At 44.9% G+C, this 56,752-nt stretch overlaps 3 protein-coding genes across 33 annotated transcripts; 2 read left to right on the top strand and 1 right to left on the bottom strand.

Annotated features, from left to right (window-relative positions):
* Positions 1–2,221: 2,221 nt before the first annotated feature.
* On the bottom strand, positions 2,222–14,248 carry BRD2 (bromodomain containing 2). Of its 26 annotated transcripts, none has more exons than XM_070584324.1 (15): positions 13,814–14,128; positions 12,193–12,272; positions 9,911–11,225; positions 7,995–8,298; positions 7,654–7,745; positions 7,247–7,384; positions 6,596–6,734; positions 6,299–6,513; positions 5,831–6,205; positions 5,189–5,317; positions 4,742–4,993; positions 4,352–4,620; positions 3,414–3,718; positions 3,080–3,202; positions 2,222–2,970 (listed from the first exon to the last, which is right to left on the bottom strand). In XM_070584324.1, exons 6-15 carry the CDS (start codon positions 7,355–7,357, stop codon positions 2,834–2,836), a joined length of 2,055 nt encoding a protein of 684 aa, XP_070440425.1. In that variant the 5' UTR covers positions 7,358–7,384; positions 7,654–7,745; positions 7,995–8,298; positions 9,911–11,225; positions 12,193–12,272; positions 13,814–14,128; the 3' UTR covers positions 2,222–2,833. The 26 variants fall into 26 exon arrangements, with proteins under 26 accessions (XP_070440425.1, XP_070440424.1, XP_070440412.1 ...); XM_070584323.1 differs by lacking the exon at positions 13,814–14,128 and adding an exon at positions 12,398–12,587; XM_070584311.1 differs by lacking the exon at positions 7,654–7,745.
* A 97-nt stretch (positions 14,249–14,345) lies between these two features.
* On the top strand, positions 14,346–29,759 carry LOC103540141 (HLA class II histocompatibility antigen, DM alpha chain). Of its 4 annotated transcripts, none has more exons than XM_008506654.2 (6): positions 14,346–14,714; positions 17,245–17,366; positions 27,551–27,835; positions 28,461–28,739; positions 28,987–29,112; positions 29,486–29,759. In XM_008506654.2, exons 1-6 carry the CDS (start codon positions 14,710–14,712, stop codon positions 29,488–29,490), a joined length of 822 nt encoding a protein of 273 aa, XP_008504876.1. In that variant the 5' UTR covers positions 14,346–14,709; the 3' UTR covers positions 29,491–29,759. The 4 variants fall into 4 exon arrangements, with proteins under 4 accessions (XP_008504876.1, XP_008504875.1, XP_070440434.1 ...); XM_008506653.2 differs by having other exon boundaries at positions 28,987–29,115; XM_070584333.1 differs by lacking the exons at positions 14,346–14,714; positions 17,245–17,366 and adding an exon at positions 26,124–26,288.
* Positions 29,760–35,755: 5,996 nt separating this feature from the next.
* On the top strand, positions 35,756–43,267 carry LOC103540140 (HLA class II histocompatibility antigen, DM beta chain). Of its 3 annotated transcripts, XM_008506651.2 has the most exons (6): positions 35,756–38,284; positions 38,946–39,227; positions 40,484–40,768; positions 42,245–42,361; positions 42,523–42,558; positions 42,919–43,267. In XM_008506651.2, the coding sequence occupies exons 1-6, from the start codon at positions 38,230–38,232 to the stop codon at positions 42,933–42,935; spliced, it is 792 nt and encodes a 263-aa protein (XP_008504873.1). In that variant the 5' UTR covers positions 35,756–38,229; the 3' UTR covers positions 42,936–43,267. The 3 variants fall into 3 exon arrangements, with proteins under 3 accessions (XP_008504873.1, XP_008504874.1, XP_070440408.1); XM_008506652.2 differs by lacking the exon at positions 42,523–42,558 and having other exon boundaries at positions 36,978–38,284; XM_070584307.1 differs by lacking the exons at positions 42,245–42,361; positions 42,523–42,558 and having other exon boundaries at positions 37,983–38,284.
* The last annotated feature ends 13,485 nt before the right edge of the window (positions 43,268–56,752 follow it).

The following is a 56,752-nucleotide window of genomic DNA, read 5'->3' as shown; positions in this document are numbered from 1 at the left end:
AACTCCTATAGAAGCACTAAAGAGAAACAAATGGCATGAGAGGAAGAAAAAAAACAGAGGGAGGGGAACCCACGATTCCAAGAGCTGGGAAGACCATGGGAGTAAATCATGTAGGACTCCAGTTTTGTTCTTTCAGTGCTGGAGATCATGCTTGTTTCTTTGGAGGGCAGTAATTCCAACCAAGATGGCTCTCTATCGGACTCCTGAAACTATTACAATGCCTAAAGAGGATGGGATGGGGTAGAGCTGGGGTTTGGACCAGTAAATTCAAGTAAAGAGTAAATCCAAGGACAAACTGAAACCCCAAGGGTCAGGGACCAGGGCAAGGACTCTTTACTGAAAGATTGTCAGGGAAATCCACGAGCCTCTGTAAACTGCCTACTAACTGACATGGCAGGGCGGGAGGCATGACACAGGCCCAGAACCACTCGTTCCCAGTCTCAGCCTGTTCTGCAGAGGGATGAGCCAGGTCTCCTCCTCTTACAGCATTCAGGGTTGTTCTGGGTTCAGTTCATATGTTAATTACACTAAGGTGCCTCCAAAAGTACATCAGAAACTTATCTTTTGATAACTGAAATTTTTATTTTTGTCAACTGTAATGAAAGTCTTAAAAGTACGTCAACAGGGGCCGGCCTGGTGCCTCAGTGGTTAAGTGCGCCTGTTCCCCTTTGGCAGACCAGGGTTCACCGGTTTGGATCCTGGGTGTGGACATGGCACCGCTTGGCAAGCCATGCCGTGGCAGGCATCCCACATAAAGAGTAGAGGAAGATGGGCACGGATGTTAGCTCAGGGCCAGTCTTCCTCAGCAAAAAGAGGAGGATTGGCAGCAGTTGACTTGGGGCTAATCTTCCTCAAAAAAAAAAAAAAAGTACATGAACAGAAAGGAGATGCAGCCAAATTATCTTAAGGTTCTCTAAATAGCCTCCTCCCAAAAGTAATCCCACTCAAACCTTAAAATTCCCTCTGAAATGAGATGTAGTCCCAGACACACAGACATGCATCTAATTGAAATCTCAACTTCAATATTTACCCTTTTAAGACTTAATTAATTTCCATTTTACCCCCACAACTCCCGAGTTTTCAAAATCTTTCCTATCCCTCCTCTCAAGAGGACCCGAGACCAAAGGGGACCGAATTCCCTCACTGAGCTCCACAATTAAGTTGGCCAAAAAGCCCAATTAGGGGTCTCTTTTCCTTTAAACTAAGGGCCTTGCAAAACCATTAATAAGTGGTTCTCAACCTTGCTTGTGCGTTCTCATCTCTTCGAGCTTTTGAAAATTGTTACTCAGGCCCCTTTACAAATAACTCATTAAGGACAGAATCCAGAAATTGCTGTCGTTTTTAAAAGCTCTACTGGAGTAACAAGCATGCAAAGGTTGAGAAATCACTGCTAGAGTCTAATCCACCGCTCTTTCAGAATCTCCATTACCACCTCCACCCGATTCCACCCTACACCTTGTTTCCGGCAACATTTATGGCAGAACAAGCCATTAGCTTTATTTACATCCCCAATTCTCATTTTCTTTCAAAACTCAGGTTTCCACCTATGTTCCATCACATTAAGCTGTTTTACTTTTGTAGTCTCTAACCTCCAAATTCCAGAACCAACACCACCCAGCTCCCTGTACTGCCCCCTCCCCTTAGCAAGACAAGGTGTTGGCCTTCCGGAAAGTCGTTTTTGTGATTTGAATTGGAGAGAATTGCTGTAAATGCTCTGAATTGGCATTCTGATAAAATCAGCAATCTGAGGCCAAAGCAGCAAATTATAAAAGTAGACACAACTGCGTCCTCAGGGCAGATGCCCAATGCAAAACTCACCTGCTGTTGGCTACCTCCCATTCCTTTCACCTTTTTAAGTGTGTTCAGGAAACAATCCACACATCCAGCACCACAGAAAACCTCAGAGCGTACCTCAAATTTTGAGTTCAAAACTCTTGGTCTCTTGGTTAAGGCATGAACAAGCTTTTTCCATCTAAACCAGAGCAGATCTTGAACTGGTTATTCTGGAGGATCCATTTTACATAGGGCACATACATTTACTTTTCTCAGCACAACCACCACCTACTATAGTTTGTTTAAAAAGACACAATCCAACTACAGGATGGCGCTCTTCCTCTCTCTCACCCCAAGAATACTTTGCTCAGAATTCTCACTCAGTTAAATCTTATCATGTTCCTTTTGAAGCACTACAGAAACAAACGTTATTAAGATAACTCAAACCTTGAATAATATTTTCTTTATTTACAAGTTAGAATCAACAGACAAAGAAAAGACAATCCAGGGGACCAAATGGGGAGATGACTGAAACCCCCAGGGGCCCCAAATGGAGCAGAAGGAAAAGGGAAAAACAGAGTAGAAAAAAAAAGTCAACGTAAAAAAAGAGCTCTCCCTTCTTCCCTCCCCATGGAGGCCAAGGGGACCATGGCCCCACCCCCTCAGCCTTATCTAGCTTAAAATAAATTAGAACAAACAATCTCAAAACAGGGCCCTTACAAGTGCACAGGGCAGCTATGGCCTCAGGTAACCCCATTATCAGGGCCTTTGCCCACTCCCACCCTGTAGCCCTGCCCGGCCCCGTCATTCTGAATGGCGGTTCTATGCCCAGGAGGTCACTCTCAATGGGGTTGAGAACTCAATCTTATTATTTTGTCCATTTATATCCCCCCTTCAGTAAATGTCCCTGCACCCCTCCCCCCTGCAGAGCCAGCTCTCCTACAGTGGGGGGAGGGGAGGTGAGATGAGGAAGTGTCACAGCAAGGGAGGGAAAGGGGTGGGGCAGGGTGGTCTAGGGGTCCGGTCCTGCGGAGCCTCCTGCCCCATCTGGCCTGGCCCCTTAGCCTGAGTCTGAGTCACTGGTGTCTGACGAAGAGGAAGATGAAGAGGAGGAGCTGGAATCTGAGCTGGAGCTGGAAGCGCTGAGGCGAGACACTGCTACCTGCTGTGCCGATGATGACTCTGTTTTCTCACTTGCTGCAGAACAAAGTTGGAAGTTAAAAGATAGTCTGATCTCCATTTCTCAACAAAATGCAGCTAAGAGAACAAGATGTAGTGAATTTGCAGTGGCTTATAGATTACTCACCTTTCTTGGGGGGCTTTTTGGTGGAATTGAGCTGCCCACTAACATCTTGTAACCTCTTCTCTAGTTCCCGCTTCTTCTCCAAAGCCAGTTCCTCTTTTGTCTTTCCCACAGGTTTTTTAATGGCTAGAAAAAAAAACAAAGATTGTAGCAAGCACCCTAGTTTTAGTGCCCCCTATAGTTGTCAAGTTCCTTCTTCAACATTTGGAAGCAACTACTGCATTCCACCATCCTGAGAGCTAACATGAGTGCAGTAAGCATCCCCAATGACCCTCTTCTAAATTGTCCTCAGAACTATGAGGATTGCTGCGTGAACAGATAGACCTCATTTACTCACTGTAGGGCTTCCGCGGTTTCTTTCGTAGGCAGGAAAGGACGTAGCGTTCAAGCTCTCTCAGCGTCGATGGCTTGAGCGTTTCAAAATCAATCTCAATCTCTTCTGGGTTTGAGTCACGTAAAGAGGGCTCCCTGGCTTGTATTATGTGCACAACCCGACCCAGCTTCTCTCCAGGCAACTTGTTGATATCCAGGCTCAACTGCCGCTTCTCATCGTAACTCATGGGCCTACTTTCCTCTTCCTCCTCTGAATCATAGCCTGTAGGCAGGGCAGGTGGGGCTGTCTTTGTGGCCTTTTTGGGAAGTCTAAAGGCAAAAGAAAATTGTCAGCTGGGGAAACATCAATGACTTTTCCCAACATGCTTTCACTGTTCAACTCTGTAACTGGATTTCTTGCCTGGAGGAGCTTTTTTTTTCCATTAAGGCAGATGCGTGATCTAGAAGTGGACTACTGTGACACTGTATTATCTAAGTGGAGCTTCTCACATACAAGCATTTTACATTTATCTTGGGGTTCGAGAACTAGATACAGATACACTGACATGGGGCCATCTTTTTGCTCCCTAAAGTGCTAACCCAGCCTTAATTGTGCAAAACACTAAGACAGCATGGACTCATTAGTTTAGAAAAAGGATAGGCAAACTATGGCCAAGGAACAAATCTAGCCTGTCATTTGTTTTTGTAAATAAAGTTTCATTAGAACATAGCCATATTCATGATTCTATATTGCCTGTGGCTGCTTCCACACTACACTGGAAGACCTGAGCAGCTCTGAGACCCTATGGTCTTCAAAGTCTGTATCTGTTGCCTGCCTATTTACAAGTTCACTGATCTCTGCTTTAGAAAGAACTCTGCAAGGGGTGGGAGAAAGCATCCTCTCCCGAAGAAGCTATAGAAACAGCCAAGCTCATCTCTACCTCCTATCCTGTTAGAACTCACTTGGTGCCACTTCCGCCAGAAGAAGGTCCAAAGCCAGCAGGGCCTAGTGCAGCAGCACTGCCACTCCCAGTGCCACTTGCTTTCTTGGACTTCTTGGGCTGAGATGGGCGGGGTGCCCGAGGCCCTTTGTCATCTTCATCCACCCCAGCTCGGCCTCGATGCTTCTCTGCCTTCCGTTTCTTCTTTTTCTCTTTTTTTTCTCTCTTCCGCTTGGGCTTGGATATTGGGCCTTGGGATAGGGCAGCCAGCTGTTCATGTACTGCCCGAAGCTAGAAAAGGAAAAGAATCACACAAAATAGGAAAATAAAGTAGAATAAATAGACCAAAAAAGAAAAAAAAGTTATGGTGTGAATCTCTTACCCAATAAACTGAACAGTGATAAAATAATACCTGTTCTTGTAATTCAGCCAAGCGATGAGCCCTTTCTTCTTCAGAGTCAGAGCTTTCACTCTCCTCCTCTTCCTCTTCCTCCTCCTCATCTTCATCCTCCTCTTCCTCAGAAGAGCTCTCACTGCTGCTTTCCTCACTGGAGGACTCTGAAGACGATTTGGCCAAGCCAGGGGGCAAGGCAGTAGAGACTGGTAAGGGCCCTGGTTCCAGCGGTTCATCTGGCATCTTGGCATAACGGAACTCAAATACATCCTAGAAACAGAGGGGGAGTGAGAACCATGCCGATGGATCGTGCCCTGATCACACTCAGCTGCCTGACGGTACAACTCTAACTTACAACTGTGAGATAGACTAGAGAGCCTCATGTCAAGGCTGTGCAGCACAGATGACAAAATCTCTCTCCCCAAATCCATTTTATTTTTTTCAAACTCCAACCCTGACACTCACCTGTAATTTTCGTGCCATGGCTACAACATCGTGGTCTGGGGGGTTGTACTTATAGCAGTTGGAGAACATAAGCCGCACATCAGCAGCAAACTCCTGTGCATCCCGGTAATCACGATTCTCCATCTTCCGCTGCAGAAGGAGGCAGCATCAGAAGCTGCACAGGTAGGGAGACTCACCTTTCCCTGCCAACCCCAGACACTGCAAAAGTAGCCCTCTTGAGAGCACAGTGGGGATGACCTTAAGGATCTATGCCCTGGGGTTCAGGTCTGAAGACAAAGGAATTTGGGTGGGTTGAAGAAGTATCTATGTCTAGAAAGACAAACCATTTCTTCAGTGAAAAAGGAGAGTGGATAGCCACTGACTATCCTTCTACCCCCTAACTTCCTTAACATTCTCAATAAGCAGAAGTTAACTGTACATTAATAGTGCTGTCCCAAAGACAAAACCCACAATACTGTTTCAAACTCCAGGAAATGGGGACTTTTATCAAGTACTTGACTTTTAGCCTAATAGGCTAAAACACTGTCGTGAAACTAAAATACCAATAACCAAAGATTGCTGTGTACCCTTAAGTGATTATTTTATTGATCCCTAGGCTCCAACCACTGCCTGAGCATCCCATCTGCCCCATGCAGTGGGTACCTTGACAGTGCTGAGGTCCATGGGGTGCTTAATGATGTCATGGTAGTCATGCAGGCCAAGAGCAGAAGCATCCACTGGTTTATAGAAAGGCCAGGCATAGGCAGCATGCTTCTTAGAGAGTAACTCCTTCAAAATGCCATTGCAATGTTTTAACTGTTCTGACAGCTTTCCTTTCTTGGAGCTCTGGTGTTGCTGCTGAGAGTCAGGCAAGTCTTTGCGTGGGGGCTTGATGGGGCGGCCACTCTCTCTACGCGTAGGGGGAAGCCGTGCCGCCTTAGGTTCAAGACCCCCAGGAGGGCTAGCGGGGGAACCAGGAGCCAGGATGGCTGTTGGTGTAGGGGTGGTAGTATCTGCTTTCCGCTTTACCCCTTTTTTCTGCAGAGAAAAACAAGATGGATCCCTTTTACCCTGAGTCCACCTCAAGACCATTCCCTCCCCATTAACCAAAAGAAATCCATAAACCTCTACCTTGGCAAGGGGCTGTGCCGGGGGAGCTGCAGAGACAGCAAGTAGTGGGGGTCCAGCGGAGTGCAAGGACTTAAGAAGGGGAGAAGAGATGACCGACGGATGGGGAATGTTGAGGACAGTGGTAGGTATCTCAGGTGGTGGAGTATACAGGGCTGTATGAGACACAGAAGAGACAGCAGGCACCTGATGGGCACTGGTGATACTGCCCTGGAGCGCTAGGGGAAAAGAAAAAAAAGTTTAGCTGAATCATCTCTCCTGTCTTTCGGTCCCCATGAGCAAAACTCCCACTCTTCCTACCTGCCAATTTGGCCCCCTTCTTGTGGCTGTTCTTAGGGATGGTCACCACAAGCTCTTGTTCCTCTTGTGGCATCGATGCCACTTTCTGTAGAAAGATCTTTTCCAATGTTTGTGCCATCAGGACAATATCATCAGTGGGCTATAGGAAACACAAACAGGTTGAAACATGAGCAAAAAATAGACAAACCATTTTTCTCAGAGGAATTACTAACCCCAAGCATCACACCACCATCCCTTGTAGACAAATCTGTCATCAGGTATTGAATAATTACCTACACTGGGCCGCTAACTTCCCTTTTTTCTCCCAACTCTATCCCTCAAAATACAACAAAGGAAAAAAGTTCAGAAGAAAGAGCATGAGAACTGACAAGAAAAAATAGATCTTGTTCTACTCAGGTCTCTGGAGAGTTCTCTGAGAAACAGGGCCACTATACCCAAGTATGAAAACTGTTCTACTTAAATAACCTTTAATTCTGCATCTCTGAAACCACCTTGCTGTGTTCAGTGGTACCCTTTGGAGCTCAGATTTTCCAGATCCTGACTGTTGTGAGAACACTTTCCACAGAAAAAGACAAACTTTACGTGGACAAAACATCTAGTAATAATAGAAGCACTATCTCTCCTCATCTACTAATGAACAGAGAAACTCACCTTGTTGTAGATGTAACAGTTGGTGAACATGGTATTAAAATCCTGCATACACTCTGAGGCAGCCCAGTAATAGTTATTTTCAAGTCTCCTCTTAATAGTACCCATGTCCATAGGCTGCTTTATAATTTTGTGATAATCCTAAAGAAAGAACAACTAGATCAGAGCTGCTTCAAGATAAATGCCTGTTCTCCTAGGCAAACTACTGACCCCCAACACACACACGCACACACACACACCCCCTATGCCTTCAAGGAGTATATAGTCCCCTTAACTGCGGCCCCAATTAAACTACAGGACAGATAAAAACGGAGCAGGATTCTTAACACCCATAGGGAAGCACCTACTACCTTTCTCTAACCGCCCACCCCACCACCCACTCTGCAAGGTTTCCCATCCTGTGACATTACCTCTGGGGCTGGCTATCCATGGGCTGCATGAGGGAGAGGAAGAAGCTAAGAATTTTGGCCACCGTGGTCCTCTCCCAACCTGGGGTGGGAATCTGTAAAATGGAGCCAGGGCACAAAAGTTAAGGAAGGACACATGGAGGGCACAATGAGAGATGTCAAGATAGCGAAAGATTGGATCAATCACAAGGGACCAAGAATCCAGAAAAATAGTAGCTATCTGCCCTACAGGGGAGAGACGGGAACTCCCTAGGGGCCGCAGCACCTATACCAGACAGCCCACCTCCACTCACACTCATTCTTCTTCATTTCGGTACCTGCCCCACTCCAATCTCTCTACTCACCGGCAGACCCAGTTTGACAGCATCCACAGGCTGCCGGAAAGGCCATGCAAACTGATGTTTCCACAGAGCCTTCATCACCACCTTGTGCAGGTACTGCAGCTGATTGGTAACTCGTCCTGGCTTTTTGGGATTGGACACCTCTGGGGGTGGTGGGTTGGCAGGGGTCAGTTGCAAAGCTGGCACTGAAGCCATTGTGGGGCTCTCGAATCCCTCATACAACAGGGAGGGCTTCCGAATCCTTTTCCCTGGAGCTGCTGCCTCCGGGCCCAGCCCCAGTAACCCTGCATTCCCCTCCCCAGGGAGCCTGTGAAAACGGGAAACAAAATTAGATGTGGCAATCTCACGAAAATCGAGAGGCACTGCAGTTTACACTAAGTATTCAATAAATCCACGCTTGGGACCTGGTGAAAGGTGCTCAAGCTATGAAAGTGCATCTTAGACAAAACCAGTATGCAAACAATCTGTGGAGCTTTTGTTCTTGTCTCCCTTCTCCGACTTTTTTTTTGTTTCCATATTTTTAGTATACCTATCTGACCCCACCTTCTGGAATCTGATGCACTCTAACATTCTTTCATTCAGAATGGAGAAGCAGAAAAACCCCAAGATGGTTTCTGATAGAGCGCAGCATCTGAGAACCATAGCCTTATGGGGATGGAACTTCAGCAAAATGGGTGGAGCTAAGAAACTCAAGGCCCAAGCTTCCTCCCCACTAGGGGCTTGGTGGTTGCCATGGTGGTTGAGCCTGAGGAAAGCGAATAAAAGAGGAAGGGAACAAAACAGGAGAAAAATTCCATACAATGCTAAAGAGACAGACACCTAAGAATCCATCTGGGCAGAAGATCAGCATCCTCCAAAGCTGTGGATACTTAAATCCAAGACAGAAAACGGACCAAAAATCTAACGGGAAACCACATCAATTCTCAAAAAAAATTCACACTAGCGAGTATTTGTCAGACTTCACAGCCTAGAATGACCCCACCTGCCAGCCCGCAGAATTTATTCGCAAATTCAGTCTCCTCCCTCCAAAGGACTCAAAAAAATAGAAGCATCCAAACAGTCAAGGTCAGCAAGTTTCCTCCCAAGAATGATAGACGCCTCTCAACCTCCGCCAAAAAATACGATTCCAGTAACAGTTCCCATTGTAGCATCAACTCTGCACATCAAAGGCCAACAGGGGTTCAAGTTTACACTCTCTCTGATGCTCCTCAGAACCAGGCGATTCCCAGGGCCCAAGACTAAAGACCCAAATCTCATTGTTTACATCCGCAAAACCAGACTAGAGAATCCTTAACTCCACCCTCCTCCCTGAGCGAAACTCTCAATGCCACCCAAAACACATCCCCCCGACCAAACACACACGCCCCAACACAAAACCGAACCAGTCACCGAAACACGAGCTGTTCACTGACCCACCCTAAAAGGGCCCACAGACTCAGAAAGGGATCCCTCTACCCCACTCTGGGAATCCCGGTTGCCAGTCCCTGAAGCTCCATCACCATGGCAACCTTATAAGGCACTAGACATGGTCACGGACCCCCCTCTCAAAGCCTGTAACAAACTGTCGCTAGACACCAGACCTACTACTACCTGCAGGACCCACTGCTCAATCAATGTCGACCTTCCCCATTACTTCCTGCCGCCACCCGTCTGCCCAACTCGGTTACGGCTGGACCACGGCGGGAAAAAGGACGTCTGAACTGACAACCTGCAGGCCCTCCATACGCAGCATCTGCGCCGCTACCACCGTTCCCAAACCGTCGCTCAGCCCGCCCCGCGAGCCCCGAGAGCCAACAGTCGCGCCACCCAATAGGGACGCGCCCGAATCGGTTTCGCACTCTCTCCGAACCTAACGTCCCACACCCGCGCGCCGCAGCCTCCCAACGTCCCCTTCCCACACGCGCCTCGCGGGGACGTACTTGTTGTGGGGTGTCACGTTTTGCAGCATCTTGACCGCGGGGACCCGGCGCTGCCCTCAGCCGCGGAAAGTCCGGGTGGCCTCGGTTCCCCTTACCGCCCGGGCCAGCATAACCCGGGAAGTGAGGGGGCCGTTGCCCTTGGTCCTCCAGGCGACAACCCCCCACGCCGGGCCGGCACGGAAGCGGTCTCCTCCGCTACCTCTCGGAGAACTCCCGGCAGCTTGGCGCGCTCCGCGGGAGACGAACTGCGAGAAAATGGCGGCGGCCTCAGCTGAGGCGGGCGAGCGAAGGGGGACGGACTCTTCAAACCCTAGGACGGCCCCCGATCCCAGACACCGTCGTCAATATTGCCCGCTGTTGGTCTGCAAGGATCCCCTCTTCCTGCCAGGACCGTCCGGGGCGGACGAGGTCCCGTTTCGATCTTGGATGGAGGCGGATGAACACGAAAAGTGGTTTATGGAGCCGCCGCCTCCATCTTTGAAATCCTCTTGAGGGCGGAGTAGAGGGGGTGGATAGACTCCGAGGATTGGGCGGGGCCCGAAAAAGGGGAGCTTCGGGGGCTTCTATGGGGTCTGTACTGTCCGCCGGGACCGGTCATAGGCCGAGACGAAGGCCATTTCCAAGCGGATGGACGTGGATTGTAATGGCGGCCCCCGACGACTCGAAGGCTCTGTATCGGTAGGCAGAATCCTCCAGCTCGTTCCAGAGGCTGCTCCACTCCAGCGCGAAATGGCGCCGCCGAGCCCCGCGCCAGCCCTTTATATATAGGCAGGAGGGCGGAGCCTCGCCGCTCATGCGCGCCACCGTGCTCGAGATTTCCTCCACCCCCTTCGCGCGCGCACGCTCGCTCACGCGCGTGAAGAAGCAGAGTCGAAGGGGGAGGAACACCTCTCCGCGGGAGCGTTTCCTATTGGCCGGCTGAAGCGATGACGTCATAGGCTTCATTTCCAAGGTGTCAGTCACTAGGCAGAAGAGTGCCGCATAGACCCATAGGGAAGCGGCAACCCGCCACATCTCTGAGCCAATTGGCTGCGCTGTGGTTCGGCGACTCCAGGGAAACAGGGAGGTTGGCATGGATGCAGCACCCTCTCCCCGCCTCCCCTTCCAACAAAATCTTCCCAGGCGTCCAAACCCGGTGCGACTGGCGACTGCCAAGCTCGGGCAGGTCGTGCCATTCGTAGCTCCTCCATTGGGCAGAACGGCAGGAAGACTGGAGCGGCCGCGTGGGCGTAGCCAGCCTCGGCCCGCCAGGGTGTGGCTGCAGGATGCCCGGCGAGTTGGTGTTCTCGGCAGTGAGGCCGCTGCAGCCGAGAATCTGAAATGAGGAAGAAGACGCCATCTTAGAAGCCGCGGCCTGCTACTCTGGCAAACAGCTAAAGGCTCCCGAACGTAGCAAAGAAGGAACCTAACGTTCCTATGCTCCACAATATAAAAATACAGGCTTCCCAGAGTCTTAAAATCCTCCCCGTCCTTCCCCAGGTCAAACAATCGAAAGACAAAGGCAAAACACTTCTCAGAATCTATTATCTGTTAACTCCCAAAGGCTTCCTATCAACAAGATAACCAAACTAAAACACATTCCAAACACCTGCACCCCAAGCACCTCTCCAATCCCTCCCACTCATACGTCCAGTTAGCAATATAAACATCTGCCTGCTTGACAAAAGCTCCGCAGCTCAAAATTTCCAAACGCACCCACGTACCCTATACGATGAAACCCACCTCCTCCCCAAACTTCATTCCGGTGTCTGGCTCGGAGCGGAAAAAACAAGTCGCGCCAGGGGCGAAGCAGGGTGAACACCCTCCCCGCTCCTGGCGAGCTCAGACCTATCCCCACCGCCCTCCCCCACCCCGAGGGCAGGCCCGCACCCCGCCTTAGGGTCCCTCCGCCGCGGGGGCGGAAGGCTGCCCCCATCCCCCCACCAGGGTCCGGAGTCCTCCCCACGGAGCGGCTGGTCCATCGGTCAGCGCCAGGGAGGAGGGCGAGCGGAGGAGGCGGCGGCTGCGGCTCAGACTAGCCCTCCCCCTCCTACTCTCCCCTCCTCCCCTCCCCCCGGGCCGTCCGCCTCCGAGGAGGGGCAGGAGCCATTTTGGGAGCTCAGTTTTGCCCCCTCCCCCAACCTAGTCAACTAAGTCTTCCCCACAATCTAGTTATCTGGACTAGAGAAACAAACTACGTATGAAGAAAGAGCCAGAGCACAACAAGATCAGGATCTCTAAAGCCATCTCTGGGGCTCCCCCGCCCCCGTCCCCTTCTGGGAGAGTGAAAGAATTTCCCCTACCTGGGCTTTAGGCGGGGGGGGGGTCTCCCCCCCTCCATCTCCCCTTTTCTGGCTACCAAGGAAGAAGTAGTTATGCGTATCTGAAAAAGGAAATTAATGTAACTCAACGAATATGAGGCCCCCTGCCAGGGGCTCGTGAGGGCCTAGATCCTTGAGCTCCAACCATGTCACCCTCCCTCCCTCGCGGTAGCCTTTGAGCCCTAACCTCGGTTACTGCGTCTAAAATGGCCGTCAATCTCCCGTCTTCTCAATCACCCGAGTCGGGCAAACCCTGCGGGGGAAACTGCGCACCGGGAAAGCAGAGTCTCTCCCCCACCAAGCCCCCACTAGGGATCAGGCCTCGGCCCCAAAAGTACATGCGGGCCCGCCCGAGTGGCTGCTGCAGGGAGCGCAATGACACAGCAACTTTGCCTTCTCCCCTCCCCCCCATCGCCCTCCCCCCTAGCGGCCCAGCCTCCCCAATCTGCTTTTCTCCACCCCAGGCCTTGCAAGTTTGTACATAAGCCCATCGCGGGGGGAGGTCGGCCAGGGAAGAAACATCAGGCCGCCGAGAGAATACTGGGCCTTAGAAAGCGAAAGGGCAGCCAAACATTATTCTGGCTTATTTCCCTGCGTTCCGGAAAATCACTGCTCCCCGCTCTCTCCCAATCTTCCCTTCCCCCACATGAGTCACCGGGGAGGCCACTGCTACTCAGGAATTTGGAAAAGTAACTCTTCCCCCCTTTCCGTTGCCTCCCCCGCAGTACACAAGGAGACGACTGTTCAGGAATGGGGGAGGGGATGAAAGAGGCGAAAAACGCCACCCTGGAGAAACCCGAAACCTTGGGAGCTGTGAAATCACTCCAGGTCCGAAGCCTCACTCCCTCCTGTCTCAGACCACGATTTCTACTCCCTCCCAAAACCCTCCTCGGGCCTGGTTTCTGCTCCCAAGCGTTCAGCCTGTGAGCCCTCCCTAGCCTGGGGTGGACACACGCTCAGCTAAGACCCCACCGGGGCAAAGAAGGTTTGTGCAGAAGGCTCCATAGGCCGTGTCCACGTGAATGCACAGAAATTCAATAAGCGACTCGAAGCGTAACCTCCACCACGCCATGTGATGACTGCCAGCTTCCTACCGCGGACACAAAGGAAGTACAGCAATGCTCCGTCCAATCTCTGGAGAGAAAGGGAGTGGGCGCCGGGAACAACCTCTGTTCATAGCCCAGGTTGCCAACTCTAAGCATTTACAGCCATGAGTAGAAACTCCAGTCCCCACTCTCACTCCTCGGCCCACTAGGTCACCCCTCCCTCCAGCCGCCAGAAGGATCCCTTCTCACCTGGCTCCGGGCTCCTGTACCCCCAGGGAACGAATGGAACGAGGTGGGGGAACACACCGCCCCCACGCCCCTTTGCCCTCCAATTGGTACGGAGGCATGAGGTTGGCCATTCCCCTCCCCCATCACAGGGGCCCTCTCCCGCTCGCCCCCTCCCAAGCTCCCATTGGCTGTAAACTATTTGAAGGACAAATCCTCCCACCCTCAGGATTCTTCTATGAACCCCAAGAATCTCCTTCACGGACTCCCCACCATTGGTTAAGCACTTAAATGGATGACAACACCCCCGGCCCCCAAGGGCCCCTTCTCACCTGGATCCTGGAATCTTCCAGGGGGGCTCCAATCTTCCCCTCGGCTTGGTGCGGGGGGAGGATGTAATCCGGGGTGTCACCCCCCCGGAAGCCGAAGCTGTGTTGGGGGAGGGGGCGTAGCCCCCAGCCCCTCCCTTCCTGACCGATCGGGGGGTGGGGAGAACATCGGGGCCGCGCGGCCACGTCAGCAACACTCAGATTGGCTGACCCAGGTCACGTGCCAGCCGCTCCCCTTTACCCTCCCCCCCCCGCCACGGGGGCCCTTTTTCCAAAGGTTTCCGGGGGTCGCTCATGGGCCAAGGGGGCCGCGTGGCCGAGGCCTATCTCCAGAGACCCAGCGCGCTCTAATGCCGCTGCTTCTTCACATGCCCGGCTTCCTATCCCGTTGTCGTCGACCCTGTCCCCCCCACTCGCCTCTCCGTACGGGTTCAGCATGGCTGCCGCAGCCCGGGAACGTGCACAGCGCAGGCGCAAGGGTGCGACCGGATTGGGGGAGGGGGAAGGAGCGCCGGAGGCCGCGAGCACAGCAGCAGTGCGCAGGCGTCTGGGCCTGTCCCGTGGCTCCGGTGGCGAGCCTGGGAGCGCGCGCTGTGGGTGGGGCGGAAGCGGGCGCGGCGCGCTGACCTCCCGCCTCAGCGGCCCTTCCTCCGCTGCCCAGGGCCTGGCGGGGCGGCGGGGGAGGCCTGCCTCGGGTCGTTGTCCGCAGGTATAAGATGCAGCTTGGGACGTCCTGGCGGGAGTCCAGCGGAAACGCGCGCCACCGAGCTGTTGTCAGCTAAGGAGAATGGGGCCTGGACCTGGAGATGTGAGGGTTTGCGGGGGGGCCCTCCCCCGGTGTAGTGTGGTTCGACGACGGAGAGGGAGTTTATCACCCTCGCGGTGCCTGCCTCCGGGAGATGAGGTGCGGACGGTAGATGTGGGCGTTAGATGTGGGCGTTTTGTTCGTCTTCTTTGTCTTAGGCGGCTTTTCAACCTGTCATTTTCCGTGACCCTACCAAGACTTCATTGAGACCTGGCAGTCCTTGGACTCCTCTGCCTTCTACAAAACTTACCAGCCTTCTGATCACTTTTATTTCTTTACCGATCTCGTGCTCGACCATTTAAGTTAAAACTCTTCTGCTTTTCTCTAAGGGTTTGCCCTCTACTCTCAGTCTTGAATCAGTCCCATAAAAGTCTAATCTAGGGATGTGTATGGTGATTCAGTTGCCACCTAAAGCAGATCTTTTACTTGTTCATAGCCCGTAATCTCTCCCCTGACCCTCAGAGTGTGGTTCAAATTTTCACCCCAGTCGATAAACCGCACTTCCCACCAACAGAACAGAAAGGCCAACTTGCGGGAGAACTCTTGGCTTTCCATCTCCCTCCTGTAAACTGGGCTATGTGTGTATCCTTTATCATTGTACGAGAAGTCCTCCCTTCACTTTAAGGAAATTTCCTTTTCTGTTGACCTGGTCAACCTTATCTATTACTCTGAAGCTATCCTCCATTTTCTATCAATTGACATTTTAAAATTCTCTCTCCTATGCGTTTCCCAGCCCTCAAAAAAAAGGAAAGACAGAAAATAACCTTGTCGGTATTGTATCCCCTTGTAGACTCTCCTCTACCTCTCAGCTCCCTTGCGTAGTCAAGACCTGAAATTGTCATCTAAATTTTCCTCTCTCTGCCCCATCCCACTTTTCAGCCCATTTCTTCCACTACTGAAACTGTTTGGCAAATGTCACCAAGAACCTCCTAATTGGCAAAGTCAGGAAGCACTTTTCAGTTCTCACCTTATTTGACCTCTGGAGCATTTGACATTTGATCATGCTTCCTTCTTGAAATTCCCTACACCCTTGGTTTCTGTGACCAGCTCACTTGTTTCTTTTCCTACTTGTCCAACTGTTCCTCTCCAGTCTCCTTTGTTGGCTCTTCTTCAACCCCTTCTTACATGTTGATGTTTACCAGGATTTTGCTTCTAGTTCTGTTCATCGTCTCTAGGCAATCTCACTCCATGGCTCAAAGCCTCTCAAATCTGTATCTTTAGTTCAGACAACTCTCCTGAGCTAAACTTGCTACTAAATATTACCACTTGGGTAGTCCTCAGACACTTCAACATGTTCAAAATTGATGCAGTTTGTATGCACGCTAGACCTTTCTCTATATTATCCTGGCTAATGGCAACTATTAAATCACGAAGTCTGCAATTTGGGAGCCCATTCTTGATTTCTTTTTCTCACGACTTTATATCCACTAGACTTATTATTTTGGCCCTAAAATGGCCATGAAGTCACACTCGGTTCTAGTCCTATCACCTGAGCTATAGCAACAGCCTCCTAACTGATTTCCCTCTCTCTAAAGCTGTGCTGTCCCGTACAGTAGCCACTAGCCATATGTGGCTATTTCAATTCATATTAAATACAGTTTTAAATTTAGTTTCTCAGATGCACAAGCCACATTTCAAGTTCTCATTATGCACGTGTGGCTAGTGGCTGTGATATTAGACATCACAAACTCATTTCAGAAAATTCTGTTGAAAAGTGCTGCTCCACTTGCCCTCTCTGCCTCTGCCACAGTACTCCCAGGAGTGAGCATCCTAAAATACAACTCTGGGCGTATGCTGCTGTTTAAACCCCTTTATAAATTCCTCATTGCCTGTGTGATAAAGTCCAAATTCCTGTGCTTGACAGAAAGGTTGGCTTACCTTTCCAGCCTCATGTCTAGCCACTTCTTGGGAGCTATACTCCAGCCATATTGAACTGTTCCCCAGGCACACCATTTTGTTTTGTGCCCCTGTATTTCACGTATACAGTCATGTGTCACTTAATGACAGCGATACATTCTACGAAATGTGGTGTTAGGTAATTTCTTCCTTGTGTGAACGTCATGAAGTGTACTTACACAAACCAAGGTGGTGTAGCCTACTACACATCTAGGCTTTATGGTACTGATCTTATGGGACCACTATTATATATGTAGTTCATCCTTGACTGTAGTGTTGTTAATATGGCACATGACTCTACGACTTTCTCTACACAGAATAGGTTTTCCTGCAATCCATCTAAGCCCAAATACCGCCATCTGAAAAGCCTTCTCTTGCCTCCCAAATTGAGCTAACTGCTCATTCCTTGATGTCCCTTCCTCTTACGATTGCACCTTTCACAGTGAATAGCATTTATGTGATTACGTGTTTGTCTCCTTTACTGGACTTCGATCTTGGGAACAGAACCGTGTTGTATTCTTTTTATTTTTTAAAAAAATATCCCCAGCTCCTGGCACAGTACCTGGCCACTATGGGGTGCCCACAAAGTGAACAAGTGTTGAAGGAAATTGATGCTTAAGTAAATATGTGACTAGGTAAGATTGTAATGTATATGTATTATGGGTCGTCATGCATAGTATTGGGGAAATAATCATAGTAAGACAAAATTATTGCCATCAATTATATATTTCAGATATTGGAATGGTGTGAGGAAAGACAGAAGCAGAAGAGCACAGGTCATTTTCACAGGGAGCGGTGCAGTCCAGTCTGCCCAGAATAGACTACAAGTAGAGCAGGAGGAGAAAAGGCTGGAAGGTAAATTTATTTGAGGCAATATTATGGGGAATTTTCAATGCTGTTAAGTTTGGACCCAGTGGGGAGCCACTGAAAGTTTTTGAGCAATGACTTGATTGGAATTATGTCATTAGATAGGAACTCGATCTTCATACTCCCAGTGGCTAGCACTATACCTGTTAATAAGTGCCAGATACAAACGTTGGGCTGGAAGGAGATGAGACTGGTGATAGCTAACATTTATTGAGTTCTTGAAATGTGTCAGGCCCTGTTATAAGTGTTTAACATGTATTAACTTTTCTAGTCCTTATAACCCTGAGAAGTAGATACTATTGTTATCACCCCCATTTTTCAAATGAAGCAGCTGAAACAAGAGATGTTAAATAATTTACCCATGTCATACTTTTCGCAAGTGATCAGAGCTGGGATTTGAACCCAGGCAGTCGGCCTCTGGATGGTATGTTATTCTGGTTGGTTTGCAACCACAATAAAAGATTGGAGAGGTAAATTTGGGAGTCATCTTTGAGGTGATGTTTGAATCAGTCATGTAGGGAGGTGAGATTTATAAAGGAGGAAGTATAAAACAGTTTACTCGTGGGTTAGGGATTGAGCTTGGGTTAGATGCTCACGCAGGGAGTAGTAACAGGAAGCAGAACCAATGGAAGAGCATCAAACAAGAAGGAAAAGCAGAACAACATAATATGAGGAAGCCAGAACAAGAGAAGGCTCCGGTGAGGACTTCATGTTTGTTGAATAAATGACTAATCAAGAGTTTTTAAGCTTTTTTGTGCCGTGGACTTCTTTGGCAGTTTACTGGAGCCTTTGGACCTTGACTGACAATAATATTTGTAAATGCGTAAATAAAATATATAATTATCGAAATATTTAAAGAAATGTGTGATGATCTAGTAATCTGTGTTCCCTTATTAATACAATATGTGTTTCTTAACTAATACATTAAATAAAGTAATTTATTGGCAGGTCTAACAACTCTTATAATTGTAAAGGAGAGATATTTTGAGATGTCTCTGTACGTGATATGAAAATATTAATTGATGATGCTTTCTATTGATGACATTACAGGTACTGCTAGTACTACAAAGACTTATTTTCTACATTTATAAAATTAAATTTCAGATAGTTAGATGTTATTGAAAATAAAAGTGACTCTTTTTTGTTCCATCCAAGTTCATGGACCCCTGAATTGTATGGCTTGTGGACTGCAGTTTAAAAATCCTTGTTCTGACTGAATGAGGAATTGAGATCCTACAGATAGGTGTGAGAGAGTGAAGAAGGGGGAAAAACTCATTGGGTTGGTAATTGGGGTCATTACTGATATTGGAGAGCAGTTTCTGTAGTCTGGGAATAGAATTCAGAGTAGGAGGGACCTGAAAATTTGCTTTTGCAGGTTTGTATGTTTACTTGTTTAATGTCTCCCTATTTTCATTAGATTATGTGTTTGATGATGGTAGGTGTCTGGTGCCCAGCATGTGGCCAGGCACATAGAGGGTGGTCAATAAATATTTGCTAAATAAATAGTGAATGAACCTCTTTGAACCACAGTTTTCTTGTTACCTAATGGGAATAATAAATTCTGAGCTTGTAGAGTAGTTGAGAGGATTGCTATATCCTGATAACATAGCTAAAAGGGCCGATGAATATGGATATGAAGGGATATACTGAGCTGGGAATGAGGGTAAATGTGGGAGCTGGATGGCTAGGTTTGCTCACTGAAGTAGGATGTGGCAGAGAGTAGGAAGAAAGTGACAGGTGGGATCTTGAGTAGGGCCCAGAATGGAATGTGAAGAGTGGTGGGGTGCACAGGGGAGGCAGTAGGGGTGAAGGTGTTTGTAGGGTAGACCATAGCCATGCCTGGTAAGATTTACTGTTGAAATATCTGTTAGAAAGGACAGTCGATCATTCATCAAATGCTTGGAGGCTCTTCCAGGCTCAGCTTCAACATCCTTAGTAACTAACAGCCCATTTATGCATCCCATGAGCAGTCATTTGGTAGGCCTTCTTGGTAGATGCTGAGAATGTAAAAGAATGGGACATGATCCCCTAAGGACCTTGCAGTGGGGTGAGGTGACTGTGAAGCAGATATATAAATCACAGAATAATACAGTAAAAATGATGGTAGTGGCAGGCACAGGGTGCTGTGGAACATACCGAAGAGGCTGTTAACCTCCACTCTGGGTTCCAAGGCTTCCTGAAGGAGGTGAGATTTCATCTCAAAAGACACATGGTGGTAGGGTAAGTGATTCCAGATCATTAAGGATCATGCCAAGGAGAGCAGATTACAGATAACTGTTTGAAGCTTTTCATATAAAAGTATGATGTGGGGCTGGCCTCGTGGCATAGTGGTTAAGTTTGGGCGCTCCACTTGAGCAGCCCAGGGTTTGCAGGTTCAGTTCCTGAGCACGGACCTACACACTGCTCATCAAGCCATGCTGTGGTGGCATCCCACATGCAAAATAGAGGAAGATTGGCACAGATGTTAGCTCAGCGACAATCTTCCTCAAGCAAAAAGAGGAAGACCGGCAACAGGTGTTAGCTCAGGGCTGATCTTCCTCACCAAAAGAAAAATTATGATGTGATCAAATATTTGTTATAAAAAGATCCTTTGGCAGCACTGGAAAATAAGATTGGAGACAGACTAATGATAAGAAAATTGCTGTAATCCAGGAAAAAACAAGCAAACCAGTGAAAGCCTGGACCAGTGGGAATGGGAAGAAAAGTGAGGACAGATCCGGGAGATATTAAAGAGGTAGAATTGATAGGACTTGGTCAACATGAGATGAGAAGATTTGAGGACCATCAAGTTGTGAAGATTGACTCCCACATTTGTTGCTCAGGGAATGGGGTGGGCAGTCAGGTTATTTATTGAGGTCTTGAATGCAGGAGTTGGAAGATGTTGGGACGGGAAGGTGATGAGTTTAGTTTTGTAAATCTTGAGATGGAGGAGCGTTCAGGGTAGTAATTCCTAAACTTCATCTGCCTGTTAGAATTCCTTATTGAACCGTCAATGGGTTTATGGGATATAATGCAAAATAGAAAACTCACCATTTGTTAAAAAATGGAAGTACAGTTTGAAAACTGTAAGACACTGCTTTTCATTTAAATCTTCTTTTCTCTTAGACATTTTTGAGATAATTGAGGGGAAATGAACACAGATTGGGCTAAATGAAGTTGAGCAATTGTTTACATTTTTGTGGTTGTGGTGATAATGTTGTACTTATGTTAAAAGTTATCTATTATAGATACCCTTAGATTTCCTGATGAAATACTGTGACAGAATTTGTTTAAAACACTCCAGCAAAAAAAAAAAAAAATAAATAAGTTTGGAACAGGAGAATAGATGAAACAAGAACGGGAGACCTTTAGAATGTTGAAAATTGTTGAAACTCATGAGACTACATGGGGATTTATTACATTCTTTTGTGTATGTTTGAAAATTTACATAGTAAAATGTTTTGGTTTTTAAAAAACTTTTTAAGTCACAGGTCCAAAGGAAATCAGTTAGTGGAATATAAGTATTTTTATTAATAAATCAACATTAAATCGTATCATGAAGTATATTTTGAATTTATAGCAAGACTTGTGGCAGACCAGAGATCTTCAGGTGGATGACATACATCACCATGGCAGATAGTTGGGTGATGCTTCTGAGCATTAATGCACAGATTTAACCTCATGCTTATGCTTCGCATGCTCTCATGCACTTGTCTGGGATGCCGTATGTTGAAGATAACTGTATTGAAGTGATTGTTAGGGTCATGATGATTGTCCCTTCTCTGGGAATAGAGGTGACATTGTGCTTGGTCTCAGCTAATTGATCCAGAGGTACACACCTAGTACAAGCTGAGCCAGTCAGATGGTCTCTCCCAGCAATGTGAAACTTGAAAGATAGAGGCTGGAGGGCTTTGAAGGTGAAGCATATTAATGACAACTCAACCCCTGCTGCCAAAGGCCGTGTGGCTCCCCTTCCGGAATCTGGCTTAGTCCACTCTTCTTTTGATTTCATGCACTAGCTCAGTATCTTTCCAATAAATCACCATTTTAAAAGTTAAGTCAGCCAAAATTGGTTTCTATTGCTTACACACAAAATAGCCTTATTAAATATAATAAATTGTTGCATAATAAAAATTATTATGTAAATGCATTTGGTGTTTTATTATATCTGTGTTGAAAATAAATTAAAAAATTAAAAATTGCTGCTATCAAGTTTGCATTTTTAAAAATTTCTTGAGGGATGCTTTTGTGTAGAATACAGTTTGAGAAATGCTGTTGCACGACATCCAAGTGGAGATGCCTAAAGGCATTTGGGTATATGGATGGTGTGAACTCAGAGCAAGATCTGAGCTGAAGGGGCAAATTTGGAAGATGTCAGCAAATAGGTGGTAACTGAAGGCATGTGGGAGTAAATGCCATCCACGGCAAGTGTATAGTGTAAGAAGAGACAAGGTTAAGGGTAAAACTCCAGGGAACACCGACACTTAAAGGGTAGCTGAAAGAAAGGAGACCACAAAGGAAACAGGATGCCAGAAAAGTGGGAGGGAAAACTAGGAGAGAGTGCCATCAAGGATGCCAAAAAGAATAGATGGTTTCAGGAAGGAGGGCATGGCCAACAGTGTCAAATGTTGCAGAGACTGCGAAGAGTCCATTTGAGTTAGCAACACAAAAGTGTGGGTGAACACTTTAAGGATTAAATGATAAGTATGAAAATGTAGAGATGGTTGCCACAATTTTTTCAGGAAATTTGATTCTTCCAGGAAAAACAATGGGGCAGTATTTAGAAAGGGGCTGGAGAGCTGAGTGTTAGAAAGCCCTGGCTTACTGTATTTACAGGTGTTATGCCATTGTTTTCATAGACATTCATATCTAATGACCAAAATAGACAGTGAGTTACTGGGATGCAGAACAGGCTGCATTGCTCCTCTCTTGCCCACGTTTATCACTTCCCCAAGCTGATTAGAGACTATTATTGAGAAATCTATTATGGAGGTTGTTAGAGGGTCCTGACAGGAAGGAATACATAGAGGGAAGGGTAGTTACAAGTGTTTGAACTTGTTACCATTTATACCCAGAGAGGAGTTAACCACACCTGCCCTGGCCTTGATGATGAGTGGCTACATTTCTCCTCTTGCGGGTCTTGTCCACACCCTACTCTCTATGGAGAACTTGGGCCCCTTTGCCTTGTTCCTCCCACCCAGAGTAGTTGCAGCGTCTGCTACACCTGTGCCCAGCCCTCCCACCCAGTCCTCTTCCTCCTGTTCCCCTCACCCCAAAGCTCCTTACAAACGATCTCTTGTATCTGGGGCACAATGTATTCACTAGCCAGTTGCCACCCCCAAGGGGGAATGAGGCCTCGCTTTGGAGGGCGGGTTTATTTTGGGTCCCCCATCCCAATTCTGACCACACGCGTAGGACAGTGTTCAGCAAACTATGGCCTGTGAGCAAAATCCAGTCCATTGTCTTTTCATATGGCCTGAGAAATAAGAGTGGTTTTTACATTTTTGAATGGTTGGAAAAAAGCGAAAGGAGAATTATATTTTGTGACTCATGAAATTTAGATTTCAGTGTCCATAAGTAAAAAAGGTTAAGAACCAAATTCCAGGGAACGCCAAATTTAAAGACTTGCTGAAAGAAAGTAGTCCACGAAGGAAACTGAGAAGGAGATGTCTGAGAAGTGGGAGGGAAAGCCAGGAGGAAACTAGGAGCACAGCCATGCGCTTTCATTTACATGTTTCCTGTGGTTGTTTGCATGCTGCAGCTGAGTACTCATGACAGAGACTGAGTGACCCACAAAGCGTACAACATTTACTATCTGATGCTTCATGGAAAAAGTTTACCGACACCCTAGGTGGCTGTGTGTCATGTATCTCCCCCTACAGTCCTGGTGATGTCACAAACTTGCCTTCTATTTTCCTAACAGCCCAAATCTTTCCACCGCAGGAACTACTGATGAGTTAGTCCATAAAGAGTGGGACACTGGGAAAATGTTCTGTTTTTTGAAGTGTAACACAGTGATTTCCAAAACCTACACCGACCCTGGCACTCCTCCTGCCCTCACCACACACACACACACACACACACACACACACACATACTAGGGTTTCAGAATATCCAGGAGGTTGTGGGTGTTTTTTTTGTTTGGGGTTGTTATTGCTGCTGTTACTGGATTTTGAGAAGGGAGTGTGGATTTTGAAACTCAGAAACACTGTTGGACCATATTCACATAGATTAATTTCTAAGATTACTTAATTGCCACATTAGATGTTTCTCACTGCCTCTTCCCCCACCCCTTCTGTCTTTCTTTCTTCTTCTCTATCAAACTTGCAGCATATACACTGACAGTTTCTTCCTCACCTCCCACTTACTCCTCAGCCCACCACAATCTGGAGTTGACTCCCACTGCAACACTGAAACTGCTCTCAATAAATTTGTCAACCATCTTATAATTACCAAATATAAGGACACTTCCAGTTCTTCCTTGACTTCTGAGTAGCATTTGATAGTGTTGATCTTGCCCTTGTCCGTGGAACACCTTTATTTCTCTGATTCTACTTCTTCCTTGTTCTTCTCCTAGCCGAATGTTCCTGGTGGCACCCGCTTCTTACAAATTAGTGCATTTCAGTGTACTGGTTATTATCTAGTGCCAGTGCCAGGTCCACCCTCCTATACTGTGTTCTGGACTGCTCAGCCTAGGAGTCTGCAAGGTGTGTACTTCCCAGCCTTCCTGACTAGTTGGCTTCCTGTTAGATTCTCTCAATAGGAGGCTCTGGCAGGAGATCAGAAAGCAGGAGAAACCGAGAAGCTTCCAGCTTTAGTTTCTAGGAGAGTGGCAGTTGCTGGTAGATGTAGCAGCAGTAAGAATGGGTGATTCTGGACTCCTGCCTCCTGGGCAGAGGAAGTACCTTCTCAGTGATCCAGCCTTGATGGAGATGACACCTTTTCAGTAGATCCAGAACCAGCGATGACAGTGTCTCCCCCATGGCAACAGCAGCTGTAGACCTGGATTCCAGTTCAGGTGCAATAGCAGCTTCTGATTTCCAGATATTCCTCTTTCCTATTTGCTCCTTCAGCCACTCTTTTTCCCTTTTGCACTTATTGCCCTTTGAACCTCTTTGTAACTGATTCTTTGTAGTAAATTCTCTCAGTCTGAAATATCTAGAGTGGCTATATGTTCCTGGCTGGATCCTGGATGATAACTGATATGAGGTTTGGGGTTTGAATCCATGTAGACTTATCTCCTTGTGTTTCTTCCTGCTCTCTCTGCACAGTCTGCTTTGGTGATCTTAGCCACTGCCTCTGCTTCAACATTTGGGCTGATGAGTCCATTAAGGTTTTCGGCCCATACCTGAGACCCATACCCATGCACTTCACACCTCCCTGCATGGTTGTTCCACTGGCATCTCAAATTCAACACGCACAAAACTGAACTCGCTCTCTTCTTCATCAAACTGGCTTCTATGGCATTCTTATCTATTTCATTTCAGTCCATCACTCACCACCCACCCAACTACCCAATATAGAGGCCTTGATGTTATCCTCGATCCCTCTATCTCGCCTTCCCGCATCTGATCAGTAGCCAAGCCCTTTAGATTCTGCTTCCTAATGATCTCAGTATTTGATTTCCTCCATATCTTCCGTTGAAGACTTAATTCAGGCTCTTATTTCTCACCCAAATTATTGCTATATTGCTGTAAGAGGGTGGTGTGAGGTGTGTGGGTGCAATTTTTTATTTTGATGTAATATACTATAGACTCTTGACCAGCAGTTTTGCCTGAATTATTTCCAAGCTCCCATTGTTTGAAATATCAAAACAGTTTTTCTAAAATGTTAAAATGATTGTGTCACTCCTCAGTTTTAATATCTCTGTCATCTGCTAAGTAAAAGCCAGATCCTCCTTGGGGCATAACAGGACCTACGTGATTTGGCTCTTGCCTAAATTTCCAGCTCATCTTGACCCTCCCTCACTCCTCCCCATTACCAAACAGGGACACACTAGCAGCCTGTGTAACATACACATCCAGCTACCCAGAGGTCTCCTAAGGAAGGAGCTCTGAGTGCCTCTGACCTTGCGCTGGAATGCTTTTCTCTTCCCTCACGTTCTGCTGGTCAAAATGGTTTTCCTTCAAGACTGTTAGAAACCTTATGTCCCACTTATTCCTCCATCCTCATAAAATTACTATTTCCGAAACATTCTTATTTGAATATATTACATTGTCATGTAATTATTTATTCATTGACTCCCCTCCTGCTGGACTTTAAGCTCTTTGAAGGCAGGAATATGCCTTATTCACCTTTGTATTTCTAGCTGTGGGCCCAATACCTAGTACTTTCTAAAATTTCAGTATATTTCTGCAAAACGCATTGAAGCTAATGCCTGAAGGAGAATACCTCTCTGAGAAGAGGAGGGGAGTCGGGAGGGAGGAGGAGGTGTGGTCTGAAGAGCCCAGGGGGTTTGCTGTGGGAAGATGAGCTTCCCCACTGCAGCATTCTGCCACGGGGCGGTGCTGCGCCGAAGAGCCCGCTGGTCCGGTTACAGGCTGAGGCTGACAGCCTGATACTAAAGAGGGATCCCCAGCAGGAGGCAGACTCCTCCCTTGCCTACCAAGCCACTTACACAACCTACTCTGGCCTGGTAAAAGAGCAAGGTCTTCAGGAGGTTGCTGGCCCCAGGTGTCTTCCCAGCGACTGATGACGTTAAACCCTACACTTCTGTGATTGGTTTAGCCAAAATGACAAGGGCGACTATTGGAAGTGAGCTGACACAACACCGTCTGGGGAGGGAGTTTGGGGACCTAGGTCAGCTGGTGGGTAGCTCCTAGCCCACTGTGTGGCGTGAAGCTATGGATCATGATCAGAGCCAGGGAGCTGCGCTGCTAAGACTGTTACCCTTTCTGTGGCTGCTGCCCCAGTCCTGGACGGCCCCTAGAGGTATGACAATACCTCCTCCCCTTTACTTCAATCCTGATGGATTAGAGCCTAGGGAGCCAACCCAGGACACTGAAGAAGAGCCCTGTGCTTTGTAAGTGGTGGGAAGTATTATGGGATAGTGGAAACAATAGCAGGATTGGGAAAGAGATGAACTATGGATGGTTGGCAAACAATGTCAGAGTGCTTTATATATTCCATTTAAGACCATCTCTTGAAGCAGAGATTATTATATCCATTTTACAGAGGAAGAAAATGAGACAGGGGGCTTAAGTAACTTGTGCAAGTTCATGTGGTTGGAAAGTGGTAGAGCTGGGATTTGAACAAAGCAAATGTTATTTCCACTCTTTTACCTAGGAGACTACTCTGCACTCTGTCATCGACTCAGCTTGTGATTCTTGAAAAGTCTCTTAGCTTTATTGGTCTTTAGTTTCCTTCTCTGTAAAGGGCCAGGCAGAATGGAAGAATAATCTGGAAGATCCCTCTTACTCTAAAGGTCTATTGTTCTGGGTATTGGGTGTTGGGTAGAAGGTTCCAGCTGGCCGGGGGGATTCCTCCAGGAGTTTCAAAGAATAGGGATTATTTCCTGCAGCTATGAGGTCACCTCCCCCAATCCTGTCATTGCAAGGCCAGAGGGTTGAGGGAGGGGAAGACAATTTCAGAGAGGCCTGGTGCTGATGAAGTGGCTGAAGAGAAGCCTGGAGACTGTTTTTTCAGTTTACCAGGTTGTCTGGGGATAGGAGGGGGCAGTGTCATCTATGGCTTGGGGAGACCATGACCATTCCTTCACCCTCCTGTCTGAGACTGGGGAACCCATCCAGGCCGTTCACAAGTCAGTCTGGTGGCCTTCTGTGAATTGGACTAAACTATACCCTCCGGGAGAATGCAGCCTTGTGCCAGGATGCATGGCTTGGTGAGCAGGGTGCAGGCTAGATTTCAGCCTCCAGTTACCTCCACGGCTGAGTGCCTTTGTGCAGTGCACAAGCACACAACCAAGATTGTGACTCTGAATCTGTCACTTTAGACAGTAGACTATTTTTACTTTTTACCACTTTGGACAGTTGGCCTTTTCTGGGCAGGGGAAGTTTGGAGAGATCCTGTAATTTCTTCTTCACCCACATTGGGAGGGAGAGCCTAAATAACAGACACAAGAGGGGTTATGCCCCGCCCCTAACCCTTCTCCCAGAAGCAGGTCTCACTGTTTTCTAAGCTAAGAGAGAGGAGGAGGCATGCACCTCCCTGAACCCGCCCTGTCTCCTTTGCAGCTCCTACTCCAGTGTGGCGGGATGATCTGGAAAACCACACATTCCTACACACAATATACTGCCAGGACTGGAGTCCCAGCGTGGGACTCTCTGAGACCTACGACGAGGACCAGCTTTTCTCCTTCAACTTTTCCCAAAACGTTCGCGTGCCTCGCCTGCCGGAATTCACTGACTGGGCTCAGAAGGCTGGAGATAGTTCCAACATTTTCTTTGACAAAACCTTCTGCCAGGAGATGATCCAGGAAATAGGCCCAAATCTTGAAGGACAAATCCCAGTGTCTAGAGGTCAGGAGTTTTTTGGGGAATGGGGAGAGAGGGCTGCATTCTTAACCTCATTAATCTATACACTAAATTATTCCCCCTCACACTAGTGCCCCATCTCTAACGCCTTCTAATTCTCCCCTACGACCTTTATTTTTCTGCCACCCCTCATCTGCGCTCTGTTCTTGTTGTGGGGCAGAAGACAAGTGCCTAGGACGTAGCAGGCATTCAAAACTATTTATTGAACTTGATGAATTCAACAGGGACCCAGTGATGCCTGCTGAATATTACAGCTTGTGTCACTATGCTCAGTAAGATGGAAGGGGAGAATGGGAGTATCTGATGATAAGCCTGTGTTTTAATGAGGAGACAGCGTGCCCATGTGAGGTCTAGATAGGAAGTGCTTCAAGAAGTCAGGGTGGAGGGGTCTACAGTGGCCTGGATCTGGCTCTGCCTGTAGGTCCGGTCTGGTTCTCGCCTGGAAGAAGACCGTCCTCAGAGGCCCAGCTCCTCCCTCATCTCTCCTCCCAAAGCCCACCCTCCTTGACTCTCTCTCTGCCCTCCCTTCTGTATGCCATGTTCCCTCCAAACACAGGGATACCATCTAAACTAGTCACTTCTTTCCCTCACACCTCAATCCCCCCACCAGGGATCCCTATCACTGAGGTGTACACGCTGAAGCCCCTGGAGTTTGGCAAGCCCAACACGCTGGTCTGTTCTGTCAGTAATCTCTTCCCACCCACGTTGACGGTGAACTGGCAGCATCAGTTCTCCCCTGTGGAAGGAGCAGGGCCCACGTTTGTCTCAGCCGTTGATGGACTCAGCTTCCAGGCCTTTTCTTACTTAAACTTCACACCGGCACCCAATGACGTTTACTCCTGCATCGTGACTCATGAAATTGATGGCTACACGGCAATTGCCTATTGGGGTGAGAACCCTCTTCCTGGAAGCCTGGTTCCTTTTCAGAGCAAAGAGGGGTGGACCCATGGGAGGGGCTTCTTTCTCTACTTGATCTTGTGTATTCCATTCTCACTCTGAGCCAACCTCAATCTTCAATGCCTCAGTTTCTCCCTTGTCATCCCAGACACTCATGTCATTCCCCTGAGTCGGCGGGGGTGGGGTGGGGGGGCTTCCCAACTGGGTCTACAGTCTGACCTGCTCCCCTTTTTCTCCAGTGCCCCAGAATGCCCTGCCCTCAGATCTTCTGGAGAATGTGCTGTGTGGCGTGGCCTTTGGCCTGGGTGTGCTGGGCATCATTGTTGGCTTAGTCCTCATCATCTACTTCCGAAGGCCTTGCTCAGGTGGTACGTCAGGGCATCTGGAAGGGGTGGGCAAGCCATGGGAGCCAGATACAGTGGTGCCTGTGTGGATGTGCCAGGATTATCCTGTGGCATGGGGAGCACATATAGTGATCCTCAGGCCCGTGAGTGGGGAGGGTTGTATTGGGCTCCATGGGACATCCTCCTAGTTGGGGTCCTGATGACACACACATAGTTATAGGTCACAAGAATGGTTTGAGTGGGAGAGGAGTGCTATGCAGAGCTGTAGGAAGGGTGCTTGGAGATGATTTATTTGGGGACAAGGAGAGATCAGCTTCTGTAGGGTGTGCTGGAGGCAGGTAGGGGCATTTGGGGATCCCTCTGATGGCCTTCCTCCATCCTTCTCTCTCCTCAGGCTGATTCTTCCTGACCGGAGTCTGATGCCAACAGCTTCAACCATCCAAGCAGAGGGTGCTCAGGTTTCCCGCATCCAGCCCAGGATCTCTCAGAGCAGAAGTCCCTGGGACTCCCCCAGTGTGTGTGTGTGTGTGTGTGTGTGTGTGTGTGTCTATAGGTTTCTTGGCTGGGGGCTCTGCTGTCCCTGGGCTTACATTCGGGAGAACCCAGAGTGGCCTTTCTATCATGACCACATCCCTTTCTACTTCAAGGCAATAAATCTCATTTGTTAATATTGGTGTGGCTTCTTTTTTTAACTCATATTTTGTTTCTGGATATTGCAACTTGAGTGGGTTTTCATTTCAAATTCAACATGCCTTAACCTGAACAAGGCTTGCCCTCAGTTGGGAGGGAAATGGGAAAACCCCTAACTCCTCAGCCAACTCCTGTTCCCTGGTCTCAGCACAATGGCTTTTACTCCTCCCAGTTTGTGCAAAATATGTGACAAATGAAGGCAGAGCTACTTTCTGATAATCTGCTCACAAAATGGTGGAGGAACCTGCTTGTGATTTTTTTGCACTTTACTGTGTGTGAAAATGTTTATGCCTAGTATAGGCTGTCTTGAGAAATATGTAACTTTCTTTAGGCTGCACCACAGCTGGGAAATCAGGAGCTCAGGAGTGGGAAAAATCAGCGTTCAGATGCTATTCTAACTCCGTCATATCGGTTCTGTGAGAACAGCATCAAGCTCCTGAAGTGAAGTATGAGCAGCGTGGAAGGACTCAGAATTCATGGGCCCTTCCTAACAACCTGTTCTTTGGCCTGACTGGATCATCCAAGGAGAACTGTGACAGTGCTGTCCTGGGCCGACAGTGGGGGCAGGGAGCACATGACCGCTGGTGATAAATTACTTTGCATGTTTTATTTCTTGCTTTCCTTAGGGTCTGGGAGTTGCTTTGGAGGAGGGAGTGGCATTAAGGTTAAGAGTGAAATTATGTTGCTATTGTTGAGGGAGTCTCTGTTCTTTGAACTGTACCAGAATCTAATCTAAGGGAAAATATCCAGTTCTTCCCAGGAGTTGGTACTTCCTCTAAACCATCTCATTTCTAAGCGCAGCACGTGCACTGATTAAGAGAATGGGCTCTGGAACCAGACTGCTGGGAATTCAATCGTCACTATCAAATTTTAGCTGTGTGCCCTTGGGCAAGTCACTTACCCTTTCTGTGCCTTGGTATCATTTTCTGTAAAAGGATGATGATAACAATGGTGCCCACCTTAACAGGGTTGTTGTGAAGTTTATTTAATAAGCTTATTTAATAAGTTAATATCTATAGAATGCTTAGAACAGTATTTAGCACATAGGAAAGGTGCTCAATAACTTAGCAAGGATTTTCACAGGGGAACTGAGCAGCATCATTAACCTCTTTCTGTTTTCTGGAACTTACTTTGAATTTCCCTTCAAGTATTCTATTTTCTCTCCTCGAGATACTTTTCTTTTTCTTTTCATTTTACTATTCGACACCCGTCTCTTATTGCTTTCTAGTTCTTTCTGATTTCTATCTCTCTATTTTCCAACGTATCCAGAATTTCCTGCCAGTCAAGCCTTAAAACTACCTTTATTATGCTGTGTGACCTTAACCAAGTCACTCTCTGGGCCTCAAATTCCTCATCTGTAATATGATGGGCTTAGGTTAGATGCTCTCTGGTCAAGAATCCTACGGGGGCCAGTCAGCCCAGTGGCGCAGTGGTTAAGTGCACACATTCTGCTTTGGCGGCCTGGGGTTCACCCGTTTGGATCCCGGTTGTGGACACGGCGCCGCTTGTCAAGCCATGCTGTGGTAGGCGTCCCACATAGAAAGTAGAGGAAGATGGGCACGGATGTTAGCTCAGGGCCAGCCTTCCTCAGCAAAAAGAGGAAGATTGGCAACCGCTGTTAGCTCAGGGCTAATCTTCCTCAAAAAAAAAAAAAAAAAAAAAAAGAATCCTATGGTACTATTACTTATAATACTTGAGAAGCATTCAAGATCCTCTCTGGTCTGGTGTCTGCCTTCTAATAAAAAATATTACCCAGTCTTCCTAGCAGGAATCCTGTTCTTCAGTGAATTGGTTTTTACCACTCTTCCTTGACAGTGTCGTGTCTGTCCTCACTTTAAGGCATTTGTGCAGGGATTTTTTTCTCACTGGAATGCCTTCACTTTCTGCTCAGTGTGTTTCTCATCTTAAACAACACCACAGATCCAACCCAAGTTCGTCTTCTTCCATGAACCCATCCCTAATCCTCCAGCTGTAATCGACCTTTATTAAACTCTTCCTGGGCTGGCCGGGTGGCCGAGTGGTTAAGTTTGCACACCCCGCTGCGGTGGTCCAGGGCTTCGCCAGTTTGGATCCTGGGCGTGGACATGGCACCCGCATCGGGCCGTGCTGGGGCAGCGTCCCACATGCCACAGCTAGAGGGACCCACAACTAAGAGTATACAACTATGTACTGGGTGTCTTTGGGAAGGAAAAAAAATAAAAACGTCTTAAAAAAAAAAAAAAAACTCTCCCAAGACACAGTGCATTTCACCAGACTTTGCTCTCAAGGATATGCTGCCTTGTTTCATATGTCAATTTTTTTCACTCAACCAGTTTGTAATTTCTTTAATTCGGGGATCATAAACTGTTTACACTCCCACCAACAGAGTAAGGTCATTCTCATTTTCTTTTTTCATCATTAGCACTTGAAGTTATTTGACTTTCAAATGTTGGCGATATGGTGGGTGTAAAGTGGTTATCTCATTTCAATTTGCCTTTCTCTCATTACTAATGAGGCTGGGCATCTTTTTGTAGGTTTCTCTCTCTGTGAATTGCTGATTCGTATCTTGCGCATATTTTAAAAATTGCATTTTCTTGTCTTTTTCTTGTGAATTTGTGGGGATTTCTAATATATTCTCTGTAGTAATCCTATGTCAGTATGAATACTGCAAATGCCTTCTTCCAGTTCGCTGCTCATCAGTTAAATTTGTATTCAGTTCCTTCCCTCAATAGAATTATTTAATTTTATCAAAATCCTTATGGTTTGTGCTTTTACGATCTCAAGAAATCCTTTCTAACTCCAAGACACAATTTTTGCTGGAATATAAAGTGATAAGGTGATACTCCATTTTCTCAACGAGACTATTTTAAAAGGGTTTTGACCAATTTCATTATATAAAGTTTTAGGGCTATAGAAGTTATAGGGAAATAGTCAAATGTCTGCTAACTACTTTTATTTAGTTACAAACTCACATATTTAAAATCACATATTTTATAACATAATACATTAACATAAGCATATTATTTCCACTGTCACATTTCATAAAACAATTTTATTCTAATTCTTCTCATGTACTTATTTTTTTGATTATGCTATTAACTTTTAAAAGAATTAATCGATTTATTTAAACTAAAAAAATCCCTCAAACAGTTCACCCATTTCTCCCATCCCCCATGCCCTACCTCTGGCACCCATCAATCTGTTCTCTGCATCTATGAGCTTAGTTTTTTTTTTAGATTCCACATATAAGAGAGATCATACAGTATTTGTCTTTCTCTGTCTGACTTATTTCACTGCATATAATGCCTTCGAGGTCCATCCATGTTGTCACAAATGGCAAGATTTCCTTCTTTTTTATGGCTGAATAATATTCCATTAAGTATATGTATGTGTATATGTATATATATATATATATATGTACACCACAATTTCTTTATCCATTCATCCACCGATGGATACTTAGATTATTTCAATATCTTGGCTATTGTAAATAATGCTCCAGTGAACATGGGGGTGCATATATCTTTTTGAGTTAGTGTTTTTGTTTTCTTTGGATAAATACCCAGAAGTGGAATTGCTGGATCATATGGTAGTTCTACTTTTATTTTTTTGAGGAACTTCCATACTGTTGGTGAGCCTTTGTGCACTGTTGGTGGAAATGTAAATTGGTGCAGCCACTATGGAAGACATCATGGAGGTTCCTCATATGTTTATTAATTGAGATCATTTCAGGATAATGCATCTTCCCCAAACAGCTTTGAGAGAGTGGCCATAATTTGGAAAGAAAAAACCTGAGGACTTATATATAAGGTAATGCCCTCTTTTGCTGATGAATAATTTTGGGTAAAAAAACCTTTGTTTTATATTTGTCTGGCCATTTATGATATTCCACTATGCTTTCTTCTATTAGTGTTATTGTTTTCCTTTCACATTTAGATCTTTATTGATCTGGAATTTTTCTAAATAATGTGAATAGAGATACAACTTTCTTTTCCTCCAAATGGTAAATTGATCTTCTTAATATCGTTTACCAAATATTCCATTTATTCCTAGGGATTTTATACCAAGTTCCTCTCTATGCATGAATTTGTCTCTGGATCATTCAGTTCCATTAGTTTATCAGCTCCTGTGTCAGTATCATGTTGTTTTAATTATTATGGCTTTTTCATATGTTTTAATATTTGGTAGGACTAGTTTCCATTCCTTTACTACCTCACCTCCCCCAAAACCTCATTTTGCTCGTGTTTATCAAAATTATCTAAGATACTCATGGACTTTATTTCCACGTACATTTTAGAATCAGCTTGTCAAATTCTCCCCAAATCCTGCTATGATTTTGCTTGGGACAGCATGTGGGTTAGAGATATAGAGGGAAATTGACTTCTTTGTTCTGTTTGGATGCCCATCCATGAATATAGTATGTCTCTTCACTTCTTGAGGTCTTCGTTTATGTACTTTAATGAAGTTTTCTTTTTTCCCATAAAGTTCTTAGACTTTTGTATGTTAATTTCTAAATATATTATGGTTTTTATTACTATTAGAAGTGGTTGGCAATTTTCAATTATTTTCTAATCAATTTTTAGGGGTATAGGATTTAGAATCATAAATCCTGAGTTCAAGTCATGGTTCTATTACTTAGTATATGGGTAAATCTGGGTAATCACTAACCTCCCTCTGCCTCTATTTTCTCATAGTTAAGATGGAGATAGTAACACCCTTCAAGAGTTGTGGTGGCAGATCAGGCAGAATCCTTCCTAGTAGTTTAAGTAATTTGGCTGCAGGATGGAATGATGACGAACTTGTTACAGCACCTGGAATGCAAAGGTCAGGCATAGAGCAGTGAATCCTCACAGATAAGAGGGAGTGAGAGGAGAGAGGTGAAGTGGAAGGTGGGTGGGGCTGAGGTTGAACAGACCGGGAAGTAATGTAGTCCTGGAAAAGTGCAGGTATGTGAAGCTTTGAAAAGACATTGAAGGAAGTCACCACTGTGGTTTCGTGCTATTGGTTTTAGATTACAAATGATTCACAAGTTGAGCAATTTTTGAGTTTATAAAATGGAGGCTTGAGTTAAAACCATCTGTCCAGAAGAGGAACCTGACAACTTACAGGGAGCGACTTTGGGAAATATCTATGGTCAGACTCTCAGGAAAAGCATGAGACCACACTTGTGACTTCCTTTAATGTGCCATGCCAGTGACTTTATTGTAGTTCTTTTTTGTTTTTGCCAGCCCAGGTTCCTGATAGACCTCCGACAGCACCTTATAATATTGCTAGGCTTATGGAGTTAAATGCCAGGACTGTGATGCCATCTTCCTTTCTCTTCTCCGACATGAATCCAGCTCGATATTCAAGGCTCACTCCAGGCCCCTCCTCAATAGGGAGAACTCCCTGCCTACCACAGCCACAATGATTTCTCTTTTCTCTTCTAAGTCCGCTGGCCTTTTTGCTTACTTGCTTTAACGTAAACTCTTATCTTTATAGATGTTTATTCTCATTCCCCAGTGACCTATGAGCAAATGATGTGGGGGCAAAGTCCACACCTCCTAGCTGGGTGTTCCCTGTAATGCTTTGCACATCAATGCCGTAGTTGGTCCCCTTCTGGCATGAGATGGCCAGCCTATGGGAAGAGGCAGGCAAAGAGAGAGGGCTCACTCTTTGGGCCCTGGCACAGCGGCAGTGAAAGAGGGACAGCATGTGGGAAGCTGGCTGAGGTTCCCTAACTTCTCCAGTCCTGGCGCTACATAAATAGTTATCAAATTACCAACAAGGGAGAGGGCAGTTGAAATATTCTTTTGGGTTGGCTGGAGATGGGGGACAGAGCCATGTCTGTAGAAAAAGTAGGATAGGAGGAAGCTGGGAAGGAAGAAACCGCTTTGCTGAGCACAGGTCTCACGGGTTTTCTGTCCTGTTTTATTCTAAAAAACACCCTCAGTCTTCTCATGAATAGGGAAGTGAAGTCTTCTGCATTTCCTGCTGCTGCCTCACAGAAAGTTTCACATCTCCCTTTGCTGCCAGAGAAGACAGACACAAGAGGGAACTCTGCTCAGCTTCAGCGTGCTGGTGGCTGGCCACACCCGCACCAGCACAAGACCACACGGCGAGCATTCTCGTGCCAGGGGAGGCTTTGGAGACATTGAAAAGGATCCCAAGACCTGGCTCCTAGCAAGGTTACCTCACCTCCCACGTAGAGGGAGGAGGAGGAAATGTAAAGAGGAAGTGTATGTGTGTAGAAGAGAATTCATGCAGCTTAGAAACTGTTGAAAGAGAAAGTGGAAGAGACACTGGCTCTAAGAGCAGAAGGAATTCTGAGAACAGGAAAGATAAGACTTGGATGGATCGGTGGCTCTTCCCTTTCTTCTTTTCACAGTGGAGGATGCCACTAGCTACCTTTATGTGGGTCGTCTCAGTCCCTGGATGCAGGGGGTGTGTGGGCACACTCAAGTGTATGTGTCTGCGTGTGTACCTCTAGACCTTGGGTGTGAACATTTGGATCTTTTTCAAAACTGTAAAATGAGGACAATTAGCAGGTCATTTAAGATTAAATGAGACAGCATATAAAGGGCCTGCCTAGCATAGTATCTGCCACAAAGTAGAAGCTCAACAAATTTTGGATACCCCACTCCTTTTTTTGTTAGCTCCAACACCCTCAATGGTTCATTAGAGGACGTAGAGTGTAGAACAATCTTATAACCAAGGTGGGGCTGAGAGTGGGAGTGGCTGGGATACATGAGCAAAACTTCAGTTAATCTCAATTAATTACACAAAACAAGCCTTTTTTTTTTTTTAAGAATGACACCTGAGCTAACAACTGTTGCCAATCTTCTTTTTCTTTTTCTGCTTTTTCTCCCCAAATCCCCCCAGTACATAGTTGTATATTTTAGTGGTGGGTCCTTCTAGTTGTGGCATGTGGGATGCTGCCCCAGCATGGTCTGATGAGTGTTGGCATGTCCGCACCCAGGATCAAAATCAGAGAAACCCTGGGCCACCCAAGCGGAGCACGCGAACTTAACCACTTGGCCATGGGGCCGGCCCCAAAAATAAGTCTTATGTGTTTCTGATATTCATGTCTGCATTCACTTTGGCTACATGCTTTTTCCCTCCCCCCTTCCTTTTTTCTTCATAAATATCAGATTCTCTTGGGGTCAGGGACTTTAGGGGCCATCAGTTAAGTGTGGCGTCAAGGCACTCCCTCCTAATCCTCTTTCATTTAGCTCATTATTAAATCAAATCCTGAGGCTCTCAGAAACTACGGTGAGGAGAGGCAGCCCTGAAGCCTGCTGAGGAGTAGAGAGAAGCCAATTTAGAGTTTTAAATTTATGATGGAAAAATCTACTGATTGTATAATTCACAATGGAATTGAAGAATGAGTTGTCACTTAAAATCTGTCTTTTCAGGGGAAGAAAAATAGGGAAGCTTTATTTCATTTGTCTGGTGGCTTCATAATGCAGGGGCCTGCCCTGGGACAGACGGGACCCCTTGGGGAAATGCACAGCACACACGGGAGTTCAGAGTTTGTGGGAGACGGGTGAGCTTTGGGCACTGGCCCATCACCAGCTATTTATCAAGGGGCTTAAGAGGAGTTGCCCTGTGGTCTCCCCTGAGATGGCTCAGCGTGGAGGAGAATAGGGTTTCCTGACTCCAGAAAGCAGAAAGGAGGAAATGAAGCTCCACTGGCTAGAACAGAAGCACTGGAGGCCCAGGGGGCTCCCCTCCTCCCCCATTTCCCCATCCCTGACCTCTCAGGTGCAACTGCTTCCTTTAACCTTCAGTTTTGCTCTGAGGCCTTTAACTCTGGACTCTCCCTGTGCCTTGTTCCTTGTCAGCAGCTCTGCCTCTGCCGCCTGCCCCAGAAGGGCCCCATGTCCTCCCATCTCCTGGGTGACAGGACAGACCAAGGGTTATGCACTATCTTCCCAAGTAATGTCCCTTTAAGGAACAAACAAGAGATGTTATCTATCTCAGACTTTGAGGAGGACACTAGGAGGGAAACAGTTAAGCTGGTGGGCAGTCCAGGCTACCCACATCCTGGGAATATGGGGATTATTCTCTCTGCTGATCTAGGGAAATTCACCTACAGACTGGCTGTTCCACAGGAAAAGAGTTAAGAAAGAGACCAGGAGTTGTTTAAAGCCTCGGGCAGGATGAGATTTACCTAGTAACTGATGATGCTAGGCTGAGGCATTCAGCGATTTGTCTCCATGTTAGTCCCCGCCTAGCTAGCCAGTCTGGCAACTCTCAGCTTGGGACGCCTGACCTATGATCTGGTAGGAACAAGTTTAGTATCTAGGGGCCGCGCAGCTTCAAATCACTGGTTTAGCGGGGATCAAGGAGCTTGGGCCATACCATATTCCACTCAGAGTCTAGAGGTCAGCTACCCAGGCTGGGGCTTCTGGGGCAGGCGAGGTCCCAAGGCCCCTGGAAGAGCTGGTCCAGGGGACCGAATTGCCGGTGTCCCCTCCAGAGCAGAGCATGACCACACTCCTGCTGCTGCTGCTGGGCCTCAGCCTGGGCTGCACCGTAGAAGGTAAGGACGTTCCTTCCTGGGACCCTCCCTTCCTCTGCTCCTGTTTTGGGATAAGGGGGTTCGGTTTTATTATTGGATTTGAACACCCCAGACTAGTTTGTCTCCTTATTATATACCCCTATAGCTCTTTGCACTGTACCTTTGTAGCAATTTTAATGACAAGTAAGCTGTATAATTATTTGTGTAATATATATCTCTTGCCGGAATGTAGGTGAGGACAACAGCTGTCCTATTCACTGCTGCATGCCCAGCTCCTAGCACAGTGCCTGGTACATAGTGAGGGTTTCATTAATATGTGTGGAGTGAATATTTAATAATATATCCAGCACAGGAGGCTGACTTTTTCCCTTGGCCCTTTTTCTCACTCAATAATTTGCCTTCCTGAGGGTCTTGTCCTGGCTAAATCGTTGCGTTGAAACATGCAAATAATTTTGGGCGACACCTGTCCCCATACTTAGTCTCACATAAAGAGGAAATGGGATCTAAAAACTCTGTTACTATCATCTATTCCCTTGACTGGGGCTCTCAGAGACTCCAGCACGTGAGCTTGGTCAGTAGATGCTGCCTGAGGGGGGAAACCCGTGCCCTACTCACTGAGGGTAACCGAGGCTTGGGCTCCCTGCAGAGGACTCTGACCTGCCTCCTTCTCTGGCTCCTCTAGGTGGCTTTGTGGCCCATGTGGAAAGCACCTGTCTGTTGGATGATGATGGCACTCCAAAAGATTTCACGTATTGTGTCTCCTTCAACAAGGATTTGCTGACCTGCTGGGATCCAGAACAGGCCTTAATGGTTCCTCGTGAATTTGGGGTGCTGTATCCCTTGGCCAAATCTCTCTCAGCTTACCTCAACCAATATGAAAACCTACTCCAGCGCTTGTCCACTGGGCTCCAGGACTGTGCCAATCACACCCAGCCCTTCTGGGGATCACTGACAAATAGGACATGTAAGGAGAGAGGGGTACAGAGGGGCTATTAGGAGGCACAGTTAGGAGAGGGGAGGCCAAGGAGGATCTCTTAGCAGGCGAGGGGTTTGAGATTTGGGCAGGAAAGTAGCAGAAAATGTGTGGACCTGGAATGTAGAAAGAAAGAGGGTTGACCCTCAAGGAGAAACAAGGTGGTTGACAGGGGGGAGCAGGAATAAAGAAGAGAGCTGATGTTTGAGCTGGTGAGGAGCTGTTGAGGGGAGAGTAAGCTTGTTTTCCTCCTGTGCAGCACATTTCAGAATGCAGATCCAACTTCAACCAAGGGTGTGTCAGAATACCCAGAATGGCTTTTCTCCAAAGGTTCATGCCTCTTTATCCCAGGTTCTACTGTTCTAGGTATGGGATGTGCCCAGGCTTGGGAATATTTGGAAAACTTTCCAGGGGGTTCTGACACATGTTCACTCACTCTTAATCCCTTGCATTGAGAATGACTTGAGAGTGGAGATCTCCATAGGACAGAGTAGTGTGTCTTAAGATGTGATTTCTGAACCACCTTTCTCAGAATTGCTTGGGGAAAGTTCTTGTTAAAAATGCAAGCCCTTGAGTACCACTACAGATCCACTGAATGAAATCATCTGGGGATGCAGGCTAGGGAATCTGCATTTTAATACAATTTCTTGGATTTTTATTTAAGATTTTGTTTGAAAAGCACCAAGGTAGTGGCAAGCAAGAGGGTCACTGAGGAGAATAAACTAGTAAAAGATGGCAATATTAACAATCTCATTAATTTGGACTATACTAATCCAAATTTAAGAGAGTTAGTCCTGAGTTAGGCTTGTTTCCTTAAACTGAGGGAAAAAAAGCTTTATTTAGCAAATTAATTTGCTAAATGAGATTTGAGGACAGCAGTCTTTTTCTACCTTTCCAAACCCCAACTTACAACTCCATACAACTGTTAGCTTTTGTGCTTGAAATAAATACAATGACTTCTGAAACAGCTTGCAGTTCAGATCTGGCTTCTATTTATTGTGTTCAAACATAATTTTGGAGAAAATTTGGGAGAAAAGGAAGGAAGGGGCAGCAAAGGAATGGGAGAAAAGAAAATGTGAACAGGAGTAAATTCTAACTCCTCATTTTCAAAAGGATGTGTAGTGGAATGGGATGGGGTAGGGGGTATATTGGGAAAATCTATGAAGAATTGAAGCAGGAAAGAAACCAGGTAGGATAAAAAGTCAAAATATTGCCCTCCTTCATGACCATGTTTTCATCCTATGCAGGGGCACCATCTGTGCAAGTAGCCAAAACTACTCCTTTTAACACAAAGGAGTCTGTGATGCTGGCTTGCTACGTGTGGGGCTTCTATCCAGCTGATGTGACCATCACATGGAGGAAGAATGGGCAGCCTGTCCCCCCTCACAGCAGTGCCCATAAGACTGTCCAGCCCAATGGAGACTGGACATACCAGACTATCTCCCATTTAGCCACAACCCCCTCTTTTGGGGACACCTACACCTGTGTGGTGGAGCACATTGGGGCTCCTGAGCCCATCCTTCAAGACTGGAGTAAGTGTTTGGCACGTGGGAGTAATTAGGGTTAAAGCAGAGAGATTTTGGAAGTGGGTGGTTGAAAAAGGAACACCAATATTTTGTCAGAGGAAGTGAGACATGGATACATCTATGGTGTATGGTAGAGAGGGGGATGCTGAGAATGAGAAGTGAGTCTGGAGGATCTTATGAGGGTATATGACCAGAGATGGGGCAATAGGATACAGGAATGGGAAGAGTTAGTTATTGTTGTTGCTGTAATGGTGTGCTTGATGTCATTGTGTGCTTGTCTGAGGGTGGGAGGAGAGCACGAGTGTTCTGAAAAGAGGATGTAGATTTGGTAACCACATTTTCAGAACCAAAAATTGTGATGCTATATTCTGGGACCCTCAGATTTCAACTATTTTGTTGTCAGATCAGGAATGGGAATTGGAGAAATAAAGAAGGTTGCAGAAGAAAGGGGACTTTCTCTTGTTATGTGGGCAGTACTGAATTTGGGCTGCTCTATCAGGGAGGAAAGAGCCTCGGCTGGTAGACACTTTGGTGTGCATGCTTGGGGGATAATGAACAAAGAACCAATCACCATTGTTTGAACCTCAGAATTGAAAGTAGTGAGAGGAAATAAGAAAAGTTGCACACAGATGTGGAGATTCTTGGGAAAGAGAAGAGGAAGAAATGAGGAAGAGGAAGGACGTCTGCAAAGAGCCAGGGAACAGGATCCCGGACTGGCTGCTGGGACCAGGCCTCCCCCTGTGGGGAGTGTTGTGTCTTGCTGGGCAGCTGAGAAGGGCATGAGGAGCATAGTGTGGAAGCCACCTGCTCACCTGAGCTCACGCGGGGAAAATCTTCACAGCATGCACAAGGAGTCTCCCTTGGTGGAGCGTTCATTTTAGCATGGGAAAGGAATCCAGGCGGGACAGGATTCAGAGTGTGAACAGCTCCAGGAAGCTGGGTGGCTGTGGAATGGAATGGAGACAGGTTCTGGAAGAACGCATGGGAGATCTGGAGATCTGGATGTGGACAGAAAGGAGACACATAAGTATTTGGAATGTAATGGAATAGAACTACTGGAAGTTAGGAAAGGTGGAAAGACATTTTAAAAGGAAAACTCTCAGATAGAGCAAGTAAGGGAGAAAACATTGGCATCATGGGGTAAATGGAGAGGGGAATGAGGAACCCTTTATTCTTTGGTGAGGATGCTGTTGGGTTAAGGAAGACAATAGAATGCCTTGAAAGGCTCCACCACATTAGGGAGGAACTGGAAGCTGGGGAGCTAACCCTGAGGAGATGGATCCTCCAGGGTTACTCTGGGAGCACAGATTCACAGCATGGGGTTTTGAGGAAAGACCATTTCCTTGGAGTGGGTTGGTATGAGCTAGACCCTTGGGGTTGGGATAAAGCACCTTTTGAACCTGCTAGGTGCAAGTTGCAATAAATTAGGTTGCTCTGGGATGAACAACAGAGAGTGATTCTAATAAGTTTCTACTTTTGCAGCACCTGGGCTCTCCCCAACACAAACAGTGAAGGTTTCTGTGTCTGTGGTGACTCTGGGGCTGGGCCTCATCCTCTTCTTTCTTGGTTTGCTCAGCTGGCGGAGAGCTAGGTTCTCTGGTGAGTGACCCTCCTGAACTCCTTTTGCCATTCTTACTCCCAATCTCTGCTGATTTTCTGTTTGGGGCTGGTTCTTTGATTGCTGCTCGATTTGCTGTAAATAATGCCAGATACTCTTATCCACAAAGATTGTCTTCTAATCAAATATTTTCCTCTCCTAGGCTACACTATCCTCCCTGGGTCCAATTATCCAGAAGGTAGCATGTCTGTTGATTTGATTGCCTACTTGTCTTTTGGGGTGAAAGATAGAGGGGGTCAGTATTGGGTCTAGCTAAGAGTGCTTATAGTAGGGGTGCTTCCTTCAGGATCTAGCCAAGAGCATGATTTAAGCCGCATTATTGGGATTAGGAACAGGGAAGAGGAGAGCCTACCCTCCTCTTCTACCACTAGAGTGTCTATGGGGAGGAGGCGGAAGGTGGCTCCTTAGTATTAGTCCTCGGTGATCTAGGATTTTCAATATCACTGTATTAAGGGCTCTGGCATGGATAGTCATAGAGATAAATGATGGGGTCAAGTTGATTTGGAGCCTTATTATCTCCTTTTTATTTCTTCTGCAGGTCAGAACATTTCCTAGAGGCAGAATCCTACAACTTCCACTCCAAATGAGAAGGAGGCGCAAACTCTCAGTGATGCTGCTGAGCCCCTCCCACATCCTCAAACCCTCCACATTTTCTTGGATCCTATGGTTTTTTCATCCAATTCTTTGAATTTCCCAGTCCCCATATGTAAACCTTAGCAACTTGGGGGAGCTCATTCCTGGGAACATTCTGTAACAAAGTTATTGTCCAAGCCTGTTTGTAGGGTGAATGTAATCTGGGGAGGGGGGATAAAGGCCCTCCTGGGGGCCCAACAGAGGGCAAGCAGTGGCTGGGGTCATTTCCAAGGAATAAAATCTGGTGGAACTATTGTTTTCCATGCTTTTTCCTGAGGCCCTGGGGAGGGACAGTGAGTGAACAGAGTTAGGGGCTGGGGTTAATTCTCTCCAACTTGAGTGGAGGAGTCAGCGCCTCCTCCTATTTTCCCATGTAGACATGACAGAATTGGGGGCAGTTTTCTGCTTCATAAAAAGACATTAAACTGAGGTGGGATGGAGTCACAGAGTAAGGGAGAGGAAGGAGAGGAACACTGGACGTACCTCATAGGGGCTCTTAGGAGTGTCAAATGAGTCAATACTTATAAATGGCTGACGACATCGTCTGGCACATAGTGAGCCCACAATAGTGACATCAGCTATTCTCAGGTACTCAACTTCCCAGGCCGTACATTGTGCCAGGTGCTTTACATGCATTATTTCGTTTGATCCTCGTCACAGCCCTAATGTAGACCTTCAGATAGCCAGCATTCAGGGTGCAAAGCTCAACTTTAGATCCAAGTTCTGGGCAGTTATTTCTTCCATACCTTAAGTGGGGGAAGGAACCATAGCTGAAGTGCTTATCGTGACCTAGGTACTGGGCTAGGTGCCTTATGTTTGTATCTCATTCACTTCTCACTATAACCCCATAAGGAAGAGATTGTCTCCCTCCATGTCATAGACAAAGAAAGTGAGGTTCAGAGAGGTTAGATAACTTGTCCAAGGTCAAAGAACACATTCTCTATAGGATGTTTATCTACTTGAGCTGGAAGTAAGGACTTTGCTTTATTCTAAGGACCCTCATGCTGGAGAGCTCAACAGTCTTCAGAGCCACCCTTCCATTCCCTTTACCCCAAACCCAAGGGGCAGCCTCTGTTGGGGAACAGATTGTACATGTAGAAGAGAGGTGCTATTGTTTCCGGCGAAGGGCGACATCTGCTGGACACAGAAAGCTGGGCAGTGGAATTGTTTTTGGAATTAGAGTTGGATACTGGACTTTGAGAAGGAAAAGAAACCAAAAATGAAGATAAACGCGCTGGAGAGGCTTAGCCTAACAGAGGATTGTGGAGGGAGAACAAGTGGTTATGGATGCTTGTTTATGTGTGCGTATCTATGTAGGAACATTAAGATCAGAATCTGATGAGCAGGGGGAAGGGCTCAGAAGACAGACTGTGTGTGGGATCTTCCTCTGAGCTGCTCTGCATGGCTGTGTGTGGGGTGGATGGGAGAAATGGTCACGGGCTAGAACCCTTTGTGCTTAGACCGTGTCTCTACTGATGGGACCCCGGAGAAGAGTGGGCGTAGTGCTGTTCAAACAGCCCTGATGTCCAAAGTAGGCGCTCAGTGTTTGTCCAATCAATGAATCGATCTCCTCTACGTCCATGGTTTCCCCAGAAGGATCCTTGTGATCAGAGCATCTCTCCTGGAAGGAGTTTACTGAAGAAGTCAATGGGAGGGGAAGATGCTCCTGAATTCAGAATGCTTATTCTCTGAGCAGGGCCACGTAAAATAGGAGGAGAAAAAGTGCTGTGCGCTGTGCTAATCGGTAAATGTAGGCTCAGAAATTAATCTCTATACATTTTATCAGTTTTATGTTTCCTTTTCTTTACATTTCCATATAGCATTTAATTAATTAGCTTATGCATCATGTAAATAATCTTCCACCTCTATTTGACTATGTATTTTAATAACTTGCTCTTTGAAGTCTTGTCATATTATTTCATTTTCTTTTTCCAGTCACTGTTCTTGTTTTTGTTTTTGCTCGTTTGACAAGGAAAATTCCTTTTGAGACTCTAGTCTAGTCTAGGGGGAGCGCGTGGCTTTGGGTCTTGTCTCTGCCTGGTTGGTTTTGAAGGAGAAGCTGCACATTCTAAGGGCTGGTTCTGCTCACAGCAGTGGGAATCAAAGCGAAAGGACTCCCAGGGGAAGGAGGGAGTCAGCTAATTGGGTAGCTTCCAGTCCCTATCTGGAGATTCCTGGCAGGTTTTTCTCTGCCCTAACCTCGTAGGTTTTTGTTTTATAGGGAAGGCTGTCCCTTTCACGATGGAGAGTAGGAAAAAGTGCAGCGTAGGTCCCTTGGGATCAAGGAAACTGGATTACATCAGGGAGGAAAGGAGGACGTACATGTCCTTACACAGGAGAACGAGTGGTGCCTGGAAGGAAGGTGGAAGAGGGGTAATCGTGGACCAGCTCTAGGAATGTGTGAGGAGGCAGAAAGTTAAACATGATGAAATACCACAGAGCAATGTGTGTGTGCGTGTGTGTGTGTGTGAGAGAGAGAGAGAGTAGGAGAGAGGGAGGAAGGTGGGGGGAAAAGGAGAGACAGGTAAAGAGAGAGGCAGAGAGTGTGAGGTGGACTTTGGGGTTATATGCAATCCAAATGCACAAGGAATGGTTCTCTCCCTTCAATGTCTTGTTAGTCTTAAAGGCGGACCTTGGGGATGGAATTGACTTTAAGGTCGTCTAGTCCAACGCTACACCCATGAAAGAACTGGGTCTGTGTCCATGAGGGCCTGCACAATGCAGCATCCCTTCAACCCTTGGGGCAGATACCAATACTTTAGAGAAATGCTTTGACCTTACGTTCTAGGTTCTTCTTTTGACTGTTAGACAATGAGAATAAAACCCCAATACACAATGGGAGGATGTATCCTCAGTGTTTTCCCGAAGGAGAGCGTGGACCTGTGTTCCAGGTTCTCCTTGTTTCCTTACTCCTGCACACATTCATGTGAAAGGAACAAAGATTGGTATTTCATCTCAGTGTTTATTTAGGAAAATTATTTTTAGAACATCTTCTCAAGTAATTCCGTTTCCAAAGTAAGATTGGGCAAATCCGATGACAATGAGGGTGGCGTCTAACCCCATCCCCACTCTGGCTTTGGTTGGAGAGCCTGCCATTCCCAGGAGCCCTCAAACTGCGTTGAAGCAGGGCAGGGGGGATTTCTCCTTGGTGCTTTCTGCCACCCCTTGCCTAGAGCAGTCCCCAGAGGTTGCAGAGAGTGGAGAGGCCCCAAGCCCAAAGAGATTGCTCCCAGCATGGGCTCACTGGCTTTCCCGGCCCTTCCTCTACCACTTTCTATTGCATATGAGGCTTCCAAGAGCCCCTGGCCAGACTGGTCTGAGGCAGGGAATGAAGAAAAATATGGCCTTCATTGCAACAGGGCCTCAACATAAAGCAGAAGGCATGCTCAAAACAGGATAGTTCAAGGAGAGTCTATTGCAAGGAAGTATTTCCAAAGATGTGGGTGGAGGCTAGTACAGTAACCTGGAGCGACAGCAGCTGAGCTACCTCAAGGCCTGGAGAGGCAAGAGACTGGAGGGGTTATCAGAACTCAGAGGACAAGCCCTGTAGAGCCGCAGCAGTCCTTTCAGTCAAAGGACACGGCTAGCCCAAGGTGACCTTGCAGGGAGGGAGCCAAGGGAATAAAAATCCTGACCTCACTCTCCTCTTTCCACTGCTCGCAGGGCAAGGCTGAAAGCAAGAGGAAGCCAGGGAGCTTGGGAGCCTGTGATATCATACAGGTCAGCACCTGGGGCAGACACCGGGGTGGAGAAGTGTGGAGAGTGGGTCCACAAGGCAGATGGAGGGCAGTCCACACATTCACAATATGAAGGAAAGAAGCCAAGATTGGAGGGGGGAGAAAGATGCAAAACTTGGGCTTCCTTCGGCCTTGGACAGGGGCAAGCCCTCAGCAGCAAGAGAGGTCTGAGTTTGTAGTTTTCTGCTAGGAGACCTGGGAGAACACTCATTTCTAGTGCTCCCTTTCCACATGCCCCTTAAGGTGTATGGAACTCTCTGTGGATCTTTTTTTTATTTTATACATATTTTACAGTAAGTTTACTGAGTTCCTCAAAATTAAACTTGAATTTTGATTGAGGTTGTATCGAATTTATAGACCAATTTGGGGATAATTGATTTCTTTCTAGTATCAGGTCATCTCATGCAAAAGCAGAAGGTATTTCCCCATTTATTCAAATGTCTTGTTTGCTCTTTATTATGCTTTTTAAAATTTACATTTTCATTGTGATCTATGTATGCTGAGTTATTCTCAGACACTTTATAGCTTTTGCTCTGATTGTGATTGCTATATTACTGCAATTTTATTTTCAAATTAATTAATGCCAGTGTAGAAGAATGGAACAAATTTTTTAAAAATTGTGGTAAAATACATATAACATAAAATTTCCCATTTTAACCATTTTTAAGTATACCTTTCAGTAATGCTAAGTATATTCACATTGTTGTGCAACCATCTCTAAAACTTTTTCATCCTGAAAAACCAAACCTCTGTACCCGTTAAACAACAACTTCCCACTTCCCTGTCTCCCCAGCCCTTGGTAACTACCATGCTGCTTTCTGTTTCTATGAGTTTGACTACTTTAGATATCTTATCTAAGAGTAATCATACAGGATTTGTCTTTTTGTGACTGAAATTTCACTTAGCATAATATCTTTAAAGTTGGTCCATGTTGTAGCATGTGACAGGATTTCCTTCCTTTTTCAAGGTTGAATAATATTCCCTTGTATGAATATATCACATTTTGTTTATCCATTCATCCATCAATGGACATTTGTGTTGCTTCTACCTCTTGGCTCTTGTGAATAGTGCCTCTAAGAACATGAGTATGCAAATATCTGTTTAAGTCCCTGGTTTGTTTTTCATAGTAGCCATCCTAATGGTGATATTTCATTGTGGCTTTGATTTGCATTCCTCTAATGATTAGTGATATTGAGCATCTTTTCATATGCTTGTTGGCCATCTGTGTATCATCTTTAGAGAAATGCCAATTCGAGTCCTTTGCCCTTTTAAAAATTGTTTTTCTGTGTGGTTTTATTTATTGCTATTGTTGAGTGGTAGGAGTTCTTTATATATATTTTGAATATTAAGTCCTTATCAGATATATGATTTGCAAATATTAGAAATTAACCAATTTTTATAGGTTGATCATATATGGGACAACCCTGCTGGATTCTCTTTCTGGTTTTACTGTTTGCTTGTTATTGACATGCTCTCTCTCTCTCTCTCCCTCCTTTATCAGGTAGATAATAATATCATCAGCAAACACTAAGAGTTTTCTTTTTTCCCTTCTAATCTTTAAAACTCTTAATTACTTTTCTTTTCCATAGCATTGACCAGGACCACCCGTGCTGTGTTAAACAGTAGCAGGGCCAACGAGCATCACTGTTAAAGGAAATACACCTAAATGTTCTTCATTAAGTACAACGTTTGCTGTAGTTTTTTTAAAATTAAACTTTTTATTTGAGATAATTATAGATTCACATGCAGTTGTAAGAAATAATAGAAACAGATCTCTTGTACCCGTTACCCAGTCTCCCTGATATGGAACAATAACGTAATCAGGATACACTGATAGAGTCAAATACAGAACATTTCTCTCATCAAGGGATCTCTCACATTGCCCCTTTATAGCCACACCCACCTCCCTATTGCCCCACACCCTCCTTAACCTCTGGCAATTGCTAATCTGTTCTCCGTTTGTATAATTTTGTCATTTCAAGAATGTTTTATAAACAGAAACATACAGAATAGGACCTTTTGGGACTGGCTTTTTTCTCTCAGCATATTTCCCTGGAGATTAAACAAAGTTGTTGCATATATCCATAGTTTCTTATTGCTGAGTTGTATTCCATGATATGGATATAGCATGGTTGGTTGAAGGACATCTGAGTTGTTTCCAGTTTTTAGCTAATATGAATAAAGCTGCTATAAACATTTATGTACAGGTTTTTGTGTGGACATAAGCCTTCATTTCTCTGGGATAAATGCCCAGTAGATGTAATTGCTGAATTGTATGGTAGTTACATGCTTAGCTTTTTGAAGAAACTACCAAACTGTTTTCCAGAGTAGTTGTACCAGCAATGTATGAGTGATCTAGTTTTTCAGCATCTTCGTGAGAATTTGGTATTGTCACTATTTTTTACTTTAGCCATTCTAATAGGTTTGTGGTGATATTCACTGTTGCTATAATTTGCATTTCCTTAATGGCTATTGTTGATCATCTTTTCATGTGCTTATTTACCATCTGTATATCCTACTCTGTGAAATGTCTCTTCATTTCTTTTTCCCATTTTCTAATAAGTGTTTTTTACTGTTGAGTTTTCTGTTCTGTAGCTTGTCTTTTCATCTTCTCCACAGGTCTCTCATGGAGCAAAAGTTTTAATTTTGAAGAGGTCCAATTTATCAATTTTTCGTTTTATGGATCATGCTTTTGGTGTCAACTCTAAGAATTTTTCGCCTAGCTCTAGATCCTGAAGATTTTCTCCTATTTTTTAAAAAAAGTTTTTACATTTAAGTCCATAATCCGTCTTAGTCTAAGCTTCTTCTTCCTGCTCCTCCTCTCCTCCTCCTTCTCTTTTTTTTTTAAAGATTTTATTTTTTCCTTTTTCTCCCCAAAGCGCCCAGTACATAGTTGTATATTCTTCGTTGTGGATTCTTCTAGTTGTGATACGTGGGACGCTGCCTCAGCGTGGCTTGATGAGCAGTGCCATGTCCGCGCCCAGGATTCGAACCAACGAAACACTGGGCCGCCTGCAGTGGAGCGCGCGAAATTAACCACTCGGCCACGGGGCCAGCCCCTCCTCCTCCTTCTCTTTCCCTACTCTCTCCTCCTCCCCCTTCCTCCTCCTCCCCTTCTTCCTTCTCCTCCTACTCCTTCTTTTTCTTTTCTCTTCTTCTTTTTCTTATTCACCTATGGATGTTCAATTGTTCTAGCACAATTTGTTGAAAAGGCTGGGGCTGGCCCCATGGCTGAGTGGTTAAGTTCGCACGCTCTGCTTCGGTGGCCAGGGAGGTTCGGATGCCTGGCGCGGACGTGGCACTGCTTGTCAGGCCATGTTGAGACCGCGTCCCACATAGCACAACCAGCGGCACTCACAACCAGAATATACAACTACGTACTGGGGGGCTTTGGTGAGAAGAAGAACAAAAAGAAAAGAAGATTGGCAACAGATGTTAGCTCAGGTGACAATCTTTGGGGGGAAAAAAAGACAAGACAATCTTTCCTCCCTTGAATTGTTTTTTTTTACCTTTGACTAAAATCACTTGGCCATATTTGTGTGGGTCTATTTTTGGGGTTCTGTATTCTGTTCCATTGATCTATGTACCTTTCCCTCCACCAAAACCACACGGAATTGATTACTGTAGCTGTATAATGTCTTGAAATCAGATTGACTGAATCTTCCCACTTTATTCTTTCTCATGATTATTTTAGCTATTCTAGTTCTCTTGCTTTTTCACATAAATTTTTGAATAGTATTTTCAATATCTATAAAAAATCTTCCTGGGATTTTGATAGGAGTTGGATTAAACCCGTATATCACTTTGGGGAGAGTCAGCATCTTTACTATGCCGAGTCTTCCAATCCATGAACATGGTATATCTCTGCATTTATTTAGATGTTCTTAGGTTTCCTTTGTCAGTGTTGTGTAATTTTCAGCATACAAGTTTGGCTTGTGTTTTGTTAGCTTTATACATAAATATTTTATTTTTGAGAAATCGTAAATGGTATTGATTTTTAATTTTGGTGTTTGTGTGCTTATCATTCATATATATAAATACAATTGATTTTTGTGTGTTTATCTTGTATCTTGTAACCTTGTTGAACTCACTTATTAGTTTTGTAGGTTCCTTGGGATTTTTTACTTATAAAATCATGCTATCTGAAAATAGAGGTATTTTTTATTCTTCCTATCCAATCTATTTGCCTTTTATTTTATTTTCTTGCATTATTGTACTGGCTAGAAATTCTAAGTATGTTGCATAAGAAGCATGAGAGTGGATATCTTGCTTTGTACCTGGTCTTAGGGGAAAAGCATTCAGTCTTTCACCTCTAAGTGTAATGCTAGCTCTAGGACATTTTTAGATGCTCTTTATCAAGTTGAGGAAGTTCCTTTAATTCCTACTTCTTCTGAGTTTTTATCATAAGTGGGTATTAAATTTAATAAATACTTTTCTTGCATTGATTGATATGATCATGTGATTTTTCTTCTTTCACCTGGTAGTATGGTAGGTTTCAATGATTGATTTTTGAGTATTCAACTAGCTTTGCATTCCTGGAAAAGCCCCAATGGTCATAGTGTATACTGGTTTTTATATATTGCTGAATTGTATTTGCTAACAATTTGTTAAGAATTTTTGTGATTATATTAATGAAGAATATAGGTACATAGTTTTCTTTTTCATTTGGCTTTGATATCAGAGTAATACAAGTTTCATAAAATGAATTGGGCAGTTTTTCCTCCTCTTCTATTTTCTGGAAGAGATTGTGTAGAATTGGTGTTAATTCTTCAAGTGTTTGGTGGAATTCTCCAGTGAAACCATCTAAGCCTGGAGATTTCCTTTTTGGGAATTTAAATTTCAAATTCAATCTCTTAGTAGTCATAGGACTATTCAAATTATCTGTTTCATATTGGGTGAGTTGTAGTAGTTTGTCTTTTTGAGGAAGTGGTCCATTTTATCTAAATTGTCAAATTTATGTTTGTACAGTTGTTTGTAGCATTTCCTTATTATCCTTCTGATGTCTACAGGGTCTACAGTGATATTCCCTCTTTCATTACTGATATTGGTAATTTCTACTCTTTTTTTCTGTGTTTAACTTGCTAGAGGTTCATCAATTTCTTGATCTTTTCAAAGAATCAGCTCTTTGTTTCATTGGTTTTCTTTATTGTTTTTCTATTTTCAATTTAATTGATTTCTGCTCTTTCTTCTGTTTGGTTTGGGTTTATTTTGATCTTTTTCTAGGTTCTTGAGGTAGGAGCTTAGATAATTGATTTGAGACTTTTTTAATGTATGCATTTAATGCTATAAATTTCCCTCTCAGCACTGCTTTAGCTATGTCCCATAAATTTTAATATAGTATATTTTCATTTTCACTCAATTCAATGTGTTTTTAAAATTTCCCTTGAGACTTTACTCTTTGACTCATGAATTATTTAAAAATGATTCCTGGGGGCTGGCCCCATGGCTGAGTGGTTAAGTTCACGTACTCCGCTTCGGAGGCCCAGGGTTTCAAGTTCAAATCCTGGGCGCGGACATGGCATTGCTTGTCAGGCCATGCTGGGGTGGCATCCCACATGCCACAGCTAGAGGGACCCACAACTAAAAAAATACAATTATGTACCAGGGGACTTTGGGGAGAAAAAGGAAAAATAAAATCTTAAAATAAAATAAAATAAAATAAAAAATAAACATGATTCCTTAGATTCCAAGTGTTTGGAGATTTTTCTGTTATCATTCTGTTACTGATTTCTAGTTTGATTCCATTGTGGTCAGAGAACACACTCTGTATAATTTCGATTCTTTTAAATTTATCAACATTTGTTTTATGGCTCCAGATGTAATCCATCTTGATATATGTTCCATGGGCACTTGAAATGAATGTGCATTCTGCTGTGGTTGGGTGGAGTGTTTTATAAATGTGGATTAGATCCTACTGGTTGATGATGTTGTCAAGTTCTTCTACCTTCTTTCTGATTTTCTGTCCAGTTATTCTGTTGATTTTTGAGAGAGTTGTGTTGAAGTCTCCAACTACATAATTGTGGATTTATCCATTTCTCCTTTCAGTTCTATCAGTTTTTGTTTCACATATTTTGCAGCTCTGTTGTTTTGTGCACAAACATTTAGAAATGCTATGTCTTCTTAGTAGATTGACCCTTTTTATCATTATCAAGTGTCCCAGTCTGTCTAGGATAATTTTCTTTACTCTGAAGTTTACTTTGTCTGATAATAGTATACTCATTCATGTTTTCCTTTGATTAATGATTGCATGATATATTTTTTCCATCCTTTTACTTTTAACCTACCTATATTGTTATATTTGAATTAAGTTTCTTAGAGATAGCATATCTTTGGTTCACCTTTTAAAAATCCACTCTACCAATCTGTCTTTTTTTGTTGTTTTTTGCAAGGAAGATTAGCTCTGAGCTAACATCTGTTGCCCATCTTCCTCGTTCTTTGCTTGAAGAAGATTAGCCCTGAGCTAACATGTGTGCTGATTTTCCTCCACTTTACATGTGTGTTACCACCACAGTGAGGCTGATGAGTGGTGTATGTCCGTGCTTGGGATTCAAACCCGTGAACTTGGGCTGCTGAAGTGGAGCATGCCAAACTTAACCACTATGCCATGGGGCCAACCCTCAAGCTCTGTCTTTTAATTGCTGTATTTAGACCATTTACATTTAATGTAATTCTTATAGGTGTATTAGTCTACGTGGGCTGCCATAACAAAATACCATAGATTGAGTGGCTTAAACAACAGAAATTAATTTTCTCACAGTTCTGGAGGCTGAAAGTTTGAGATCAGAGTGCTAGGATGATTGGTTTCTGATGAGGACTCTCTTTCTGGTTTGAAGACAGCTGCCTTCTTGTTGTGTCTTCCCATGGAGGGAAGGAGTGAAGAGAAAGAGAGAGAGAGGACACTCTGGTCTCTCTTCCTCTTCTCACAAGCACACTAATTCGATCAGATCAAGGCCTTACCCTATGACCTCACTTAACCTTAATTATTTCCATAAAGACCCTATCTCCAAATACATCAGGAGTTAGGGTTTCAACACATGAATTTGGGGGGAACACAATTCAGTCCATTGTAATATGGTAGGGCTTAATTTTGCCATTTTAGTTTTTGTTTTCTGTTTGTTCTCTCTGTTTTTTGTTTTTCTGTTTACTTTTTTCCTGCCTTTCTGTGGCTTACTTGAACATTTTTTATAATTCCGTTTTTATTTGTCTATACTGTCTTTGAGTGTTATCTCTTTGTATAGCTATTTTGTGGTTGTTCTAGGCATTACATTATACATACATAACTGTCACAGTCTACTGATGTCATCATTTACCAGTTTGAGTGACGTATAGAAACCTTACCTCTCTTTATGTCCCCTTTCCCTCCCTCCTTTAGAATATAATTGCCTTAAATATTTCCTCTACATACATTTAGAACCACATCAGACAGTGCTGCAATTTTTGCTTCAACCACCAAACACAATTTAGAAAACTCAAGAGGAGAAGAAAAATTTATTTCATTTACTCATATTTTTTTTGCTTACCTTGTTCTTTTTTCTTTCTTGATTTTTCAAGGTTCCTATTTTATAATTTTCATTCTGTTTAGAGAACTTCTTTTAGCCATTATCATGATTGCTGGGCTGGTATGGGAGTTCATCCTTACCCCCTATCTCCACTAATACCTTGGGCAGGAGATCTCTTTACTGGTCTGAAGAAACAGAGTTTTTGGCATCCTCATTGGTCTTTCAGGATACCACTGCAGAGTGACATAGAGATACTTCGTCTCAGGCTCAAGAGGGCAAGTCTAGGCTTCTCATTTGGTCTTTCTGGAGTAGGAATGGGGTCACAGTGATTTCATGGTGTTTGCCTGGAATAGAGAAGTTATTTTCTAAAAGTTTTCTGTCTTGATAGGCTGTCTGTCCTGGTATTTTGTCTGGTAATGTCAGACTTTTGTTGGGGCTTTTTGGTTTGTGCCAGTTGGCCTTTCTAAGTTGCCAGTTTCTTCAGCTCCAGGTTTGGGATATATGAGTCAAGAAGAAAGCCCAGGGAACTCACCATTGTGTCATTCCGTAGGTCCTGGCATCCTAGATGGTCTGCCTTCTTCTCTCTACCTTTCAGGGTCTCCTTATGTTTGTTTCATATATAATGACCAGGGTTTTCAGTTGTATTTAGTGGGAGGAATAGGGAAAAGTAGGTCTATTTCATCTTCCCTGAAGCACAAATTCTTGCTATTGGTCTTTATGTACAACCTTTACTAAGTTAAGTAGGTTTCCTTTTATTCCTAGTTTTCTAAGAGTTTTTAAAATAAAAAATAATAAATAGATGTTGAAATTTAAAAAATAGTTTTCCAGGATAGATTTACTTAATTATATATATTTTCCCTCTTAATATGCTATTATGGTGAATTATATTTAGAGTTTTTTTGATGTGAAACGGCTTTGCATTCCTGCGATAAACTCTATTTGATCATCCTATAGTTACGTATTTATTGTTGCTTTTATTTAGTTAATATTTTACTTAGGGTGTTGTATTTACTTTTCTAAAGCATGTACATTAAACTCACTTTTCTTATAGTTATTCTTGTGTACCTGTATTTCTTCTTTATTATTGTGATAAAAATTCCTCTATACAATGAGCTGGACAGATTTCTTTTTCATTTTCTTTTCTGGAACAACATATATATGTATCTTTTCAAAGGCCAGCTTTTGTTTTCATTAATTTTTTTATTGCTTTTAATCCTCTATTTCATTGATGTTTATCCTTATATTTACTATTTCCTTCCTTCTTTCTTTGAGTTTGTTCTGTTTCTCTTTTTTTTTTTTTTTTTTTAAAGATTTTTTATTTTTTCCTTTTTCTCCCCAAAGCCCCCCGGTACATAGTTGTGTATTCTTTGTTGTGGGTTCTTCTAGTTGTGGCATGTGGGACGCTGCCTCAGCGTGGTCTGATGAGCAGTGCCATGTCCGCGCCCAGGATTCGAACTAACGAAACACTGGGCCACCTGCAGCGGAGCGCGCGAACTTAACCACTCGGCCACGGGGCCAGCCCCTGTTCTGTTTCTCTTTACCCTAATTTTTGAGTTGAATGCTTATCTAATTTTATTTATTTATTTTTTTAGTTTCCTGATAAGTGTATTTAAAGGTAAAAAAAAATTTTCCTCTAAGTTCTGCTTTAATCATATCTAACAAATTTTGATATGTAGTATTTTAATTTCTATTTGACTCTAATTATTCTTTATATTTTTTATAATTTTTATTTTAACTCAAATGCTTATGAAAACTTTAAACTTTTAATTTTTAAATTTTTTTACTTAATTTTTTTGGTGGGAAAGATTTGCCCTGAGCGAACATCTATTGCCAATCTTTCTCTCCTTTTTATTTCCTCCCCAAAGCCCCAGTAGATAGTTGTATATGCTAGTTGTAAGTTGTTCTAGTTCTTCTATGACAGCTGCGGCCACAGCACGGCTACTGACAGATGAGTGGTGTGGTTCTGCACCTGGGAAGCGAACCTGGGCTGCTGGAGTGCTGAAGTGGAGTGCAGCAAACTTTAACCCTAGGCCATCAGGGCTGGCTCTTAAACTTTTTTTTTTTGAGGAAGATTAGCCCTGAGCTAACATCTGCTGCCAATCCTCCTCTTTTTTGCTGAGGAAGACTGGCCCTGAGCTAACATCTGTGCCCATCTTCCTCTACTTTATATGTGGGATGCTGCCACAGCATGGCTTGACAAGCAGTGCATATGTCCTCACTTGGGAGCCGAACTGGCGAACCCCCGGCCACCAAAGGGGAACTTAACTGTGAACTTAACTGCTGTGCCACTAGGCTGGCCCCCTGGCTCTTAAATTTTTTGTTTCGCAATAATTTCAAGCGTACAGAAAAGTTATCAGACTATACAAAGAATTCCTACGACACTTTGTCTAGATTCAACAATTTTTAACATTTTGCTATATTTACTTTCTTTTTCTCTCTCTTTCAGTCTCTCTCTCTAACGCTTTTTCCTAACCATTTTAAAGGAAGTTGCAGACATCATGCT

Source organism: Equus przewalskii, chromosome 19 (assembly GCF_037783145.1).
Source record: "Equus przewalskii isolate Varuska chromosome 19, EquPr2, whole genome shotgun sequence".
Lineage (NCBI taxonomy): Eukaryota > Metazoa > Chordata > Mammalia > Perissodactyla > Equidae > Equus > Equus przewalskii.
This window is presented reverse-complemented; position numbering and strand designations above follow the sequence as displayed.

Excerpts from the sequence above, each read along its gene's own strand:
- BRD2 (XM_070584308.1), bottom strand. The coding sequence starts at position 9,939 with ATGCTGCAAAACGTGACACCCCACAACAA. Across the intron at positions 4,621-4,741 it reads TGGCTGAATTACAAGAACAG|CTTCGGGCAGTACATGAACA; the intron begins GTATTATTTTAT and ends TTCCTTTTCTAG. Across the intron at positions 3,203-3,413 it reads GAAACCGCGGAAGCCCTACA|CCATTAAAAAACCTGTGGGA; the intron begins GTGAGTAAATGA and ends TTTTTTTTCTAG.
- LOC103540140 (XM_008506651.2), top strand. The coding sequence starts at position 38,230 with ATGACCACACTCCTGCTGCTGCTGCTGGGCCTCAGCCTGGGCTGCACC. Across the intron at positions 38,285-38,945 it reads CCTGGGCTGCACCGTAGAAG|GTGGCTTTGTGGCCCATGTG; the intron begins GTAAGGACGTTC and ends TGGCTCCTCTAG. Across the intron at positions 42,362-42,522 it reads GCGGAGAGCTAGGTTCTCTG|GCTACACTATCCTCCCTGGG; the intron begins GTGAGTGACCCT and ends TTCCTCTCCTAG.
- LOC103540141 (XM_008506653.2), top strand. Across the intron at positions 27,836-28,460 it reads ACAAATCCCAGTGTCTAGAG|GGATCCCTATCACTGAGGTG; the intron begins GTCAGGAGTTTT and ends TCCCCCCACCAG. Across the intron at positions 28,740-28,986 it reads CACGGCAATTGCCTATTGGG|TGCCCCAGAATGCCCTGCCC; the intron begins GTGAGAACCCTC and ends CTTTTTCTCCAG.